Source organism: Microtus pennsylvanicus, chromosome 4 (assembly GCF_037038515.1).
Source record: "Microtus pennsylvanicus isolate mMicPen1 chromosome 4, mMicPen1.hap1, whole genome shotgun sequence".
Lineage (NCBI taxonomy): Eukaryota > Metazoa > Chordata > Mammalia > Rodentia > Cricetidae > Microtus > Microtus pennsylvanicus.
Window position 1 is genome coordinate 77,565,289 of NC_134582.1, and position 71,791 is coordinate 77,637,079.

General features: G+C 48.8%; 3 protein-coding genes and 1 pseudogene across 3 annotated transcripts; 1 reads left to right on the forward strand and 3 right to left on the reverse strand.

The window, feature by feature from the left end:
* Positions 1 to 10,891: 10,891 nt before the first annotated feature.
* Positions 10,892 to 11,242, reverse strand: LOC142848744 (small ribosomal subunit protein uS14-like; annotated as a pseudogene).
* Positions 11,243 to 11,864: 622 nt separating this feature from the next.
* On the forward strand, positions 11,865 to 14,797 carry Il9 (interleukin 9). The gene is made up of 5 exons (XM_075970934.1): positions 11,865 to 11,987; positions 12,092 to 12,127; positions 12,213 to 12,245; positions 13,348 to 13,479; positions 14,681 to 14,797. Exons 1-5 carry the CDS (start codon positions 11,865 to 11,867, stop codon positions 14,795 to 14,797), a joined length of 441 nt encoding a protein of 146 aa, XP_075827049.1.
* Positions 14,798 to 21,260: 6,463 nt separating this feature from the next.
* Positions 21,261 to 56,853, reverse strand: Slc25a48 (solute carrier family 25 member 48). The gene is made up of 8 exons (XM_075969478.1): positions 56,639 to 56,853; positions 53,226 to 53,269; positions 51,391 to 51,462; positions 48,536 to 48,794; positions 34,437 to 34,694; positions 32,557 to 32,690; positions 22,881 to 23,010; positions 21,261 to 21,630 (listed from the first exon to the last, which is right to left on the reverse strand). The coding sequence occupies exons 1-7, from the start codon at positions 56,682 to 56,684 to the stop codon at positions 22,888 to 22,890; spliced, it is 936 nt and encodes a 311-aa protein (XP_075825593.1). The 5' UTR covers positions 56,685 to 56,853; the 3' UTR covers positions 21,261 to 21,630; positions 22,881 to 22,887.
* Positions 56,854 to 63,968: 7,115 nt separating this feature from the next.
* LOC142849028 (uncharacterized) lies at positions 63,969 to 65,959 on the reverse strand. Its single transcript, XM_075971148.1, has 3 exons — positions 65,954 to 65,959; positions 64,906 to 65,343; positions 63,969 to 64,190 (listed from the first exon to the last, which is right to left on the reverse strand). Exons 1-3 carry the CDS (start codon positions 65,957 to 65,959, stop codon positions 63,969 to 63,971), a joined length of 666 nt encoding a protein of 221 aa, XP_075827263.1.
* Between the last annotated feature and the right edge of the window lie 5,832 nt (positions 65,960 to 71,791).

Consider the following 71,791-nt stretch of genomic DNA (forward strand, 5'->3'; position numbering starts at 1 on the left):
GTGTGATACTGTGTAACACTGTGTGATACTATGTGACACTATGTGACACTGTGTGACACTATGTGATACTATGTGACACTGTGTGATACTATGTGACACTGTGTGATACCATGTGACACTGTGTGATACTATGTGATACTATATGACACTATTTGACACTGTGTGATACTATGTGACACTATGTGATACTGTGTGACACTATGTGATACTATGTGACACTGTGTGACACTATGTGACACTATTTGACACTGTGTGATACTATGTGACACTATGTGATACTGTGTGACACTGTGTGACACTATGTGATACTATGTGACACTATTTGACACTGTGTGATACTATGTGACACTATGTGATACTGTATGACACTATGTGATACTATGTGACACTGTGTGACACTATGTGATACTATGTGACACTATGTGATACTGTGTGATACTATGTGATACTGTGTGACACTATGTGACACTGTGTGACACTGTGTGACACTATGTGATACTCTGTGACACTGTGTGATACTATGTGACACTATGTGATACTGTGTGATACTGTGTGATATTGTGTGACACTGTGTGATACTATGTGATACTATGTGACACTATGTGACACTATTTGACACTGTGTGATACTATGTGACACTATGTGATACTATGTGATACTATGTGATACTCTGTGACACTGTGTGATACTATGTGACACTATGTGATACTGTGTGATACTGTGTGATATTGTGTGACACTGTGTGATACTATGTGACACTATGTGATACTGTGTGATACTGTGTAACACTGTGTGATACTATGTGACACTATGTGACACTGTGTGACACTATGTGATACTATGTGACACTGTGTGATACCATGTGACACTGTGTGATACTATGTGATACTATATGACACTATTTGACACTGTGTGATACTATGTGACACTATGTGGTACTGTGTGACACTATGTGATACTATGTGACACTGTGTGACACTATGTGACACTATTTGACACTGTGTGATACTATGTGACACTATGTGATACTGTGTGACACTGTGTGACACTATGTGATACTATGTGACACTATTTGACACTGTGTGATACTATGTGACACTATGTGATACTGTGTGACACTATGTGATACTATGTGACACTGTGTGACACTATGTGATACTATGTGACACTATGTGATACTGTGTGATACTATGTGATACTGTGTGACACTATGTGACACTGTGTGACACTGTGTGACACTATGTGATACTATGTGACACTGTGTGATACTATGTGACACTATGTGACACTATGTGATACTATGTGATACTCTGTGATACTATGTGACACTATGTGATACTGTGTGATACTGTGTGACACTATGTGATACTGTGTGACACTATGTGATACTATGTGACACTATGTGATACTATGTGATACTGTGTTACTGTGTGACAATGTGTGATACTGTGTGATACTGTGTGATACTATGTGATACTATGTGACACTGTATGACACTATGTGATACTGTGTGATACTATGTGACACTGTGTGACACTATGTGATACTATGTGACACTGTGTGACACTGTGTGATACTATGTGACACTGTGTGAATCTGTGTGATACTGTGTGACACTGTGTGATACTATGTGATACTGTGCGATACTATGTGACACTGTGTGATACTATGTGATACTATGTGACACTGTGTGACACTATGTGATACTATGTGATACTGTGTGACACTATGTGACACTATGTGACACTGTGTGACACTATGTGATACTATGTGACACTGTGTGATACTATGTGACACTATTTGACACTGTGTGGTACTATGTGACACTATGTGATAATATGTGACACTGTGTGATACTATGTGATACTATGTGACACTGTGTGACACTGTGTGACACTATGTGATACTGTGTGATACTGTGTGACACTATGTGATACTATGTGACACTGTGTGACACTATGTGACACTGTGTGACACTATGTGATACTATGTGATACTGTGTGACACTATGTGATACTATGTGATTCTGTGTGATACTGTGTGACACTGTGTGATACTATGTGATACTATGTGACACTATGTGACACTGTGTGACACTATGTGATACTGTGTGATACTGTGTGACACTATGTGATACTATGTTACACTGTGTGACACTATGTGACACTGTGTGACACTGTGTGACACTATGTGATACTGTGTGATACTGTGTGACACTGTGTGATACTATGTGATACTATGTGACACTATGTGACACTGTGTGACACTATGTGATACTGTGTGATACTGTGTGACACTATGTGATACTATGTGACACTGTGTGACACTATGTGACACTGTGTGACACTGTGTGACACTATGTGATACTATGTGACACTATGTGATACTGTGTGATACTGTGTGACACTGTGTGACACTGTGTGATACTATGTGATACTGTGTGACACTATGTGACACTGTGTGATACTGTGTGACACTGTGTGATACTATGTGATACTGTGTGACACTATGTGACACTGTGTGATACTGTGTGGCACTGTGTGATACTATGTGATACTATGTGACACTATGTGACACTGTGTGATACTGTGTGACACTGTGTGATACTATGTGATACTATGTGACACTATGTGATACTATGTGATACTATGTGACACTGTGTGACACTATGTGATACTATGTGACACTGTGTGATACTATGTGATACTGTGTGACACTATGTGATACTATGTGATACTGTGTGATACTGTGTGACACTGTGTGATACTATGTGATACTATATGACACTATGTGATACTGTGTGATACTGTGTGACACTGTGTGATACTATGTGATACTGTGTGACACTATGTGATACTATGTGATACTGTGTGATACTATGTGACACTATGTGATACTGTGTGACACTATGTGACACTATGTGATACTGTGTGATACTGTGTGACACTGTGTGTTACTATGTGATACTATGTGACACTATGTGACACTGTGTGACACTATGTGATACTGTGTGACACTATGTGACACTATGTGATACTGTGTGATACTGTGTGACACTATGTGATACTATGTGACATTGTGTGACACTATGTGACCTTGTGTGACACTGTGTGACACTATGTGATACTGTGTGATACTGTGTGACACTGTGTGATACTATGTGATACTATGTGACACTGTGTGATACTGTGTGACACTGTGTGATACTATGTGATACTATGTGATACTGTGTGATACTGTGTGACACTGTGTGACACTATGTGATACTATGTGACACTATGTGACACTGTGTGACACTGTGTGACACTATGTGATACTATGTGACACTGTGTTACACTATGTGATACTATGTGACACTGTGTGACACTATGTGACACTGTGTGACACTGTGTGACACTGTGTGATACTATGTGACACTGTGTGACACTATGTGATACTATGTGACACTGTGTGACACTATGTGATACTATGTGACACTGTGTGACACTGTGTGATACTATGTGACACTGTGTGACACTATGTGACACTGTGTGACACTGTGTGACACTATGTGATACTGTGTGATACTGTGTGACACTGTGTGATACTATGTGATACTATGTGACACTATGTGACACTGTGTGACACTATGTGATACTGTGTGATACTGTGTGACACTATGTGATACTATGTGACACTGTGTGACACTATGTGACTCTGTGTGACACTGTGTGACACTATGTGATACTGTGTGATACTGTGTGACACTGTGTGATACTATGTGATACTATATGACACTATGTGACACTGTGTGACACTATGTGATACTATGTGACACTATGTGACACTGTGTGACACTATGTGATACTGTGTGATACTGTGTGACACTATGTGATACTATGTGACACTGTGTGACACTATGTGACACTGTGTGACACTGTGTGACACTATGTGATACTGTGTGATACTGTGTGACACTGTGTGATACTATGTGACACTATGTGACACTGTGTGACACTATGTGATACTGTGTGATACTGTTTGACACTGTGTGACACTGTGTGACACTGTGTGACACATGTGATACTATGTGACACTGTGTGACACTATGTGATACTATGTGACACTGTGTGATACTATGTGACACTATGTGATACTATGTGACACTGTGTGATACTAAGTGATACTGTGTGATACTGTGTGACACTGTGTGATACTATGTGATACTGTGTGATACTGTGTGACACTGTGTGATACTATGTGATACTATGTGACACTATGTGATACTATGTGACACTGTGTGACACTATGTGATACTATGTGACACTGTGTGATACTATGTGACACTATGTGATACTATGTGACACTATGTGATACTATGTGATACTGTGTGATACTGTGTGACACTGTGTGATACTGTGTGATACTGTGTGATACTACTCAGTTCTCTCCAGACCCCTGGTTTTTTGGCTGTGCCATCTTCCAGAGTTCTGAGCAGTGAACCAAATGGCCTCCTTCAGTCACTGATCAGTCATATGACTTGCTTTGAGTCTGCAGTATTGGCAGATCTGATTAGAACAGAAGCATGCTATGACCCTTGGCCTTGAGCTTGGTATACTTTCATATATATATGAAAAATATATCTGGGTTACCCAGTTAGTCTCAGGTATATGAGCAGCAAGTACATCATTCAAGTCCACGTAAGTTCAACAGATCCTTCTAGGAAAACCCAGCTGAGTCCCTAGATGTGTGCAAAGTTAATGAACATTATTAGAAGCTAGTGAGGCATTGAGGTTGCTTGTTACACAGCAAAAACTAACTGCTGCATTTAAACATCAGTAATAACCAGTTGGAAGACACACACTGTAAGAAGACTTGTGACCTGTAAAGGATCTGGTCTTCTGTCCTTGTGTCTCTCATCCCAGCTATTTTCCATGTAACAGCCAGAGGAGCCTTCCTAAGATCAGACCAGTTCATGTCTTTCCCAGCCTCCTCAGAGTTGAGTGTGGAGTCCACCCTCACCGCCTGCAGGGCTTTCTGAGATTTGTCTTTTTGCCTTGGACCATAACTTCTCTAACCCTTTGCAACAACCTGTAGAAACTAGCTACCTTGTTGTCTGTCCCTCTTGCATGGTAAGCACTGGAGCCATGAGGCCTTTGTGCTTCCCATCCTTTTCCCCTGCCAAAAATGCTCTTCCACAGCTGTCTGTGTGACTCACCCACTTGCTTTCTTTGAGCCTCTGTCCAAATCACCATCACTGGAGAGGCTTTCACTGGCTCCACAACAGGCCAGAGCTATTGTGTAGCTCTGCTCTCCTTCCTATCCCCTGCCTCCTTGCTGGCGTTTGTCTTCCTCGGCGCATCTCACCACTGACACAGTGCCAGTATTTTTATTTTTACTTGTTTCTCATTGTCTTTTTGTATTTTCTAAAATGTAGGCTCCTCACCAGGAATTTGGTTCTTGTTCACTTCTTTATCACGGGAGACCAGAACAATGATCAGGATATAAATCCTCAAAAAATACTGTTGAATAAATAGGTGAACCTAGAAAGAAATTTCATAAAAATGCATGGAACTTGTATGAAATAAAAGAGCAAGTCTATAAAACTTAGTGTTTAGTAGAGGGCTCATCAGCAAGATCTTAAGGACAATTTAGATATGTTTACAATAATCTAAACTGTTCCGTAAGAATGAATGGTAAGTGCTAGGAATATACTAACTAGCTCACCACGTGAGAGGACCTATGCTGGGTCCTTAGAACTGAAATAAAAGGGTAGGCATGTGTTCTCTATCATCTGTTAAGATGTTTAGTAGGTTAAAGAAATAAAATCTTGGAAACACCTGTGTGAACAGCCATTTCACTAGAACAGACTAGAGTCTGGAAACAGACCTGCGATCATCCATACTGATTTTCAACTTGACGGGATTTAGATTCACCTCAACAAATCTCTAGACATCTATGAGGGAGTTTCTAGATTGCATTAACTAACATGGGAATGCCCACCCTAAATGTGGGTGGCACCATTCTCTAGGCTCAGATCCTGGGCTAAATAAAAAGAGAGCTAGGTGGGCACTAGCAGACATGGCTCACTACCTTCTGACTGTGGATACAATGTTTCCAGTCACTGACACAATGTGTTCAGTCACTGATATGGCCAGTCACTGATACAATGTATCCAGTCACCAATACAATGTGTTCAGTCACTGATACTATGTGTCCAGTCACTGACTCATTGTTTTCAGCCACTGATACAATGTGTCCAGTCACTGATACAATGTGTTCAGCCCCTGATAGTCTAGTCACTGATACAATGTGTCCAATCACTGAGACAATGTGTTCAGTCACTGATACAATGTGTCCAGTCACTGATACAATATGTTCAGCCCCTGATAGTCTAGTCACTGATACAATGTGTCCAATCACTGAGACAATGTGTTCAGTCACTGATACAATGTGTCCAGTCACTGTTCCTGCCCTGTGCCTTCCCCACCGTAAGGGACTGTAACCTCAAACTGTGAGCTGAAATCAATCTATCTTTCCTCAAGTTGCTAGGATGTTGTGATGACAGCTTTGGGACAGCGACACAATTAATCTCTACCTCACTGTTACAAAACATGGTAAAGAAGAAAAGGTTTGTTTTGCCTTCCAGGGGGCAGGGGATAAATTCCATCCTGATGGGAGTGGCATGGTGGCAGGAAGAAGAAGCCAGTGGGCCACACTGAGCCTGAAGTCTGGAAGTCACAAGTGATGGCTCCTTGTGCTCAGCTCAGTTTTTAAAAAACATTTTTAATATTTATTTATTTTTAATGTATGGGTTTTGCCTACATGTATGGCTGTATACCACTTTCATGACTGGTGCCAAAAGAAGCCAGGCCTCAGAAAAAGGCCTCAGATCCCCGGGACTGAAGTTACAGATGGTTGTGGGTGCTGGGAATCTGGTCCTCTGGAAGGACCCCTCAACCTCCTCAAGAGGAATGAGGTGAGTCCTCTCATCTCAATTAGCCTAGATAATCCCCCCAAGACACACCCAGAGGCTTCCCTTTTGAGTGACTCCAGGTTCTGTGATGTCAACAGCGAAAGCTACCTCTGCCCTAAAGGGACACACTACTTTTTTGATGACATTAAGCAGTCTTGGGATATGGGTTGTGTGGAATGGGTCAACAGAAATGGGGATTGAATCCTGGCATTGTCCACAAGCACACAAGCTTTGGGAGTTGCTACATTCCATTCAAGCTGCAGATTCTGTGGCTAAGACAGGGCGCTCAACACCTCAGCATCTATTTCCATATAAATATATCTGATTTTCCAGATATAAACAGAGTTTTAAATGGTTGAGAAACCGTAGTATGATCCAGTACAGAACGGTGCTCTATATAACTTTATACAATGAAAGGTTTGAGTGATTCTAAGATTTTCAGTGACTACAATAGTCATCAGTTCTTCTATGAGCCACATGGATGGCAATAAATCGGCCAGAGCCAAGGGGGTCCCTACAGTGTCTGAGAAATGGGGCAAGTTTCAAGTAGAGACAGACTATGCTGACTTAGGCTGTGGGAGCCCCATTTCCAAAGGTAAGCTGGGGTTATTAGACAGCGGTAGGGAGTGAGGAGGGGAGGAATGGACCCTGGGTCTCAGGCTAGGGAGAACAGGTAAACAGGGAAGAATGTTACAAGTCCCTGGGTCAGAAAAAAGAAGAAGGTGCTTAGGGGAGATTCTGGGGCAGTCAGTGATCAATGGTGTCCAATTAAAAATCAACCTCTTCAGGGGGAAAATGCATCCAGAGGAACCTTACCCCCATCATAACTGATAAGAAATATTGACCTAGAAATTTCTATTTGGTGGAGAAATTCGTGTTAGAAGATTCTAGGAACTTGTTATCTCTTTACTGTTTAAAATGTGGATTTTTTTTTTGTTTTTTTGGCTTGGAAATTTTGTTATTTTAAAACAAGAAAAATTTTTGGTCATTTTGTGTTGTGTTTTCCTAGAACAAATAACAATTTTGTTTTATTCCTTGAGAAACAATCCATGACACGCGAGCTTTCTAATCACACAATAAGTATGCTAAGCTTTATCTTTGGAACAAAATAAATGGTTGATTATTGTCTCCCGTCACTTATTGCTGAGGTGTTATCTTTGTTGGATCTTGGCCTGCATTTTGCTCCCCGGCCTCCCTGGTAGCTAATGTCAGTGAGTCATTCTCGAGTTGGGCGTGTTTCCTGCCTGTTATTTGCATACTTGAATTTTGATGCTGAGAAAATCCTAGAAGTCAAGCTTCAAAAGTCGCACAGGGCTTGGACAGTGCCTGCTGTTTTGATGGTGTTCAACTGCAGAGCTTCTGTCGTGGGCCTGCTCCTCTTTCAGAGCTGAGTGTGTGTGCATGTGTGTGTGCTGAGGGTGGGGGTGGCACTTTACAGAATGGGAGTCCCAGTCCCACGGCCCTTCCTTGAGTAGCCTCAATGAGAGCAAGCTCTGCAGCAAGGGCTCAGAGCACAAGGATTGCTCATTACCCCACTCGTTCCTCAAATGCATTCATGTTCAGCCCCTTACAACATTAAACGATTATCTGCTGGGTACAGTGTGCTGGTTATTTCTAATAATGCATATGTCTAATGAGTCTTAACAGAAGCAAATGTATTAGTCATTTGGTCAGTAATCGCTAAGCATTTAGTAAACGTAGAACTTATTTTTCCTATTTCTATAAGAATGCCATTGGTATTTGGGTGGAAATCTCATGGACTCTATAAGCTACTTAGGGTAGTATAGACATTCTAAATATACTAATTCTCATAGTCCACAAGCATATATGGTCGTTCCCTTGTATGTATACATAGGATCTTCAGGTTTTTTTGTCAGTGTTTTGTAGTTTTGATTATAGGACTTGTTAATTCTTTGCTTAAATTTATTTCTAGGCATTTTGGGTTGGTTGGTTGGTTTGCTGCTGACCTTGAATCCCCAGGTTTGATCAATCTTGCTGCCTCAGCATCCTGAGTGGCTGGGGCTATGGGCTTGCACTTTCACACCTGACTTATCCCAAGGCATTTATCTTGTCTTCTTCAGCTTCAATGCTGCTGCTCTTGTTTATAGCGTGCTAACAGCATCGACTCATGTCTTTTGAGTAAGTTCATTACTAGTGTGTACAATACGGCTGGCTTCTATGTTGGATTATGAAGGATTTTATATCCTTCAGTTTTGCTGAATTCCCTTATCTGTGTCTTTTGGTAGCGTTTGAAGAAGCTGTTTTTTTTAATCTATATGTTATGCCATTTTGAAGCAAGTAATTTGATTTCTTTGTTTCCTATTACTGATACCTAATTCAAAATCACTATTATAAAAAACAGCAAATATGGACAGGTGAGCGCAGGATGGGACTCAGGCACTGCAGGTGGAATGTGGATCAGTGCAGACTTCTTAGTGTCAAGGTTTCAGAAAGGAAAATCAGATTATCCAGAGACTCCAGTGATTTAGCAGAGTGTGGCACCAGCTTAGAGGAAAAGACTGGCGGTGTACTGCAGGCAGAGTGTGGCACTATGACACCAGAGTGTGGCACTATGACACCAGAGTGTGGCACTGTGACATCACTCAGAGTGTGGCACTATGACATCACTCAGAGTGTGGCACTATGACATCACTCAGAGTGTGGCACTGTGACATCACTCAGAGTGTGGCACTGTGACATCACTCAGAGTGTGGCACTGTGACATCACTCAGAGTGTGCACTGTGACATCACTCAGAGTGTGGCACTATGACACCAGAGTGTGGCACTATGACATCACTCAGAGTGTGGCACTATGACATCACTCAGAGTGTGGCACTATGATACTAGTTCAAGTGCAGGATCAACTTACAAGTCTATGACAGACAGAAGAAGAAAGTATGTCATGTGTGCACGTGCAATGGAGCGTGGTTCTACCATAAAACTGAAAGCCCGTCATCTGTGGCAGGATGGACACACCTGGAAGACATTATGGTGAAATAAGCCACAAGCCATGTCCTTTCTAAGCAAGGATCTCTCACACGTGGAAAGCAAAACTACTGTTCTCACAGAAGATGAAAGTGGAATAATTCCTAGGATATAGGAGAGGGAGAGGAAAAGAGAGATTGAAAGACGTTAGGTAGTAAGTACGAAGACACAGTCAGACGGAGGGAGGGAGTCCAAGAATAATACAGCCTATCAGTAGGAAGTTAGAGTTCACTGAAGCGAGGAACCCAAAGGCTCCTAAGGTGGGGCTGGAGAGATGACTCACAGGTTAAGAACACTGGCTGCTCTTGCAGAGGACCTAGGTTTGATGCCCAGCGCCCACATGGCAGCTCACAACCATCTATAACTCTGATTCCAGGAGAGCCAATGCTCTCTTTGACCTCCATGAGAACTGCACACATGTGGTGAACTTATACATGAACACAAAACATTTACATATATAAAATCAAAATAAATAAGTATTTTTATAAAAAGCCTCCAAATATAGGCAAGTGACAAAGAGACGAAAAGCTGGTTGCCTTGGTTAACAGGGAGATGAAGAGCTGGTTGCACCCCCCAAAATACCTGTATTTAGGACTTTCTCCATATTCCTAGTTGTGTGACTTTGGGGAAATTACTTGCTTCTCTGTGCCTCGGTTTCCCCGTGTGTAAAATACTGAGGATAACTGTAGTATTTATACCAGTGGACTACAGAGAGTCTGCTCTCCAGTCACGGTGATGAGCACAACCGTGTTAGAGGCTGAAGGACAAAGCCGCACTAGGAAACCTGGCAGCTAAGATGTATACAGTGGCTTAAGAGGTAGAAATGAGGATGGCAAGTTAATACCCATCTCACCTGATGGCTTAATTTACCATAAAGTAACTAGGATGGAGACCGATAAGTTGTAAGTACTCTAGGTATGAGGTAGGGCTCTGTTTTAGTACTGTCTTGGTTTGTATTTTTTTTCTTTTTTGAAGGTCTTCACTTTTTTTTATTCTTATGTACAGAGACTGGCATTCATCTTTTCCACTGGGTAGAGTCTTGAAGAATCCATTCAAGGTCACTTAGTCCAACTTAATGAAGCCGATGTCCTTCGCGTGCTGCCGGAACCACTGGCGGCACATGTTCGCCCGTATTTCCGGATCACACCGTGCCGGTTTGAGCAGATGCGGCAGGAGCGGGATCCCTGGTTGAACTTCCGCGGGTGACTCCAGTAGAGCTGCTGGTGACCCATGTTGCCTCACTGACGGCCGACGAGCCAAAAGGGCCTTGGTTTGTATTTTGAACCCGATGCTACCCAGTGCTGCACAGGGTCTGTAGAGTCCAGGGACCCTCGAGGCTAAGGCTAGTAAGAACAGTTCCAGCATTCCTGTGCTTACAGGGAGCAGCTCCTCACACGCGCCACTTGCAGAGGCCTGAGAGGTTCTGAGCGTCTAGCAGTCAAGCATAGTAAACTGAGGCTACAATGGTCAGAGGAAAACCCCAATAAGTGAGAGGGGTGCCCTGCTTTCCCCTAATATCCCCAGCGTGACCCCTTCATTAAAATACTGTGAGTGTCTGTCAGCATTTCCACTGATGAGAAGGGGGAAACACAGATCAGGGCTTTCATGGAAAGCGCCCTGATTCTCACAACCAGAATTCCTGCCTTTCAAGGGGGTGGGGGCAGATCTTTAACTTTTCCTTCAGCGTTTCAGAACCCAACTATTTGAAAAGCATCCTTTCTGAGGAACAGTATTTCCTGGCACAAGGCAGCCTTTGTCAAGTGACTCAGACTGATTGGTTTTCAATATCAATTGGCCTCAACTTACAGAGAAAAAGTGGGCACTGGGTATCAGTTTGATGTCAGGGTTTTTCCCTGTTTGAAGAGCTTTAAATACAGCTAGCCTGGAAGGTGCCAGTAGGTTGAGCTCCAGACTCCTGCCAAGATGTTCGTGGCCTCCATCCTTGCCTCTGCCCTGCTCTTCAGTGCTGTGGGCTCTGTGGTGTTCTGGAAATGCAGTACCATGGCTGGGATCAAAGAGACCAACTCACTTATCCAGATGCTGAAGGTAGATTTCTGGGGCTGGGGAGAGCTGGCCACTGTGTGAGCCATCCCTGGAGGGCGAGGAGGGCTCTCGACTCACTCTGGTTATCTTCTCTTTGCCTGCTGCAGGATGACCCTGCCTCAAAATGTAGCTGCAACACCAACGTGAGTGACTGATTTCTTAGGAGCCTTTCACACCTGTCCTAAAGTTCACAGTTGGAGAGCTCACGCTGTAATTTCTCTCTTGCAGGTGACCAGCTGCTTGTGTCTTCCCATCCCATCCGTAAGTACAGCTAAAAAAGAGCGCTGGGTCGCTATTCAAGCCTTGAAGGAAAGTAACACAATTTACTTGACATTCTAAATTTTAAATTATTACCTAAATGTAACTGTTATAGTATAGACCTTTAAAACTTTATCTGTCTGTCTCTGTGTGTGTATATAAATATATATATATATAATATTATACATATATATATATATATGTTTAAGTTAGCACCATGGCCCTTGAGACATATGAATATTTTTTCAGAGTCTAAAAATTATTGACTATCTTTTGGGATAAATGGCCATGTACAATGTGGAAACAATGGCTATTGCGCTCTGATTCGTCTGCTGATGGCTCCAGGTTTGTGGAACAAAAGAGCAGCATCAGGCATTGACTGTCCAGACATCACACACACCTCTCCCTTCTCCTTCTCCTTCTCCTCCCTGCCCTCACCTCTTCCTCCATCTTCCTGCTGGTTTTCATGACTGACAAATGGCTCCAACCATTCTCTGGGAGGACAGTATCCAAGTTTGGTGCTGGGGACTGAATGGACCCCAAGAGAGCAGCTAGCACTGTGACAGCGAGGATGGAGCAGGGAGGCTCGGGTCCCTCTCTAGCTCTCGATTAGGATGAGAGCACAGTCAGCCAGACCTGTGGCCACTGCAGGGCTCAGCCTGCAAGCTGGACCTGGGAGAAGCTGATGTGGTTAGGGAAGAGTCCGCCTATCCTCTTGCTTCTCAGGGCAGGATTTTAGCTTGTCTGAAACACAAGCCGTATCCAATGGCCTGTCTCAGCTGATGTGAGAAAGGCTTTTCCTTTTCTGTCCTTTCAAACTTGCAACCACTAGACATGGACAGGGCATGCTGGGCTGCCTTTGTCGGGCAGCAGGCCCATGTTTCCTGGATAGAATCTCCTTCTGAGTGTCGCTGCGAAAACGGCTCACCTTAAACTATTTAACACCATTTCCTAGAGTGTCAAGGAACAGATGCAAAAATAGCACGAGTCTGGGTGACCCTGGTTAAATTAAGTTGCTCTTTAAAAGTTCTCTTGGCGATTCATTCTCAAGGGTGTCCCAGAGAGTTCTCATGAGCCCTTTTCACAAGTCCTTCTCGTTTACCAGGATGATTGTACCACACCGTGCTTCCTGGAGGGACTGTCACAGGTGACCAATGCCACACAGGCGAGAAATCTCTCGGTTTTTTCCACTCGGTTGAAAAAGACAGTTGAAAGCCTAAAGAGCAACAAGTGTCCGGTGAGTTCTGTGTTTGCGTGTGACAACTGGTTTCGGAGTGAATGCTGGCATCAAAGGAGTGGAGCCTTGGGGTCAGAGCTGCAGCAGAGAAAAGCCGTCCGTTCATCTCTGAGCCAATGAGAAAGGCCGGTAGTTAGAGTTGGTGGCCCTGGAATTCACCCCGCTGTAACCAAAAGCTACACTCCAGAGAGTCAGACTATGGCCCACACAGCACTGGGCCAAGACTCCATGGACTAACCTAGGATGCAGCAACCTCTAAGTCGGGGTTTTTGTTTGCTTGTTGATGGCCCAAAGGGTTTGTAAAAAGACACACCTCCCCCGCAGCCTATCAACACAGGCCACCGTCCTTTTTCCCTGGGCCTTGATGTGCATAGGAGTGCAGCACCAGCAGTGTGAAGTGCTGTGGTTGGCCAGGCTGGTCATGTAACCATGCCCACCATGGCAGCTGTCCTGGCTGCGCCACCTGCTCTGTCAGGCTGAGTATCTGCCTTAGAGACCAGCTTTAACTCTGTCACCCCTGCTAATACCCAGGAAAGTTATTTTTCTGATGAGATTGTATTTAATAAGAGACTAAGTTGGGACTTAAACTCTGGTCTATGTGAACCCAAAGTCTCACTCAGAACTTCTGTGTTATAAAGTGGCCTTGGCAGGATGTAGGGGAAGGAGATAAAAAGTATAAAGATATTAGTCCTTAAAGAATCCCGAGAAAAGATTTTTTCCCTAATCACATTTAAGGCCACTTGTGTGTGTGTGTGTGTGTGTGTGTGTGTGTGTGAGAGAGAGAGAGAGAGAGAGAGAGAGAGAGAGAGAGAGAGAGAGAAAGAGAGAGAGAGAAAGAGAGAGAGAGAAAGAGAGAGAGAGAGAGATGCATACAGACTCCTGGAATCCTGACCCCAGATTAACCCCCTACATAGTCTGTCCAGGATCACCTTTCTATTTTCCCTACATCTCACTCCTCTCTCTCCTGCCCATCAGCCTGTCCCCAAGGCTTGGGGACGATGGTCCTGCGGTTTCTAGGTGTACACTGCAGTTGCTTGGGGACGATGGTCCTACGGTTGCTAGGTGTACACTGCAGTTGCTTGGGGACGATGGTCCTACGGTTGCTAGGTGTACACTGCAGTTGCTTGGGGACGATGGTCCTACGGTTGCTAGGTGTACACTGCAGTTGCTCACTCTATCTTGCCCTTGTCCATCTCTGCAGTTTTTCTCCTGTGAAAATCCATGCAACCAGACCACAGCAGGCAACATGCTGTCATTTTTGAAGAGTCTCCAGGCGACGTTCCAGAAGGCAGGGGTGCTAAGGCGGAAACAAGCGTGATGATGAACATTATTTATTCTATTTATTGAATTTATAAAGCCTTTCCTTTTTAATTATTATAATAAAGAAATAAACTCAGCTCTTCTAGATCAGCCAGTTGTGCTCTTTTGTTCCACGTTTGCTTCTGGAATAAAAGATCCACGGGGAAGGAGAAATACAAGTTGCCTCCAGGTGCTGTCTCCTTCCTTATTCGTTCCTGCTGCTCAGAACAAACAGAGCTTCGAACGTTGTCATAGGTGGGATGGATCAAAGACCCAGTAATAAGCAGGTTCATAAGTCTGAGCTCAGAACTCGAGGCTTGAGCCTTGACTGGTCCGTAGGTGAGCAGCCATGTGGGACAGTGTGACAGGGGACAGCAGCAGAGGCCAAGAGCTGCCTCAGGGAAGCACAGGGCACTTCCACATTACCAAGGGCTTTTGTTCCTGTGGAACAAACTGTGGACCCAAAGTGGGAAGGGTCATTGTTTGGAGAGTCCTTGCGAATGCAGGTATGGGGGCTGGAAATGTGTAGCAGTGGTTCCGAGTCCTTGCTGCTCATCCAGAAGCGGAGTTCAGTTCCCAGCACCCTTGTCAGGAGGCTCACAGCCATCTGTCTCTCTAGCTCTAAGGGATCTGATGCCTCTGCCCTCCAAGAGCATCTCCACTCATGTGTACTTGTCCACATGCACACACACACACACAGCCTCCACTCCTGTGTACATGCCCACATGCGCACACATACATAGCCTCCACTCATGTGTACATGCCCACGTGTACACACATACACAGCCTCCACTCATGTGTACATGCCCACGTGTACACACATACACAGCCTCCACTCATGTGTACATGCCCACATGCGCACACATACATAGCCTCCACTCATGTGTACATGCCCACATGTACACACATACACAGCCTCCACTCCTGTGTACATGCCCACATGCGCACACATACATAGCCTCCACTCATGTGTACATGCCCACGTGTACACACATACATAGCCTCCACTCATGTGTACATGCCCACGTGTACACACATACATAGCCTCCACTCATGTGTACATGCCCACGTGTACACACATACATAGCCTCCACTCATGTGTACATGCCCACGTGTACACACATACATAGCCTCCACTCATGTGTACGTGCCCACATGCACACACATACATAGCCTCCACTCATGTGCACACGCCCACACACACATAGCCTCCACTCATGTGTACATGCACACACATACATAACCTCCACTCATGTGTACATGCACACACATACATAACCTCCACTCATGTGCACACACCCACAAATACATAGTCTCCACTCGTGCACATACCCACATGCACACACATACATAACCTCCGCTCATGTGCACATGCCCACACATACATAGTCTGTACTCCTGTGCACATACCCACATGCACACACCTACATAGCCTCCACTCATGTGTACACACCCACATGCACACACATACATAGCCTCCACCCATGAGCACACGCCCACATGAGCACACACAGATAAAGTGGGTGTGGCTTATATAAGAATGCAAAGGGCTGGCAGCAGGCCTGGATTTGAGTCACAGAGCGTGGCCTTCAGGGTGGAGCTTGAGGGAAAGACATGCGGGATCCACATGGTCTGTTTACCCAGAGCTGTTCAGGGAGCCCCCACCACGTGTCAGCCAGCAAACCCTAATGGGCAAACCCCAGAGAGCCTCAAACCACACTGCATGGCTGGTAGAGTGTGGGTGTAGCCATACCCCTCACCCTGACCCTCTACCTACCCGACCCAGTGCCTGCCTCTCTCTCCAGGGACCCAGTTTGTCCACTCTTATAGTAGCATGGAGCTCATGGGGCAGGTGCCATGTGCATACGTTCTGAATGGTAGCTCTCCAGATGCAAGGGCACCACTGAGTCAGGAGTATCCATGCCTGGTGGACAGACTGGACCCAGAACATTCTATGGGTATCTTTGCAACACCCCTAGTCAGGTCAAGGGTCAGTTTATGTTACCTGCCTACCTGGGATGGAAAAGACTTCAGGCTTGTTTGAAGAACTGGCGGACACAGGATCAAGGACAGGGTGAGAGTCTTTGACAGACAGAATGGTCCTCTCCTCCCCCACCTACTGATACGGAGGTATGTGGGAACCCTGGGTTCAGTCCTCATGCGTGAAGCTTCCAGAACTAGGTTCCTGCCTCCACACAGGGCATTGAATAGGGAGCATGTCTGAGTATGTGTCATACTTGCTGTCTGGCCTGTGGATCCCCCAAAGCCTTTCCCCACCCCTTCCAAATTTACCAAAGTGTGATACACAGGAAATGCTGAGGAGGTCCAGTGAGCCACATACTGGAAACAGTCATTAGTGTTGAGCACTTCACGTGGGGCATTGTCTCTGATTGGACCGGGAGGGAGAACTTTATTTAATCACCCAGGATTGGTGGGGAGTAGACACTAGTATTTCTTTTTTTATAAGCATGAACATGGAAGCTTTCTAGATTGGAGATTCCCAAGTTCCCTCAGCTGGTGAAAACTTAGAGCAGAGAGTCACTTCCAGCTGGCTCTGTTTGTCAACCCGTCGCTCTGCCTGCCCTGTTCTGTTCTTCTCTCTAGGTAAGATTTCCACGCTTCGTCCTCTGACCACAGCCTGAGGGTCAAATGGGTCACCACAGCCCCAGTGTGCACCCACTTATGCAGAAAGCAAGGGTCAGGCGGGGTTCAGATTTCAAGCATTTTAGTCCTTTCAAAAGCTAATGCACGATTCATGGGCCACATTATGTAACACTCCTAGCAGGGCCTGGAGCAAAATTCTGTGATTAAATGCATCAATATTCTGCAGCGAAACCAGAGAACATTCACACAGAGCGGTCAAGGTTTACAGCCAAATGAGTCACAACAACCCTGAGTTGGCTGAGCTATTTGGGTTTCAGGGCGACGATAAGGGATTGGGGACCTGCATGAACAAAACAGCTTTGCTTCAGCTTGGGGCTCACTTCCATCCTGCCTGGCTCTGGGTCGTCTCCAGGAGGAACAGAGGAGGCTTCTGCAGCTCCCTGGCTGGCTGCTGCCTACATGGCAACCCTGGTGGCTTCCCCTGCACCTGGGCTTTCTGAGTCACACTACTCTCTGTTTTGCAGTCGGCCCTCACCTCAGCAGGAGCGCAGGCAAGGGAGGATGCCAGGGGTTGGGGACGGTCTCAGCCCGACGATGACACAAGCTACTGCTAGAGGAGAGGAACTGAGCAATACAAACTGAAACCTGTCGCCACATCAAAACCACCTGCCAGCTGGGTGCTTTCCCTTGGCTTGTCTGTGAAGTTGTGTAAGATAAGGACTCACTCCTGCAGGCAGACTCTGAGGAAGGCTCACCTGGAGTGAGATAGGCAGTCCCAGGACAGCTGGGCTCTATCAAGGAGCACCTCGGAGAAAGGAGAAGAAACAGATTTTTCTGGGCATCAGGCAGCACTAAGTGCAGTCTGTGGAAGAGTGAGTTGGAGCCTCCCACTGACCCCATGAAGAATTCACTAACGGCTGTGTATGATTATTCTCACTGTACGGATGGGAGAGTTGAGGCTCAGAGGCACACTGTTCAAGTGGATGAGACTGCTGCCCTGCACAGGTGGCCAAGTCGCCAGCAGATTTGTTCTAGGAACCCAGAGAATAAAACAGAGACCACCTAGAGAATCCTCCGTGCATCCCAACCCCAGAGCCCCAAGTCTCCCCCAGGGAAGAAGGAGACCGTCTTGAATTGAACATTTCACTCAGAACTCGTAAATTTTCCCCAGAAGTGACAAAAACCCCGTTTTCCCCAGCTATAGGGTAGAATGGAGACTTGGGGGAGGGGGACAAGTTCTACCCACATCCTGCACGCCTGTGGATGTGAACCCGGATCCCGCACACCTGAGGATGTGAACCTGCATCCCGCACACCTGAGGACGTGGTTTGACAACTCAACAGTCAGAATAAGCATGCAGGTGCCAGCTCGGCATCATCAAAATGCTGTGGAGTGTGACGTACTGACGCAGGCGTATAGGGTGATGGTTCTTAGAACTTGGGGAACCAAACCTAGTTTGGCCCCACTCCATGCTCAAGGGAACTGAGCCAAGTGGGCTCTCTATGCTCAGCCAGAGGCCAGAAGCCTTACTTCTCTGGATGTCTGGCTCCCTGGATTCCTCTGCTGGGTCACATGCTTCTGGAATCTTCTTTGACATGAGCTTAGCAGAGAGGATTATTGGAGCAATTCTTAGGATACATTCACTTGAAGGCACAAAGGAGCAGTTATGACTCTCAGGGTTTTACACAGTTCAGGCTCAGGGAACACAGATGCAGCCACTCTTTGTCAACCTCCCAACAAAAGCTAAACAGCCTAGATTCGGAGAGAAAGGCAGACAGAAACACACACACACACAGCACAGTCTTCTAACCTGTACACAGGACACTCTACAGTTCCCAAAACAACTTCTGTCCTTAGTTCTTACTGACGATTTGGACAGCAAGTGAAAGAAAATTGTGTGGGCATTTGCAGATGAGGAAAACTGAGGCCCAAACAGGCAGAATCTGTTGAGATTATTCAGATAGCCACTGACGCTGGAATCCAGGGAAAAGACAGCATCCAGTGGCATGGAGAACAGAGAGGCAGGAAGACCTAGGTCACCATCTAGCAGATGCCTCTAGGGGTTTAGTTGACCTCTGCTGCCACCAAGTGGCAATTCTGGGGTATATCAGCCAAAGGGGCCTTTAAGAACCGGTGTTTCTTGTTGAGTGTCTGTCCTCAAGGTGACCCACAAGACCAAAATTATCTTCATATGATCCTAAGATACCTTCCTTTCCACTCTGGTTTTCTCATGTGTATATGGGGTCTTTCAAAGGCTACACAGCAGGTGACATCACAGACAAGCAGAAGGGTCTCCAGCTGCCCCCAATTCATTCACTACAGAGGAGTCAACAGCCCAGTCAGGAGCACACGGAGGGAGACCCTACAGGCTACCTCATCCAGTCTGACTGCGGAGCCAAGGCAGGCACTAGGGCATACCTACTCGACACGCCCTCGGATGTAATGAAAGAAGTATCCTGGGTTCACATCAGCATCATCTAACATGCCAGGAGCATCTCCTCCCTGGCGTCCTCAGTACCTGCTCATGATGCTGAGGAGGGGAGGGATCCAGCCTGTTTCTGCAAGGGTCTAATAAATTAGCATGAAGGTACTGCTGGGGCTTCTCCATACTCAACCCTGGAGACAGTTCCCACACAAGGCAGGTGCACAATGAACATGTAGTGACTAAGTAACCAGAGGCCCCATAGCCTTGGGCTCAAGGCTGTCTAGAGGACTTTGCAGCCCCGGAAGCTGTGGAGGATGGAGATGGAGGAGAGCACCGTAAGGGTGTGAGGGGAGCACTAGTGAGCTACACTGGGAAGAATGACCAGTCGGCCTCTGGGGGGCAGTAGTGGCCTGGTGCTGGCTCTGTCGGGTCAGAGCTTTCAGGAACTTAATTCAGATCACACAGAGGTGGGAGGGGACGGCGCATAAGAGAAACCAAGGAAGATCCTTAGTTTTTTTATATGGCTGTGAGAACAAGGTTCCTTGCTGGGCTTTAAGATCACCGTACATGGCATTTCTTCTTGGCTGATGCCCAGGTGACAGTGTTGGACAATTCTGAGGTCACACTCAGCAGTGCCCTGAGATGTAGTGGAGTGGGCGTGACTGCTATGGGGACGGCATTGAAAGTGATGTCATGAACACATGCCATATAACAGCAATGCACTCTCCTATACAGTTTCAATAGGAGAGGAAACAGGAGCACAAAATCACACGGGAAGGCAGGGTGTAGACGCCATCTGCATTTTATTTGGTTTCCATATAAAAGATGCCAAATACCATTCACACTCCTTTGCTTTGTTATGTAATTTGCCTTGTTCTTTCATGTCTACTAGGAATCAACTATAATTCATTTGTGTTCTCTTTTCCTGACGTTTCTTCCTTGAATGACTGTATGTCATAGATGCCTTTTGTTTGTCTGATTTTCTGTAGATTTTAGATTATGAGATTTCCTTTCTTGGATTTGAGTATATGGATTTTTTCCTGTGCCATCAGGAGCAAGTACTTTTATATTGAGTGAGTGGAGTTAGGGGATTGTGTTGTTGTATCAATAAGATATAGTTTCCTTAATAAATGATGACTGGAGGAAGGAAAAAAAAAAGTCAGGTCCAGAGAGCACCCACCTCCTGCAAGCCTGGGCTGCCATCTGCCATCCATGACACCAACACACACTACGGCTCAGGCTTGAGAACCTTTGGATTTCCCAGCACTACGTGATTCTTTCCAGCCACTGTGCCCCCTGCACACCTCAAAGACCCAGGAGAAAAATGATACCACCCACTTAGTTCCGCTACAAGATTGTATGGAGCTGGTTTCTCTCTGGGCTGGCAACATTTCCACAGACCTAACCTGAGCAGAGACGAGGGTGACCAAGGTAGAAGCCAGGTAGAGGCATGTGACACAGAAATAACCCAAAGGGCATTCGGTGCTTTTATTTGGAATCATGGAGCCACATCTTGGCGGAGTTTTCAACATCCAGGGGCACAGATGCTTTGCCCCAGATTTTCCCAGGTTCTAATCCCGAGCGGAAAGAAAGATGGTGATTGTTTGGTCCATGGTCTGCTGCTTCCTACCAGCACTCTGGGCTGGAGAGAGAAACAGAGCCTGTAATCCTGAAGGAAGTGACTCTGAGCTCAGTAGGATGGCTGTGGCCCACCTGGCACAGAACTGATATGGCTGGGTCTTCTTTCGTTCCAATAACTCACTGATGCTGGTTCTACATGTATTGTCAGCACCAACCTGCAGTAGGATGAAGCCTGGTCTGCCCTGGGAAGAGAGAAGGGATGTAAAGGATCCTCTTTCGAGTTGTGGCCAGCAGGATCTAGGCTCAGACAACCCACATAAAGAGATGGGGTAGAAATCACCGAAACACTGCAGCCAGTTTCAGGGTTCACTGTGGTCAGCCTGACTGATGGCTCTCTCTGCGTCCATCTAGGACACGGCATGCTGTCTATGCTTCCCAGCAGTCCCTGCGGCATGGGTTGGAGGGCAGTAGTTGGGCTTCTAGGCTTCCCTGATGATGGCCATCTTCCTTGGGAGAATTGTCAAGCGAGTTTGCAAGAAGAGGCCTAGTGAAATTGCTTCCTGGTTGATGTGAAAGTCCAACAATTGACCCCTTCCTATCGTCTGAGCTTGCAAGTGAGGAGCAGCAACAGGAGAGAGGGACAGTGGAGGTCAGCCATTCTTCATCCGTGGACAGGACTGAGATACCATCAGGAAAGGGGTGTAGGGAAGGGAGCTGCTGTGCAGAGGACCCCCACTGGGAAGGATGGAGGGGGCCAGCAGGCAGTAGGCAGGCCACATCTCAACTAAGAAATCGAGCTGTTTGTCTGGAGGAGACCAACAACCAAGACTGGAGGACAAAGAGCTGATGACATCAAGATCAAGGGGGAGTTGGCTCGAGGCACAGTAGGATTACAGACCCCAGGAGAGAGGAGGTAGAGTGTTCAGGTTGGGGGGGTCGGTGCTGGAGGAGGAGGCGGCACCAAAGACCGACTCTCGGGTGACGTGAAGTAGAGAGTCCCTGAGAGCACTTGAGCAAGATGCACAGCGCTATGCTACACTGACCCTTCCGCAGTGAGACAGGAAAGAGGAGGACTCTGGCTGCAGGAGGCAAGGAGTGGCCTGCCCTCTGGAGCTTTGCGAAAGAGCATGTTAGCAGGAAGTGGGGAGCTGGCCCACTGTAGGCACGGGGTGGCCACAGTGTCCTCAGACCAGGGATCACTACGTTTTAAGAAAGAAGCTAAACGCGCTTCTCTCCAGGGACTGTGGGAGCTGTGAGTTGAAAAGAGAGCAGGCGAACCGGCTGTGGATGTTGAGCTGGGCCCAGTCACCAGAGACCCAGCGTGCCACTGTCAACCATGGCTGCTTCAGAATGGCAAGGTGACGGGAGAAGGCAGACCCCTCTACTCCTGGACTTTCCACAGGGGACAGAGGGTATTTCAGAAGCTCAAGACAGTTTCATGAGGGAGAATGGAGTCCCAGCTTCGCCCTTAGCTGGGAGAAACCACACTCACCTTACATTCAAGGGCTTGTCACAGTGTGGTCTCCTCGGAGTGCCTTCAGGGAGAACTCATACCCAAGGAACAGGGCCGCGCTCGTGGGGAAGCCGCGTAAGGCGTTCACAGGGAGGCCCCTGAAAAACACCTTTGGGCAGGAGTTAGTTATTCCAGGGCTAAACCTATCACCTGTGTTTTGCCTGCTGTTTCTGGGCAAGGCTACGACATGGCTCTCAGGTGCCCCTTGCTCCCCACATCTTTGTGCTTGGTGCCAAGAGGGGAGCCCAGAACCTCCTAGATGAGATGAGTGCTCTCTAGAGCGATGGCAATATTAGCGGGCAATGACGGGAACAGAAAGGGGTCTAGGGAGCCCTGGGTTAGGGAGCTGCCCCTTAAGGTGTTCTGTGGAAATTGCATACAATCAAAAGGTAAACCCTTCCCCAAGCATGACCTGAGAGCTGTCAGGCATATGAACTGTCTCTCACACAGAATCATGTCACAGTTTAAAACAGAGTGAGACGTTTTCAGAAAGAGGCAGCCAGCCTGTGCATGTGTCTAGTCTCAGGGGACAGTGGCAGCCACAGGACACAACGGGGCCTAGCAGAGGAGCAGATGGAACAAATGCTGGAGTTGCTCAGATAGCCCCACATGGGCTCTGGGTAATATCAGCGCTCCTCTTTAATGCCTAACCGTATCGGAATTCCTCAGGCTCACCCGGAGTGACTGAGTAATAGCCAGGAACTGAATCCAGCTCCAAGGGGAAAATTCCATGCTGGGTTCCCAGACTCCCTGTAACCTTGACTTGACTCTACTCCAAGGCATCACCAGGAGGGCCCAGCCTGAAACGCAGCCTTCTGCCCCATCAAACAAGGTTGAGAACTTTCGGGCCAAGACCCTCCTTGTAAATCCTCCATAGCTCCCTACTACCTGGGATATGTCTACACTCCTCACCAGCCTGTGATGAGCCTCCAGCCACGTCTTGTGTTCTGACTGCCCTGGGCCATCTCTGTCTCCCTGGGCCATCTCTGGTCCCCTCCACTTTGAATGCTCTCCATATGTGCTTGCAGGCCACCCCAGAATGGACAAGAGTACCTTCCTAATCACCCCCAAGCCCTCATCGTTCCCCATGGGCCATGACTTATTAGTACCCGAGAGGACAAGAAGCAGAGTCTGAGGGTGTAGTTCCCCCACCCCACCCCCACTCCCGACCCCTGTCTCAGCACCCACAGTTACTTAGACCTGAGCAGTCCTTCTATAACTGTTTGTCTAATGAGTCCATGAAGGACGAGCGAGTCAATGAAGAGAGTAGCCTGTGCCGAGGGAGCTCTGGTGGTGGCAGCTTTTGGGTTCAAACAGAGTTAGGACTACAGAACCCTAAAGGGTGAGACCACCAGGCAATTGACCAGTCTCCGCCAGGAAGCCTGACTACCACGAATGTGCCTGTCCAGCCCTGAGCCAGCCTCGTTGCACCACCAGGAACCCAAGGCTCAACTCCAGCCTCCTCATTTGAGGATTTTAAAACTCCTTTCAGAAACCACAGCCCATGGTGCTCAGGAACCACAGCCCACGGTGCCCAAGACAACCCTCAGAGTGGGCAGAGACAAGGACCAAAGCACCGGTGACCAGCACTGCTTTGGTGGTGGATTCCTGAACCATGAGCTTCTAAGTGTGACCTCTCCCAGCAACCCTTGAGTTACGAAGACCAGATCAACCTTTCTCCAGGGCCACGAGCCCTTTCTGAGTTCTTATTATAACCGAGTTCCCTTCCATGGGAACATAGGGGTGGGCATGCAGACCGAGTATGCAGGAAGTTATTCTCCAGCGAGCAGAGCCCACGTCATGGGGACTGCAGTTGCTATTGGTCTTAGATGAAGGCACTCTTCCCACTTGTGGTTACAAAGTTAAAGACAACCTATGGGGTTTGTTTGTGCAATACTGTTCTACCAATATGAAATACCCACACACGTGAGCACACACAGACATCCACTCGCTCGCGTGTTTGCAAGCGTGCTGTGCATTTGGGGGGTTATATCACAAGAGACCCATATGGGTAGCTGTTTCGGAAAGGATGGGGTGACAGGCAGGACACTAAAGAATGGGTCCTGGTGTCTGGAAGCGTCCTGCTCTCACAGATCACCGACCTTTTCATCAGCTAGTACACGGTTACCCCTGGTCACAGGGCTGGTGGAGTGGTTCAGCCCCTGAGCACTGTGCTGAAGCCCAATTCTCGGCACCACAAAAAGCAAATAAAACCCATCTCTGAATAAGCACTGCAGACAGACACTGCTGAAGCCGAGAAAGCAACTGCCCAGTCTTGCTGTTCTCAAGTCTTTGTTTCTACGGAGCATAGCAATGGGGTAGGGGAAGTGATATCAGCAATTTGTTTGCCTCTACAGATTTCTCTTTAATTATCTCAAAATCTCAAAATAAATCTCAAATAAAAAGATAGCCTCCTAAATGAATCTCTTTGGGCCCTGTAACTGCTGGTGAAAACACAAGATATTTGTCTTCTGAAAAACAAACAAAACAAAAACCAAAGCTGGGCAAGGTAGCACACACCTTTAATCCCAGCACTTGGGAGGCAGAGGCAGGTGGATCCCTGTGAGTTCAAGGCCAGCCTGGTCTACAAAGCAAGTTCCAGGACAGCCAAGGCTGTTACACAGAGAAACCCTGCCTCTAAAAATAAACAAACAAAAATTAAGTTTGTGCCTGAGTGGTACCCTCTGTCAGTGGCTTCTGTTAAATAAAACAAGAATTAAAATAATGATGACAACAAAGCTCTGGATGTATCCATCCTTAAAGACAGAAGAGTTCTTCTAAACCGCATCCTGGACAGATGCCAATGCCCGGCCTTCCCACGTATATGCTGGGTGCCAGCAGTGTTTTAATTGGTGGGAAGTGCCTGGGGGGGGTGTGCAGCATTCCAGCTGTGGTCTGCTCAGGGCCCAGGCTGCCCCCTCCTCTTGACTCTGGTATTTCAATGCATGCATCCTGGTCCACTGCCAGATCTGTCCGAGTAGGGTTTCCCTCTTTACTTACTGCTCTGTTCCTGACTCCTAAAATTGCACCTGACCTAACCCAGTCTTCTATAATTAGGCAAATTAACAGTAGACTTGTGAAAAGGAAACCCTCAGGCATTTTCTCCAGGACAGTTTGCCAAATTTGATTGGCAACTAACTCTTTACAGCTAAGAGCTGGATGTGATGTTGATTCTGACAGCCCTGCCTTTAATGTTGGTCTCCCTCTAGATGGTGGGGTGTCCCCCCGATCCTGCATCCTTTTATACAGCATGCTAACTCACCTCTGGCTCAGTCAAAGTTCTGGATCTTTCCTTGATCAAAGGAGGAGACAGAACAGGCAACTTCTCTAAGAGAGAGAAGGCAGTAGAGAAAACTCTATGGCCCATGGTGCTGTGTGAGAAGCATATGCAGTAGCCACTGGGAAAAGGTGTGCCAGGCATGGAGGGATGGGCAGAATTAACTGGCAGGGTTTGGGGGAGAAGCAATACATGGGCACAGACACAGGCCCTGTGGGAGCATGCATTAATCAAACTACCTCAGGAAAAACAGCGTTTGGGAGCTTCAGGGTGAGGTTTGGGCTAGCAGCTGCCTCTGTGTCCTCATGAAGGAGAAAGAATAGGCCAAAAAAAATTCCAAGCAGAAAAGAGGAAGAACGTTGAAAATTCACAAATGGGGTGAAAGGTTACCTGGAAACAGTGGAGAAAAAGACAGAACAAGAACCAGAAAAGGAACTTTAGTCTTGCAGCTCCATGACAGGGGCAGTGAAGCAGTAGGTACATTCGAAAGGTGAGTGAGGTGAGGGGCAGGCCGACCTCCTGGGAGCATGCCTCTGCGTACACAAGCCTCAAACCCAGCTGCAGGTTTGGGCAAGGCAGTGGTTCCTCTGGTCAGCTGTGGAGAGAAATTCCATTTCTGACATGGTAATATAGCTCAAAGGGCAGTGGCTGGGTATTACTTGAGAAGACTACTGTTTAAAAACTGAACCAGCAAGGTTAGAGAGCCAAGCTGAGCTAGCTCAGTGGGTAAGAGCATTTGCTGCTCTTCCAGAAGACCAGAGTTCAATTCCCAGCACCCTCGTCAAGTGGTTCCCAACTCCCTGTAACTCCAGCTCCAGGGTATCAAATAACCCCCTCCTAGACTCCAGAGGCACCAGCCCTCAAATGTGCCCCCAGCCCCGCCTGTACACACAGTGAAAACAGAAACTGACCTAGCCCTGGGGCCTGCAATAAAGGGACATTCACAGGGCAGGGAGCCTCAGTTGGTTCTGCCAGGTCTCGGTGCTGTGCTTGCTTCCTATGCTGCCGACATACAGAGGAGATCCCCTTGCTAGACTATAGCTACCCCATGGTACAGTCTAGAGAGTTTCAGAGGAGTGAGACAATCTGCCTAGTCCACAGACTGCAAAGTAAAATACAGCCAGCAGTTAAAGATGGTGCACAAAAACTGGTTAATTAATTTAATAAATAAGTAAATAATAGCAAAATGAAGGCGGCACTGGTGGACAAGGGCACTTGTCCAACACAAAGTAAGCAACAATACAAACCACAGGCCAGACAAGAGGTCACAAGTTCAGATGGCCCTCACTTCCATGCACAAAACTGTAATTTCCAGTGTCTGGAGACCACTGAGGCAGCACTGCAGAAGACACATGCAGGGATACTGCACACAGCACTGCAGAAGACACATGCAGGGATACTGCACACAGCACTGCAGAAGACACATGCAGGGATACTGCACACAGCACTGCAGAAGACACGTGCAGGGATACTGCACACAGCACTGCAGAAGACACGTGCAGGGATACTGCACACAGCACTGCAGAAGACACGTGCAGGGATACTGCACACAGCACTGCAGAAGACACATGCAGGGATACTGCACACAGCACTGCAGAAGACACGTGCAGGGATACTGCACACAGCACTGCAGAAGACACATGCAGGGATACTGCACACAGCACTGCAGAAGACACATGCAGGGATACTGCACACAGCACTGCAGAAGACACATGCAGGGATACTGCACACAGCACTGCAGAAGACACATGCAGGGATACTGCACACAGCACTGCAGAAGACACATGCAGGGATACTGCACACAGCACTGCAGAAGACACATGCAGGGAACTGCACACAGCACTGCAGAAGACACGTGCAGGGATACTGCACACAGCACTGCAGAAGACACATGCAGGGATACTGCACACAGCACTGCAGAAGACACGCAGGACCACTGCACACAGCACTGCAGAAGACACATGCAGGGATACTGCACACAGCACTGCAGAAGACACATGCAGGGATACTGCACACAGCACTGCAGAAGACACATGCAGGGATACTGCACACAGCACTGCAGAAGACACGCAGGACCACTGCACACAGCACTGCAGAAGACACGCAGGACCACTGCACACAGCACTGCAGAAGACACGCAGGACCACTGCACACAGCACTGCAGAAGACACGTGCAGGGATACTGCACACAGCACTGCAGAAGACACATGCAGGGATACTGCACACAGCACTGCAGAAGACACATGCAGGGATACTGCACACAGCACTGCAGAAGACACATGCAGGGATACTGCACACAGCACTGCAGAAGACACATGCAGGGATACTGCACACAGCACTGCAGAAGACACATGCAGGGATACTGCACACAGCACTGCAGAAGACACATGCAGGGATACTGCACACAGCACTGCAGAAAACACATGCAGGGATACTGCACACAGCACTGCAGAAGACACATGCAGGGATACTGCACACAGCACTGCAGAAGACACACAGGACCACTGCACACAGCACTGCAGAAAACACATGCAGGGATACTGCACACAGCACTGCAGAAGACACATGCAGGGATACTGCACACAGCACTGCAGAAGACACATGCAGGAATACTACACACAGCACTGCAGAAGACACATGCAGGAATACTGCACACAGCACTGCAGAAGACACATGCAGGAATACTGCACACAGCACTGCAGAAGACACATGCAGGAATACTGCACACAGCACTGCAGAAGACACATGCAGGGATACTGCACACAGCACTGCAGAAGACACATGCAGGGATACTGCACACAGCACTGCAGAAGACACATGCAGGGATACTGCACACAGCACTGCAGAAGACACATGCAGGGATACTGCACACAGCACTGCAGAAGACACATGCAGGAATACTACACACAGCACTGCAGAAGACACATGCAGGACCACTGCACACAGCACTGCAGAAGACACGCAGGACCACTGCACACAGCACTGCAGAAGACACATGCAGGAATACTGCACACAGCACTGCAGAAGACACATGCAGGGATACTGCACACAGCACTGCAGAAGACACATGCAGGAATACTGCACACAGCACTGCAGAAGACACATGCAGGGATACTGCACACAGCACTGCAGAAGACACATGCAGGGATACTGCACACAGCACTGCAGAAGACACATGCAGGAATACTACACACAGCACTGCAGAAGACACATGCAGGGATACTGCACACAGCACTGCAGAAGACACATGCAGGGATACTGCACACAGCACTGCAGAAGACACATTCAGGGCCACTGCACACAGCACTGCAGAAGACACATGCAGGAATACTGCACACAGCACTGCAGAAGACACGCAGGACCACTGCACACAGCACTGCAGAAGACACGCAGGACCACTGCACACAGCGCTGCAGAAGACACACAGGACTCCTCACACACAGTGCTGCAGAAGACACACAGGACTCCTCACACACAGTGCTGCAGAAGACACACAGGACTCCTCACACACAGTGCTGCAGAAGACACACAGGACTCCTCACACACAGTGCTGCAGAAGACACACAGGACTCCTCACACACAGAGCTGCAGAAGACACACAGGACTCCTCACACACAGAGCTGCAGAAGACACACGCAGGAATAGTGCACACAGAGGAGGATAAAAGTCTCAATGCTGAGAGCAGTGGGAAGAATAAATGACACAGAAGAAAAAGATGAAGAACGGAAAGCTAGGAAAAAATCCATTGTGTCCAACACAGTAAACTAGCAAACCTCCATAACTAATAGGGGAGACAGACAACACAGACAATAGCTCCAACCAATCAGAAAAATAAAAATAAAATGGCAGGAATTAATAAACTTTTCTCAATATTATCCTTAAATGTAAGTGCCATTATCTCAGGAATAGACAGATTCAGACTGGCTGACTGGATTTAAAGATTAGCCCAGCTGTCTGTTGCCTGCAAGAAACACAAGCTACCGCTACATACACCCAGGATTTAAAGGGGAAGACAACCTATCAAGAGAATGGAAGAAGAGAACAACCTGGCATAGCTATACTGATATCTCATCAAGTAGACATCAAACCGAAATTAGAAGAGATAAGAAGGCCACTACATATGAAGAAGGGGAACAGCTCATCAAGAAGAGACAGCAATTGTAAATATACATGCACCAAATGGTAGACATCTGATTTCTAAAATAGACATTAAAGGGCATAAGAGGTCTGCTATAATATCTGGGTGACTTAACCATCCCATTCTCATCTAAAGATGGACCCTCAACCTGAAAGTAAACAAACGAAAAAGGTTCAATCTTAAATTACACGAGGGATTAAATGGACTTAACAAATACCAATGAAATATCCCACCCAACAGATACAGAATAGATATTCATCTGAACAGCCCAAGGAACCTGCCCTAAAATAGGCCACATTCTAGGACACAAATTAAATCTTGGCACATACAAAAACATAAAAATAATTTCTTGTTTCTTATCAAATCTTAGTGGAATAAAGCTAAAACTCAATAACAAGATAAATTGTAGATACTGTGAAAACACATGGAGGTCAAACAATGCACTCATCGATAATTCTTAAAGGTCCCTCGAAGACATAAGGGAGAAAATTGAAGAATTCCTAGAGCTGGATGAAAATGAAGACATCAATAGCTATGAAAGCTTCAAACACAGCCCAGAGAGATTGTCAGGAAATAGCCCAATGGCGCATTTCAAAGTCTTAGAAAAACAAGAAGCTGCCAAACCCCAAGCAGTGGGTGGGTTAAAAATCATTAAGATCGGGGCAGAAATGAGTGAAATGGAAAATTTAAAAAACATGCGTAGAGTCAATGGAAGAGCTGGTTCTCTGAAAAAATAAGCAAGATTGACAATCCCTGGCCAAACTGAGAGAGAGAGAGAGAGAGAGAGAGAGAGAGAGAGAGAGAGAGAGAGAGACCTAGCATTAAAACTTAGAGATGAGAAGGCTGAGATTGCCACAGGCTCTGGTGACAGTCAGGCATTCCCTGGGGAACACTTAGAACACCCATGCTCCAAACAACTGGGAAGTCTGGAAGAAATGGATGAGGCCCTAGGCACATGTGGCCTACTAAATTAGTTCAAGAGTATATAAACAATTTAAAAGATGTAGGAAAATCAATGTGATAAAGCTGTAATAAAGTCTCCATCAAAGGAAAGTCCAGACCTGGATGGATTCACTGCTGAATTAAATTATTTAAAAAAGAGCTGAAACTCATGCTCCAGAAACTTCCATAAAATAGAAAAGCCAGAAACACCACCAAACTCATTCTACAAAACCAGTACGAGCCGGGCGGTGGTGGTACATGCCTTTAATCCCAGCACTTGGGAGGCAGAGGCAGGCGAATCTCTGTGAGTTCGAGACCAGCCTGGTCTACAAGAGCTAGTTCCAGGACAGGAACCAAAAAAAAAGCTACGGAGAAACCCTGTCTCGAAAATCCAAAAAAATCACAAAAAACCAAAAAACAAAAAACAAACAAAAAACCAGTACGACCCTGATACCAGAAGTAGAAAAAGACAACAAAAGGGAAATTATAGACCAATCTTCCCAATGAGCATAGATACAAAAGTTCTCAATAAAACCTCACAAGCCTAATTAAAGAACACAATGAGAAGCCCATACACCATGATGAGGGTGCTTCCATTCCACGGACAGCTTGACTAAACATATGCAAATTAGTATAAATAGACAGAAATCACATGACCATCTCAATAGCTACAGGATAGGCCTTTGACAACATTGAACATGTTTATGACAACAGCCTTGAAGAAGCTGAGACTGGAAGGAACACACGTCAGCACACCAAGGGCTGAATGACAATTCAAGTCATGCTAACTGCAGCAAACTGAAAACTTTCCTCTGAAATCTCAAAAGAGACTAGTGTATCCACTCTCTCATCTTCTGTCCAAAGTGGCGCTTGAAATCTGAGTTGGGAAGTATGACAATTCAAGGGAATTCAGGAATTCAAGGGAATTCAAGTAGAAAAGGAAGAATTCAAGTCACCCCTGTTTGCAGATAGCACAGCCTCATTTTTAAAAGTCTAAGGACTCCCAAACACTCAGACTTGATCCACAGTTTCAGTAAAGTAGCAGGGGACAGAACCAACTTATAAAATCTAATTTTCCATACACTAGTAACAAACTTGCTGAGAAAGTAGTCAGGAGGCAGAAAAAAAAAAAAGGTCCCATCCCCACTGCTTCATAAAACAGAAAATATCCAGGAATAAACTTCAGGACAGGCTGGCAGTCTCCAACATCTGCTCTCCCAAACCCCGACCTCACCCTCAGCACGTGTCCCAACCCTCTGCCAGGCTGTGGCTGACCCAGGGGGCTGTGTGCAGCTCACCTTCAAGCCTTCCTGCCGGTAACTCTGGGAGATACAGTCCAGGACTCCACTGTATTTGTTTAAATAGACCCCATCAGCCTGGAGCCGACTTTTCACAACATCCATCGGAGTTGCTGTCCCCCAGGAAATTGCCCCTGTAAAGTCCGAGAAAACAAGCTGTCTGTCTGGGGTCCTCAAGGCATGACTCCCTGAGGACGCTGTCCTTCAGAAACCCTGTAAGTGGCGGGGGATATGGGCTGGGAAGGGGACTTCTGGTCCTCTCCCTCTACCCACTCTTGGCCTAGCAGAAGCCTCCTGCACCAGCTCTGCAGATTGGGGCTGAAGCGCTGTATTTATGAGGTGGTTCTGAGGACCTGGTGAAGTGATGCCTGTGGGAGCCTGGAGGATGAGACCAGGCCCCAGGGAGGCTCCACACATGGTGACATTTATCAGTGGGACAGCAATGGCTTCACAGAACTCTGTAGTAAGCACTGAGCACTCTGGGTGAGACCTGTGGCTACAGCCTTGCAGCTACCCAGAGGCAGGGTTTAATTTGAATCTGGGAGACCAAACAAAGCCTGTCACACAACCTCTCACTGAGAAGGACCAGCCTGCAGGCATAGTCTTTTTTTATATAAAAGCTTTCCTAAATCTGTGGCCATAGATCTGAGGGGTCACATATAAGGGTTATCCTCACGGAATCAGCCGAAAAGTTCCAGTTTAAGCATTAGTGTGCCTTTAAAAGATTAGGAAAACTGGGGTAGTTTTTTGTTTGTTTGCTTTGTTTTGCTAACACAGAAATTGGCACATTATTGGCTGGCGAGAGACAACACCCAATGTCAAAGTCCAGGGCAGCTGGCTTGCTAGGTTTGGTAACTAGTGCCCAGCAGCTCTCCAATGAGACATCCTGGACTCTCTGCCCATGCAGGCCTCCAGTGCCCAGCTTTCTGCCATGGCCTTTGGAAGCCTGTCTTGATGTTCATTCTCTCCTGCCCATGCAGGCCTCCAGTGCCCAGCTTTCTGCCATGGCCTTTGGAAGCCTGTCTCCTGCCCTTGCCAGGGATCCTAGCTGCTTCCCTTTGTGTGTCTGGGACACTCGTCCCTCAGTCACTGTGAGGTTGTCATGAAATGAGGTCAGCAGGCCCTTGGCACCAACTCTCACACAAATGAGAACAGATGGGAACTTGAGGTCTGTTCCTGGGAGCAGGTCCAGGGATGGACCTCGGGCACACGGGGGTATTGGCACACGCCATTGTTGTATGGTCTAGGCATGGGCTCTGTGTGTGATTGCTATGAGTTTAAAACGCAGATATCTCTGAGGAGGAGGAGGACGAGGGAAGGAAGAGGAGGGGGAGCAGAAGAGAAAGATGTCTGAGAGGTAGTGGAGAGTCAGATCAAAGCTGGCACGGTAAAGCACTCAACGCCGGCTGACTTTCCCTCTGAATGACCTGCGGCCGTGGTGCAGGGTAGGACAGTAACAAGTCCATGGTGACAAAACGAGCCAGCATGGCTACACTTGAATCTTCCTGCCTGCAGAGCCAGTCTGCACTGGCTTCATGGCTCCACACGCCCCTCACACCTAACAAAGTCTGACGCTCAGTGACAGTGAACCGCAAGAGTAGCTGTCACCAAGGCTCAGCAGTGCCTACCACGGAGAACAAACTCAGAGTGAACCCAATCCTCAGAGCCCAGTGAATTCACCCAGGACTCACAGCCCTGGAAGGAAGGACACGAGAGGTCAAAGGGCTGTTACCCCTAGGGATACAGCACAGAGTATGTGAAATGAAGGGTCCTGAAGGTACCTCAGAGCTGGGAAGGTTGTGGGGGACTCCTCTGCACTTTACCACTACCGTGACAGGCCCGGGACCCAGGGATGGGACTCCCACTGCTGCTGTCCTTACCTGCAATGCCACCTGCCAGCCACACCGCATAGGGGCTGGGCCCTGTGCAGGACTCAGGCGTGATCCATTCACTCAGGAACACATAGGGAATAAAGTAAAGGCAATATCCGGGGACGTCCCTCAGCAGCATGGCACTGGATCCCCGGTACAGACCCGCCAGGCCCTCCGTCCGCACAATAGTTGCAATGCAGTGTATTGGTCCCTGGTACGCTGCCTGCTCCCCTAGGGCCACTGCCCTGGGCTTCAATCCATGGTTGGCTGAGAAGACAGGAAGGAGATGGTGGCAAGTGACCAGGCAGGTAAGAGACTGGCCAGCCCCTGACATCACAGCCAGTTCATCCCTTGACAGTATCCAATCACACAACTCATTTGTTTTTACTAAGGTATCTGTCACCTTTGGCAGCGGACACCAGAGTTTTGAGATGCCAACCAGGAGCCTTGGCAACATGTACACCAGATTGGAGACACTCCCAGCCAAGCTGCTGGGAATCCCGGAGCCTTCTGGTCAACCATCACTTTGCATGTCTGAGCAGCTGTGATTGTAGAAGAAGCCTGCACTCATTTAAGATGGTCAAGTCAAGCTCACATTTGATGGGGAATTGATATTCATATTCTCTCTTTCTCCTTCCCTCCCTCCCTCCACCTGTCTCTCCCAACACCGTGTGTGTATGTGTGTGTGTGTGTGTGTGTGTGTGAATGCCTGTACTCTGTGTGGTAAAATAAATGTGACTTGAAGCCAGGGCTGCCCTGGATGCAAATCCTCCTCCACCATTTACAAATGTCAGCATTTTCTGCCTTTGTTTTCTAATCCTTAAAAGACTGGCAGGCTGCTAATGTGGGATTCCCCTCTGTATGCTGTGGATATCACTGGTTGATAAGGGAACTGCTTTGGGCCTATAGCAGAGCTATAGGGGAGCAGAGCTAGGTGGGGAAAACTGGACTGAATGCTGGGAGAAAGAAGAGTCAAGTCAAGGGAGAAGCCATGGAGCCTCTGCTAAGGAATGATATGCTGAAACTTTGCTGGTAGGCCACAACCTGGTGGTGATGCACAGATTAGTGGAGATGGGTTAAATTAATATGTAAGAGTTAGCCAATAGGAAGCAAGAGCTAATGGGGCAAGCAGTGATTTAAATAATATGGTTTCTGTGTGGTTATTTTGGGGCTGAGCAGCCAGGAACCAACAAGCGGCCTTTCCCACTACAGGTTGCTGTCATGGATACAAGTCAGGCAGCAGGCCAGGTCCTCGGTGTGATGGACGGATTAGTGTTGGGTCCAATAAGTTAGCAAATGATGGTAAGAGGACCCACTGTCTGGCTAGCAGACAGGTATGTAAATGATGGTCAGTGAGAGGACCCACTGGCTGGCTAGAGGGTGGCATGTTCTGACTCATGCCAGCTGTGGCCTGGCTGTGCCCTAAAACAGCTGTAAGGCAGCATCAGTGGACCTCAAAGTCCAGGGCCCAGCACTCTGTGTCCTTGTGTAGCAGGTCCCAGACCTTAGCATGTCTGACTCTATGATAGAAGTATCATTCAGGCCATAAAACTCAGCAGCACATAGACAGCACCACCTGCTAAAATGAGAACAAAGACCTCACCCATCAAAGTTCTGGGAAAGTCTCTAAACGTACTAACCTTGCTTTTCGGCTTCTGCAGTTCTACTTTTGGTTTATCTGTTCTTGTTAACTGAAGTGTGCCAACCCAGGATGCTGGGTAATATTATTTTAGGGTGTGTTGCTTTTGTTTATGCTGCATTTGCTTAACTCTGTGAAGCTGTGATTCTTTGCTCGTCTAAAACTCCTGATGGTCTAAACAAAGAGCTAAACGGCCAATAATGAGGCAGGAGCAAGGATAGGCAGGGCTGGCAGGCAGAGTATAAATAGAAGGAAAACTCTGGAAGAGAAAGAGGAGCCAGTGGCCAGCCACCCAGCTATACAGCAAGCCATGGTGAAAGAAGTAAAGAAAGGTACACAGAAATGAGAAAGATAAAAGCCCAGAGGCAAAAGGCAGTCAGGATAATTTAGGAAAAGTTGGCAAGAAACAAGTCAAGCTCAGGCCGGGCACTCAAAAGTAATAATAAGCCTCTGTGTTTGATTTATTTGGAAGCTGGGTGGTGGGCCCCTCAATAAGAGTTAAAAGAGTTAAAAAAAAAAAAAGGAAAACACCAGGATGTGGCTTTTGTGCTTCAGAGTGCATCCTGAGAAAGGTTCGGGGCTACACTGGGGATCCCAAATACCCAGTGCCATTACCAGCCCGCTAATAAAGACTTTCTATTGGCTTAAACCCATGTTCAAGCAGTCTTCTCTGGTGAGTCCCCCACAACACGTCAGGCTCAGGGATTATGCTGGCTGGCTGTGGTTTGCTCTCTCTGTAGCGTCTCTGTGCACAGCAGCAGAGCCTTGGTCTCTCGCCCAGCCAATCCTCCCAGGGACCACCTGATGCCCTTCTTTATGCTCATCTTCTCTGTTGTGACTCATGGTCAGAAGGCCTTCCAACACCGAGAAAGCGACTCTCCGTGTCCCATCTGAAGGCTCGGACTAACATGATGGGACCAGGGACACTCAGGAAAGCCAACCATGACCACAACACTGAGTCACTGGGCACGATTCCCTAATCCCAGCTCTGATTTGGTCTCACACATGCTATAAACAGGAAGTACATGCTGTAAACAGGAAGTGGCCTTTCATCCTGGGAGCTAACTCCCAAATCCCCAGACATTTCCATCTTTCTCCTATGAACATCCAGCCCCATGGCTGCGCAGTTCAACGAGGAGAGGGAAGGACACGAATTTTAACTCATCCCAGAATGCCACAAGATCAAGCGGAGGCAGCACTTGCCTGAGAAACATGCTTGAGCAAACTCCGACGTAAGCATTTCCACCTGTGTGGAGGAAGTAGGGTGAGGGAGAGAAAGGCCACCTTTGAGTTCTTTAGAATGAGAGCAGACACTGTGGCCTTTGGCAGGCCCCAGAGATCATCATACATTCTTTCCCGAAACTGGGACCATGCTACCGGTGTTATCCTGGGAAATTTGCCTTAGACCAAATAGGTGTCATTGTCTGGCTGTGTAAATGCTGGCTGGGCGGTCCCTCTCTAGCTAACACTGGCCTGAGCCAGGGGTCAAGGCTTCCCCAGATCGTTTTCTACAGGGTGGTTTCCAGGAGTTACTGATTGAAAGGCCATGTCCCGATAAGGATCTGCTAGTTTGGCAGTACAGATGTCGCAAAAACACTGATCCAACTGCCAACTAGCCCTGTCAATAAACCATTCTCGATCATCTCTCCTGAGTAAGCAATAAGAAATTTCCTTCACATTCTCCTAAGTTTACAACATAGGCAATCTAGCTTTTATTGGTTTATTATTACTCATCTATGGCTATTAAACCGATATAATAGCCAGCGAAATATGAAACCGATGATAGTAGACATGAAAACGCAGCTCTGCACCAACCCAGACTCATACTGTTCAAGCCTGTCAACTTGGCAGTGCTATAACAAAATACCTGTGGTAATCATCTTCTGAAGAGAAAAAGGTTTCTTTTGGCTCACAGTTCGAAGGGGGTGTTCTTCCAGTGATCAGGCAGAGCACCATGGTTACATAAGACGATTTCATGCAAGCACAGAATGTACATTGAGCATATCTGCCCCATGTCCTGCTGCTCACCCTCTCTCTCCTCTCTAACCCCATCGTTCCCCACTCAGCCTTCATGCTGTGTGCACATATGATTTTGCACACCTTTATAAAACAGGAGTACATGTGTACATGTGGTTGTGCGCGCCTCTATAATGTGAGATCCACAAATGATCTCCCTGGCTGCACAATTTTATTTTACGAACTAGTTCAGGGTGGACAGCATGCACCGAATGCCTAACCCTAAATACTTCTGAACGCAGGTCCTAAAGTTTGAGGTGTCATCTTGCCTCCCTTAGCGATTGGGTTCAAACTCTACATTGATTAGACCTCTATCTAATCTAGGATCTCTAGTGAAGCTGTCATTTGACCCCATGGTGTCCTTTACAGTATTTTTCCCCTCCAGGAAGGAATCTAATCTTTCCATCTATGACATTTCCACGGCCTTTAGCAGTTTTTTTATGACACCGACTTGCCGGTGGAAAACAGCCAGTCTCTTCTTGTTATAGAACATTCTCACTCCGGGCGTGTCTGAAGTACCCTTGTTCTTACACTGAAGCGGTCTGTTCCTCGTGTTTCTTCCCTGTTTGTCTTGCCTCCGTTTCCTGAGCCCCCAGTCTTTGCCGCCTACTTCTTTTTAATCAGTTTGTTTTTAAATTTACACTTAACAAAACACTTAGCCCTGAAGTGTATAGTTGGTGAGCGCTGCCGACAGCATGCACCTCTGTAACCACACCCACCACGAAAATCATTTCCTACACTGGCAGCAAAGGGCTGTGATCTCCACAGCTGCAAGGCTGTCCTGATACTCAAGGTCAAAGAACACCACCATACAATCAGGGAGGTGCTCGCTCACCGAGAAGCAAACCACCTTTGGGGCACTGGCTGTTTGGGGTACACCTCACAAGTTCAGCAGCACGCACAGTTCACGCTGGTGCCACAAAGCATGCCATCAGCTGCAGATACTACAATTCTAGGCCCACATAAAAATCTGTCACAGTTCGAACAGTCAAGACCTCAAGGGATGAAGACTTTGTACTGTACATGTCAACTCAGCAGCTATGGTAGGAACAAGAGAAAACTACGCCTGACACTAGACAGCTGCTGAGTAGGTTCTGGAATTTTCTTCCAGAAGACCACAGGAGTCCCCATCAGTATACCATGCAGCACCGTATGTTCTATGCCTGGGCCCAGAGGGTGTGATCTGGACTCCCATCCATAACTCTAGCAGGGGCTAACGTGACTGGTGAAGCCTAAATGGAAATGATTCTTATACACTGATTTGGGGGTAACCAGAGAGTGGTTCCTGCAAATGCGTGCACTTGAATTTCCCAGACTAGCTTGTCATTTGCCCAAGGAGGCTATGGAAAGTTACAGGATGGACCAGGGCTCAGCTCACTAAACCACTGATGCCCCACCAACACCCTGAACCTTCCAGCGTCGGTCCTGGGGAAGGAGTTGGGGCATATATGTGTGGAAGGATTGACAGTCAGCAATAATTTCTTCTAAAGTGAAGTATTTTTATTTCTCTAACTATAATTTTTATTGTATAATGAGGATATATATAAAACAACTTTTGATTATTTCTTGCCATGAATGCTTTGCCACCGAGACCACTGCCACTAAGGCCACTGGCCTCCCTAAAACAAAGGCATGTTACCTTCACTCTGGATCTCAGAAGGCCCATGTTTCCTTAGTGCCAATTCAAGTACTCTACACCAAGATGGACAGGATGTTTGCAATAAGGGAATGGGCGCTACCTTGAGCCTCACTTTGCCTTGGGATGGGAAGTGTCCCATCCCTTGTATAGATCTATAGGCCCCCTGCCTCATCAGCTTAGCCACATCATGACTCCTTTGACAGAAGACTGAGGCTGGTTCTATGGCTAACTGATTCTAACTGGTTCTGAAAGCGTTGGTGTCCTGTTAGCTGGCCTCACCTCTGACAAGTGTCTCCCTCTGTAGGATGCTTTTTTGGCGTTGGGGGCAGGGAGTAGAGGTCTGGATTTGATACTTCCATTTTCTGAGTATGTTGTCTAATCCTTTGTGCTGGTGAGATTTTTACTTCATTGTTATTGTTTGTTTGCCAGATTGACATAGGTTGAGGACATCTGGGAAGAGGGTTTTACCAATTGAGAAAATGACTCCATCAGACTGCCCTGTAGGCAAGCCTGCGGGACATTTTCTTGATTGACAATTGATGTGGAAAGAACCTAACCCACTGTGAGTGGTGTCATACCTGGGCAGGAAGTTGTAAGTTGTATAAAAAGAAGCCAAGCTGAGCAAGCCATGGAGAGGGTGCTGGCTGATTTTACTAGAATCATCTGTAAGGAGGAAACCTTAATTGAGAAAATGCTTCCATAAGATCTATCTATAAGGCATTTTCTTAATTAATTATTGATGGGGGAAGGCCAACCCATTATGGGTAAGGGCCATCTGGGCAGATGGTCCTGGGTTCTATAAGGAAGTAGGCTGAGGGAGCCATGGGAACAAGCCAGTAAGCAGCTCCCTTCCGTGACCTCTGCAGCAGCTCCTGCCTCCAGGTTCCAGCCCCTTAAGTTCTTCTTCTGGCTCCCACCAATGATGGACTATGATCTGTAAGTGTGAGCCAAATAAACTCTTTCCTCCCCAACTTGCTCTGGTCACGGTGTTTCGTCACAGCCACAGAGACCCTAACTAAGACTGAGAGCGAGCTGGTAAGCCGTGTTCTTCCACCATCCTTCATTTCCTACACACGGGTCCCCACTCTGAGGTCCCCACCCTTCATGATGGACTGCACGATATGAGACGAAATGAGCTTCTTCTCTAGAGCTGCTTTTTATCAGTGTCTTATCACAGCAACAGAAAGTGAACACTCTGGAAAAGTGCACTTCCTCATGATAGGACTCTGACTCCGTGGCCTGTCTCCAAACAGTTTCTGGGTCCCTGAGCAGGACCTCCGCAGGCTCACACACTTGACATTCAACCAAGACTGACTCCCTAAATCATGGTCTCATCCACAGGTCTAAGGGAAGAGGCATCCAACAGCATGGTGGCATTCTCCGGGACAGACAAACCGGCTATGCCCACCTTGGATTGGGTTTGGGCATGAGCAGGCTGGCAGGCCCCTCAGGTCACATGCCCAGGAAGTTCTCAGCTGGGATGTTATTTGTTGGCTATTATTTCCCAAGAGTCCATTAGTTTCCCCAGGACTTGGTGGCTCCAAAAAAGTCAGGTGCTTCCACAGAAAGAACTCGGCATTGTAAGTAGGCCAGGATGTGTGTTCCAGTTCAGTTACGATTTACTGTACAACCATGTACAAAGGCCTGAACCCCATGGGCCTTTGTTCCTCATCTATTAAGTAGGGCAGAGGTGAACAGTCAGTCCACTTCCTTGGCTTTGTGATTTAGACAATGATACAAACACACTGTGAACTGTGTGCTGTGAGAACGGACTTGGCTCAAGAGAAACAGTTTCCATTCCTGTGTGTGCTGCCCTATTCAAATAGGAGCCCGGATTCTGAAAGGATACACCTGGTCTACCTTGTCACCTGTAGTCAAACCTGTGGGAGACCTGGGAACAAGAATGTTCAAGACTGAAATCAAGTCCAGAAATCAGGATAGCACTTGTTTTGTCCATTGAGTAAAAACAAAAACCAGCACCATGGTGCCCTTCCAACGCATGTAACTTTAACAAAGGTCTGTTTTGTTTAGTGCATGGCTATATGCACAGTCTCTCTACAAACATCCTCCTTCCACTTTTATGTTCCCAGAGCCCCAGCCCTCACTACCTTTTGGCATCTCAGAGCCTCCTGGAGAAGCATAGCCACGGTAAAGAGTCCTGGAACTTCTCCCAGGTTTTGTCTCTTGTGTTCCCAGAGGGGTCCTGACTTTCCACATAGTTCCCTTAAATGGGAAATGAATTGAGCTATCATCAGCAATTCCTGCACTTAGGGAATCTTAGAAAATCTGTTGCTCCTCCCAACACGCCTGGAGAAGTATGCAGTGTGCAAGTGAGTATATGTGTGTATATGAGACGTGCACATGTGGTATGTGTGTATATGAGATGTGCACATGTGGTATGTGTGTATATGAGATGTGCACATGTGGTACGTGTGTATATGAGACGTGCACATGTGGTACGTGTGTATATGAGACGTGCACATGTGGTATGTGTGTATATGAGACGTGCACATGTGGTATGTGTGTATATGAGATGTGCACATGTGGTATGTGTGTATATGAGACGTGCACATGTGGTACGTGTGTATATGAGACGTGCACATGTGGTATGTGTGTATATGAGACGTGCACATGTGGTATGTGTGTATATGAGATGTGCACATGTGGTACGTGTGTATATGAGACGTGCACATGTGGTATGTGTGTATATGAGACGTGCACATGTGGTATGTGTGTATATGAGATGTGCACATGTGGTACATGTGTATATGAGACGTGCACATGTGGTATGTGTGTATATGAGATGTGTATATGTGGTATGTGTGTATATGAGACGTGCACATGTGGTATGTGTGTATATGAGAGTGCAATGTGGTATGTGTGTATATGAGATGTGTACATGTGGTATGTGTGTATATGAGACGTGCACATGTGGTATGTGTGTATATGAGACGTGCACATGTGGTACGTGTGTATATGAGACATGCACATGTGGTACGTGTGTATATGAGATGTGCACATGTGGTATGTGTGTATATGAGAGTGCAATGTGGTATGTGTGTATATGAGATGTGTACATGTGGTATGTGTGTATATGAGAGTGCAATGTGGTATGTGTGTATATGAGATGTGCACATGTGGTCCGTGTGTATATGAGACGTGCACATGTGGTACGTGTGTATATGAGACGTGCACATGTGGTATGTGTGTATATGAGATGTGCACATGTGGTATGTGTGTATATGAGATGTGCACATGTGGTACGTGTGTATATAAGACGTGCACATGTGGTATGTGTGTATATGAGACGTGCACATGTGGTATGTGTGTATATGAGATGTGCACATGTGGTACGTGTGTATATGAGACGTGCACATGTGGTACGTGTGTATATGAGACGTGCACATGTGGTATGTGTGTATATGAGAGTGCAATGTGGTATGTGTGTATATGAGATGTGCACATGTGGTACGCGTGTATATGAGACGTGCACATGTGGTACGTGTGTATATGAGACGTGCACATGTGGTATGTGTGTATATGAGAGTGCAATGTGGTACGTGTGTATATGAGACGTGCACATGTGGTACATGTGTATATGAGACGTGCACATGTGGTATGTGTGTATATGAGACGTGCACATGTGGTACGTGTGTATATGAGACGTGCACATGTGGTACGTGTGTATATGAGACGTGCACATGTGGTACGTGTGTATATGAGACGTGCACATGTGGTATGTGTGTATATGAGATGTGCACATGTGGTACGTGTGTATATGAGACGTGCACATGTGGTATGTGTGTATATGAGATGTGTATATGTGGTATGTGTGTATATGAGACGTGCACATGTGGTATGTGTGTATATGAGACGTGCACATGTGGTATGTGTGTATATGAGAGTGCAATGTGGTATGTGTGTATATGAGATGTGCACATGTGGTACGTGTGTATATGAGACGTGCACATGTGGTACGTGTGTATATGAGACGTGCACATGTGGTATGTGTGTATATGAGACGTGCACATGTGGTATGTGTGTATATGAGAGTGCAATGTGGTATGTGTGTATATGAGACGTGCACATGTGGTATGTGTGTATATGAGACGTGCACATGTGGTATGTGTGTATATGAGACGTGCACATGTGGTACGTGTGTATATGAGACGTGCACATGTGGTATGTGTGTATATGAGACGTGCACATGTGGTATGTGTGTATATGAGACGTGCACATGTGGTATGTGTGTATATGAGAGTGCAATGTGGTATGTGTGTATATGAGATGTGTATATGTGGTATGTGTGTATATGAGACGTGCACATGTGGTATGTGTGTATATGAGACGTGCACATGTGGTATGTGTGTATATGAGAGTGCAATGTGGTATGCATTCAGGTAGATGAGAGCATCACTGGCCGTTTGTCTCTAAGATACAGCTGGATGGGACAACAGGAAAATCACTGGCCTCAACATCTAGCTCCCATTTCCAGTAAGGCCCAATAGGGTGCCCAGGTTGGCTCATTCCCGCCAGTCATAATGCTGAAGGGGAAGCATATTTCTTCCCTGGGGGGCACATCTGAAAGCCTACATGCATACCAATGGGCGGGAGCCCCAGGAGACTAGTCCTGGTGAGCCGGAATAGTTTGGAGGTGTGCTAAATGCTGTGTGGCACGCAATGGCCCTGGGTGCTGCCTGGAAGGGAACTCCCTTTCCACTTCAGCAGCTGCCGATGCAAATGACAACAGCCCTCTGCACAGCAGTTTCACAATGCATACCAAGAATCTTAAAAATGGCCACACCCTTGCGCCCACGCGTGAACCAGAGAGCCCACGCACTGAGGGAAATAACCCTAATGAAGGCAATTCTTTCTAAACAAGTTGGCCAATGACTTCACTGTTTTCGGGTGAAGACAAACTGCAAACAGGATAAATGGCCACCAGCAGGGACAGTTCTAAGTAGTAGAGTTACCAGCCACAAAGGGGACAAGGGCACTGTGCTAAAAGCTCCGTGGACATCCATTCTGTCCTCGCTGTGCGGGGACACATCTGAGGCTCCGTGGCACCAAGTGAGTCATCCTAACTTTCTCAGGTACTGGCAGCCTAACTCCAGAAGTGGAATTCTTACCATAGGATACTGGCCCTGTCTGTGTGCATGCGTGACTTTGTGCATGTGTGTGCATGCGTGTGTACATGTGCAATGTGTGTTTGAGGGAACAGTGCACACCTATTTTAAGAACCGCACCTATTTTAAATAAATGAATATGCTATTTGAATGACAGAGAAAATGTGTCTGCTTCCGTGGGGGAGAACCAGAAGATGTAAAGCTGTCTGTCTGGTCTGGGTGAATTCTCTTAAAATCCTTAGCCTACGTAAGATTAGCAAAGGCCAACACCTTAGTGAGTCAGCAGTGTGTGTCTCCTGGGGGGGTCATTCAGGGTGGCAGGGCAGGTTCGGTGTTCTGGTCAGTTTTCAGCCATGGGACACCACTCATACACATTCAGGAGGAAGTCGCTGGCTCTCCCCAAAAGATGAGCTGGGCCACCTCACTATGACCTCCAAATCTGTCACATTTACTAAAGTAGGGAACACGGTCTCTGGTGGTTAGCTCCAAATGCCAGGCCGCCTCTCACATCATGCCATCACTGCCCTGGAAGTGAACTGGCAAATCTGAATTAAAACCACAAACCAAGGGAGATCTCCCCAGTGGTGCCCACACGTCCTGTAAATGCTCAGGTCAGCAAAACCATCGTTCACGAGGGCTGGACCTGCAGCCGAGACTGCCATCCTGCAGTCCTCCCTGGCCCCAAACAAGTCAGGCCACAGGGTGGTCTCTCCGCATGTCCTTGGAACTGAAGTACCTGGAATTTTCCAACTGCAATATTTAAAGTACAACTTTCTGTCTTGTCCTCAAATAATCAGAGGCTCCAAACATGTCAGGCCACAGGATAGCAGCCATGAGAGAACAGAGTCACGGCTGTCCCCTTGGAAGGACACCACGGAGGTCGCCACAGCCCCTGCTGCTCCTGCTGCATTCAGATACCGGTGCTGCCCCATCTGCCTGGGTTGTAGCTTTTCAAGAGCAGAGGGAGGCATGCAGTAATATATGCCTCGGGTTCGTGTTTTAATCAAAAGAGGAAAGCTGAAATATGGAAGGAAGGCCGTGTCTCAACAAGATGGGAGAGGAAGGACTTCCTAGGCCCTCTGCTCCCTGTGTTACCGAGGGAGGACTTCCTAGGGCCTCTGCTCCCCGTATTACTGAGGGAGGACTTCCTAGGGCCTCTGCTCCCCGTGTTACTGAGGGAGGATTTCCTAGGGCCTCTGCTCCCCGTGTTACTGAGGGAGGATTTCCTAGGGCCTCTGCTCCCTGTGTTACCGAAGGAGGACTTCCTAGAACTTCTGCTCCCTGTGTTACTGAGGGAGGACTTCCTAGGGCCTCTGCTCCCCGTGTTACTGAGGGAGGACTTCCTAGGGCCTCTGTTCCCTGTGTTACTGAGGGAGGACTTCCTAGGGCCTCTGCTCCCTGTGTTACTGAGGGAGGACTTCCTAGGGCCTCTGCTCCCTGTGTTACCGAGGGAGGACTTCTTAGAACTTCTGCTCCCTGTGTTACTGAGGGAGGACTTCCTAGGGCCTCTGTTCCCTGTGTTACCTCTTCTAAACTGCCTGAAATTTCTCTTTCTAGCCCGAGAGTTCACAAGAAGCAAATTAATGAAAACCACATCCTTCCTCATTTTCTAGAGAGAGTCCTATCTGGTGATGCTCTGCCTCCCACAACCCTTCTTCAGAGTTCCTCTGACATTTGTGGTCACCAGAGGCCTTGTCCCAAGCAGCCATGATGAGAGGTGAAGAGAAGAATGGACGAGTGCACAGCCTGACTTAGTGACTTGGAGCCCCCTTTCAGAGTCCAGGAACTGGGAACTGGGCCATCTTGAGCAATATTTTGGAGACATAAAATTTGTTCAAAGTCTTAGGTGGCCAGAAGTTATAAAATCACTATAGCCTTAGCTTCTATAAGCCAGAAGCGCACCCATGAGCTCAGAGTGAGACCTGTGCTATTATCTCGTTATACCTCCAGTAGGATAAGACCCCAGGCTACGAGGCCTGTCTGCTTCCCTGGCAGGTACCCAGAAGTCAGGGCATTGTGAAGATCAGACAAGCAGGATTCCTGCCATGGAGTCTAATATATCACAGGGCTCTGTGCTATGTGGCCCCCATGGCTGTGACCCACTGAGCCCAACTCAGTGGACTCGTGGGCATTGCTGAGGTGGCTCCTCCCTCCACTCACTCAGGTAAGCTGTCTTTGTCTTCTCTGTCATCTGAGACCTGGACATAGGCTCTGAGGACTAGAGCTGTGTCAACCCTCCTCTTTGGGCTCCCTGAGGGCTTGTCTCCTGCATGCTCAGAAGGACAGACAGACACATATTCCTTTTCTGTTGCTGCCTTGAGGGGTTTATGACAGCGGGTTTCCCCCAGGACCCCAGAGAACGGCCACATGAGGCCAGAGCCAGGGGCTCACATAGGCATAGTCAGGGAAGGCCAGAGCTGGGCACTCACACAGGTGTGGTCAGGGAAGGCTAGAGCCGGGTGCTCACACAGGCATAGTCAGGGAAGGCCAGAGCTGGGTGATCACACAGGTGTGGTCAGGGAAGGCCAGAGCTGGGTGATCACACAGGTGTGGTCAGGGAAGGCCAGTCCTCCTGTTATGCCTCTCCTGGAGCTGGGAACTCATGGTCTCTGTGTTTCCACTGGTCAAAGGGATTACCTAGGAGGTGGTATGCTAGAAAGATCTGAACTTCCTAGGTGGGTGGATCCTGACCCAGGCGGGCCGTACCTCAGGCTCTCACACTCCAGGTCAAGCAGGCCTAGTGTCCTGCTCCAATATTTTCAAGCCTCCTTATCCCCTGCTCTCAACTCTACTCCCAGCCCCCCAGATCTAGCCTGGCTGAGAGTCTGTATTCTCCCTACAGGACATCCAGTTTCTGTCAAGCTCTTAGATGGAGGCATCTGGAGATGAGGTGAACGGGTCCTGTTCCAGGGTCCTCGGGATAGAGCCCTGAGTGCGTGATGCAACACATACATAGATCTCCTCTGTGCTGACACTGACTTTATGTATTGGAGAGACACATCCTCAGGGCAGCTGGGCCACAGGCTCTCCCTGTGCCCTGGGGGAGCATCAGCCTCACGCTCACAGGGCTTCAGGCCTGCACTAGACCCTCCCTGGACAGAGAGCTATGGACTGGGGCCAGGACGCTCCTGAATAAGCTGTGGGTCCCCCATGTGTCACACAGCCAAACCCCAGCCTCGCTGAGCAGAGCAGACACACAGCCACAGCCGAAAGGGGCTTAGCATATCCATAATATGACAGAAAAGACCAGGGATCCAGCCCCTCCAGCCTACAGAAATGGAAACAGAGGTAGGGAGAGAGCAACACCTCGTCTTATAAGATGGTAAAAATTAGCGGAAGAACCAAGAACAAAACTCTGAGGCATTGACATACACCTCCCCCAGTGCCCAACTCCACCAAAACGGACACACAGTGCTTGCCCCGCCCCCTTATCTCCTCTGGCACCGAACTCCACCAAAGAGGATACACAGCGTACACCCCTTCCTTTCTTCTTCCTCTGTTGAAGCCTCTTTCAAGAGCAGCATGGAAAACTCTTGAGAGAAAATGAGAGACGGTGCTTGTAGTGAACAGGAAGGGGATAGCCTTGATCACTAACGAGGCTATGAACAATGGCACCCCAGATCCAGCCAAGAGCAGAAAGGTCACACACAGGTCCTCAACACTGGATTTTCCCCCATTGGCCTCTTACCTTCCCGAAAAGGCTGTGTTTGCATCTGCAGTCGGATCTTGATGAGTTCTGCAGGCCCGCCCAGTCCAACGGAGACCATTCCAGCCACCATGCTTGCCAGGAGTAGGTCAGACAGGCTTCGGCCAGGGCCAGCCTCAGGCTCCCCATAGCGGTGCCGGCTGAGGAACCGTTCTGTATTACTGAAGACCCCAAACACCACCGAGTTGTAGACAGCAATGCTGGCCACGGGGAAAGACATGCCCTTGAAGAAGCCAAACACCTGTGCAAGGGGACCAGAGGGAGGAAGTATGAGGCCAAACCACGCCACAGGCTCTCTGTCTACATACCAGGTGTGGGACTCCCTGATGCTCTCAGTCTCCCTCCTGGGAGCTTCAGGTAATGCATGCATCCAGAATCAATAATCCACTGTATCAGAGAAGAGCCACCAAAGGGTCTAGATGACATGAAAAAGACAGAGGAGGAGGAAGGCCACATGCCACCCAGGTGGTCATTCTAGACCTAAAGATGAGCCTTTGCACAATGCAATCTTGGTGTCATATAGATGTTAATGTTAAGATTGTGTGTGTGTGTGTGTGTGTGTGTGTGTGTGTGTGTGTGTTCCAAATGGCTGGAAAAAATCAGGCTGTGTCTGCAGAATATCTAAGGGGTTCTAAGAAGTAGTGGGGGATAATTTAGTACTAATACACTTCTTCACTTGCCACTCAAGCAAAGCTCTCTCTCTCTCTCTCTCTCTCTCTCTCTCTCTCTCTCTCTCTCTCTCTCTCTCTTTCTTTCTCCCATTACTTTCTGTGTGCTAAGCCCTGGGAGGCACCAATAACAAAACAGTCTTCACCATATCGAGCTCATGGTCTGGGAGTAAGGCAGATGAGGGTGGGGCTGGAGAGTGCAGAAAAATTGTATTGTACAACTCACTAAGTCTGTGTAAGTCTGTGATGAGGGGCTAACAAAGGGATCTCCCAGGGGTGCTAGGGATAGCCTGTAGGTCCTCCTCCACACACAGACACATAAATACATATACATACAAACACATATGAACGTGATGTGGGATGTCCTTCTGTATATGTGTTGCTTTATTGGCTGATAAATAAAGCTGCTTTGGTCTATGGCAGAGCAGAATAAAGCCAGGTGAGCAATCTGAACAGAGATGGGGAGAGAGAGAGAGAGAGAGAGAGAGAGAGAGAGAGAGAGAGAGAGAAAGAGAAGGCAGAGCCAGGGAGATCCCATGTTGCTGCCAAAGGAGACAGATGCCAGAACCTTACCGGTAGGCCACAAACTTGTGATACACTGATTAATAGAAATGGGTTAATATAACATGCAAGAGTTAACTTAATAAGAGGCCAAGCAGTGTTGTAATTCATGTAGTTCCTGTGTGATTGTTCAGGCCTGGGCAGCTGGGAATAGAAGAGCAGTCTCCGCTTACATGCATGCACACATATGCACACACAAGGCAGTAGAGGGAGGAGGAGGAAGCGGAAAAGCAATGTTTCCTGCTGGGGGCAGGGTGTCTTCTGTGTCTGTGGTCAATAAAACCACAGCGGCTCAAAGGAAAACTGGAAAATTCCACAACCGTTGGAGAGTTGAAACGGCGCACTTGTGCCAAAGATGGCAAAGCTCTAGGAGGCATCTCATAAACTGACCCTGGGCAAAGCTGTGCCACAGGCTGGAGATCCTGGTGGGCACCCCATATATGTGTGTGCGTGTGTGTGCGCGCGCGCACACACGCACATGCGTAAGTCTTGTTTCAGGCTATTCTCCATAAACACTGCCTCAGAAACACCACCTAAAGTCCCCACCCACCAGAGTGCTGGCAGTGGAACGCGGGCTGGCAAGAGCCACAGGGACTATGAGCCAAAAAAAGACCCAGTGGCTATCTTTCAGGAGACTGGGGCATCATGCCCATTGACTTGGAACACCAAGTCTGAGCTTGGCAGTACTCACCCTGACCTCAGTGGCCAATCAAGAGAGAGAAAACAATACTGGCAGTCAAGGTGATTGTTGACAAGCTTGGTACCTGCAGGAGGCCATGCAACCCTAGGGCATTCGTTACAATGGAGCCCGTGGCATCAACAGTCACAACTGGGTACATTTCCAGGACTCAGAGAAAAGCCGCAGAGCCCCAGAAACTGCATTCGGCTGTTTCTTTCAACTAGGTCACTTCAGCCTCAATTTAATTTTTTTATTTTAGATTCTCAAAAGGGCAGTCTTAGGAAGCAACCCACTCTTTTGTTTGTTTTGCTTTTTCGAGACAGGGTTTCTCTGTGTAGCTTTGGAGCCTGTCCTGGAACTCGCTCTGTAGACCAGGCTGGCCTAGAACTCACAGAGATCTGCCTGGGATTAAAGGCATGCACCACCACTGCCCAGCTTCAACCCACTCATTCTTAAAAAGGGAGTTTGTGTTACAAGATATCACTCCATTTCCTATTTGAAAATCAGCGCCTCAGTCACGTGGGTAGGTTCTGCACCCACATAAAGGAAACTCCGCTGTGACTCAGTTTACCCAGAAATCACTGTTTTGTGAAACTAACAGTGGTCTTTGTTGGCGCAGGAACTTTCCATGCTGTGGTTCTAAAGTCCCCAGAGATTTCCAGAGAGTTCATACAAAACCAGTTTCTCCCCAGCAATGTACTAGGTGTCCAAGGGTAAGCTGAGGTAAGGTAGCATTTGCCATGTGGCAATGAGAAAAACAGGTGATAAGCAGGAACAAGCTCCCTCATGCCTATTGTGCCAGTGTAGGAGTGTGGCCTGGGCCCCAGTCCATGAGATACCGTGGCAGGCGCCCTCCACCCACCCCAGGGCCTGGGCCCCAGTCCGTGAGGGACCCTGGCAGGACCCTCCACCCACCGCAGGGCACTTACACGCTCCTTCTCGTACACCATGCGGATGCAACTGAATGTGTTCCCATAGCCAACACCAGCCTGCAGGCGAGTCTGTGGAGGAAGCAGAGGGCAAAGAGACACTGACATAGGTCACAAGCCTCCAAAGATACCCAAAGAGATCGGCTCTGTCCCCAGTGACCCAGCCAGGAAGAAGGACCAGGCTCAGTCCTGGCCAGCCTGGTGCCCTATCCATCAAACCCAGCTCCCTCCACACAGCCAAAGGCCACTTTGAGCCAGAGAACAAACGAGACCAGCTGGCTGTGCAGTGATGATGGCTGCCTCTTAAGTGCACAAAGGCCAGACCTTGGCTTTCTCTACCTATGCTGCCCATCACCCCACCCTTCAGCACATCTTTGGGGACACCTGATCATTTTTCCATCTTTCTGCCCGCCCCTTTCTCACCTGGACAAGGCCTTGGCCCTAGTGTGGCCTTCTCACTTCTAGGCCGTCTCTACACCACAGCCAGGCTGGTTTTTCTCAAAATAATTGTGATCACGTCACCCGCTTTAAAACTCCCCAGGGCCCCTATCAAATGCCACCTACGCCCAGGACACTTTGGAGGTGGAGACTGGCCTTCCTGTTACCCTCCACACCATTTCTTCTCCTGGCATCCTCCCTTCCATGCCAACCACATATACATTTCCTGCCTCCAACCTTCGCTCTGCTGCCCCCTGGAATTCCCTTCCATCTCCATCCTCCCGTTGAGCTTACACACAAAGCAGGGTTCACGTTAGATTAAGACACACACAAGCTTATGTACGCATTAGATTCCCCACCAGACAGGGCCACCCATCTCCCTCTATCTTGCCCTTGCCTTGGGAACAGGCTTAGTATAGTAACAACTCTGCACTGACTTAAGAGGTTACATAGGAACCAGGGGCAGGAGGCGAGAGGCACAGAGCATCTGCGGAAGTCCATACAACTGTTCAGAAGAGCACCTGCCCTGGCCTCGGAGGGTTCCACTTCTTTATAGATGTGTGGCCTGAATTTCTCGCTAAGAGGTTTTCTTAGTCCCTATATCCCGCGCTGCCTGTTAGGAGAAGCTGTGAGACCCCAGAGTGGCCCTGTCCGCTGCAGCACCTAGCAGGCAGCAAGGGGACAGGCCATCCAAGTGACGGTCTCTGAGCCGGCATCCTCTGCAGGCTCAATCTTCCACGATAAACAAGGGTATCTTTTAGTAATATAGTTTTTAAAGACAATTCTAAGTGTGCAACTAATATGGGAATACATCTTCTCAATAAAAGCTTCACTATAAGGCCAGAGTCTCCTCCTTCAACCCTATCTCACTCACTTTCCTCTGAGGAGCAGCCATGGCAAATAGCATGACCAGGAATTTGACTGACATCCATCTACATTCATAAGCATATATGATACAGGTGATTGATGGGAAATGCTATCAATCTGTTCATAAGCGTTAGGTTTATAATTAGGGAGATGGATTAATTGCCTTACCCAGTCTCACACTTTAAACTCAGACCGCATCTCACATCTGAAACCCTTCCTGACTGTCCAATCCCCAGGCACTTGGAGGAGGACATTCATCAGTCCCCAGGCACTTGGAGGAGGACAAGCATCAGTCCCCAGGCACTTGGAGGAGGACAATCATCAGTATCCTGTCTCCTTCCTCACCAACTCACAAAATCCTGCAGGCAGACAGGAGTCAGGGACAAGCCTCCTGACATCACATTCCCCTAGGCCAGCAGAAGGCCTGCCCTGGGCTGGAGAGTCCTCAGAGATCAGAGAGAGGCATGGCTCCAAGGGCAGACCTACTCCAGGTACCTCCCCAAGGGGTCATGAAAACACAGCTACTGTACCTTGACTGTGTCCAGAGGGTAGCCCACAATGACACCGGCTGCACCTGTAGGTCAAAGAACAGCACCTGGTCACCCAAACCCTGGACTCGTGGGTGTCCCTGCCATCCCCTAGAGGAGGCCGGAGAGCAGAGGCATGTCAGTCAGCGGTTACTAGAGGGGCGTCCAGTGCGCAAGGCCTGATCCAGTACCAAGGAAGCCGGAGAGTAGACTCAGCTGGGACCTTATTATTTCAAGTTCTCCAAAACCAGAATTATGGCTCAGAGTCAACTAGATATCCATGTGCCAAAGAATGGACTTAGACTCTGCCTCACTTTTATCCAAAATAGAGCAAAAGGTTAAAAAAGTAAAAGACACAAATATGTGGAAATATGTTGTAACCTGGGTTTTGTTACATTTGTAGTTACAGTAAAGCACAAACAATGAAAGAAAAAGAGTCCATAAACTAGACATCACTATAGATACTAGCATTAAAGTGAAGACAGTGGCTTAAGACTGGGAGATACTGTTTACAAACCACTTAAATCTGTTAAGGGTCTCAAGTCCAGAATACACACAGAGCTCTTACACCTAAAACATTGTTTAAATGGCCAAAATTAACATCTCTGAAGAAAATATGCCAATAGCCAACATGAACATACATACTCAACATTGTTGGTCACTAGGGAAATGTAAACCAAAGCAATGAAATTCCCCTCTACTTCCACTAGATAGACTGCATTTTTTTAAAAGGAAAATAAATTATAAAGTGTTTACAAAAATACAAAGAAATTGAATATTTTTTTAAAGACAGGGTTTCTCTGTGGAGCCCTAGCTGTCCTGGAACTCACTTTGTAGACCAGGCTGGCCTTGAACTCACAGAGATGAATTTGCCTTTGCCTCCTGGATGCTGGGATTAAAGGTGTGTGCCACCACTGCCTGGCTAAGAAATTGGATCTCACATGTATATGTATGTGTACCACATGAGGGTGGTGCCTGCCCACAGAGGCTAGAAGGGGACTCTGAGTCCCTGAAATTACATATGTAGATAGATGGTTATGAGTATAAATGCCTGAAACTACACTGGGAGAGCAGAGCAGACTCTCAACTCCTGAGTGCGCTCCAGCCCTGAGAACTCTTGTATGTTTTGGATGGGAATAGGAATCGGTGCCATCGCTGTATAAATTGGCTATTCCTCAAAAAAGTTAAACCCAGAATTACTACATGACTCATCCTATCCCCAATATCCCATCCTAGATATTTCCCTAAGAACTGAAAGCAAGAACTCAAACAAGAGTAAGCACAGCCATGGTCACCATGGCATTCCTCGCAGGGGACAAATTCAAGTGACATACAGTGAATAAATATAGCATTTATAGGTAACAATGAATCGTTACCTAGCTGTGATTAGTACTGTGTAGCCATTTCCTCCTTATGGAAACATCCCATCCTGGAAGAAGAATCCTTAAGACTTGGGAAGGAAAACTCACAAGTCTCAGAACTTCCTGAAACTCATAAGATTTACAAGGTCCTCTTCCCAAAGTTATATACACAGTAAGGGCTGCTGGAAGGAGGAGACTCTGTCCAGCTGAAATGAGACCAGATGTGCAGCGACTTTTAGGAACTGTCAGTCATGCAGGGGTGGGTTCTTCAGGGCTGTAGCCCTCCTTGAGTCAGTCACCCATGCTCCCGTAACTAACCCCTTGCCTATACTCCTGAAAGTAACTCTAGTAAACTCACGGACTCGTTCAATGAGACTTTGATAGAATCATTTCTTTGGTCTGTCATCAGTGCTCTATCTGGGGTGAATAGCCACTTGTTCATATCTCCCCAGATAAAGACACAAAACAGATAGGAATGGAGTACAGACCCTGTTACAGTGTGGGTGACCCCTAAAAAAAACCTTATTATGCTAAGCAAGAGAAGTCGGACACAAGAGGCAAATGTGCTGGCAACTTTATCATGGAGAATAGGCAAAGCCCCTAGGTTCCAGGGGAAGGGAATTAGGAGTGACAATTGAATGAATAAGGAGAAGGCAGGGAAGGGAGGGGAGAAAAGGAGGAAGAGGGAAGAGAAAGAACAGAAATGCCTGGCTACTCACATACTTGTATCAGGCTGTCTCAAAGTCACCTAGATAAAGAAGCCTTTGTGGTCCCTAGCCGCTGGCATTCACACAGGGCTGCTTTCCCAGGGAGAATCCTTCCACCACACTGATAAAAAAAGGCAACATCTCTGCCAGCAGAGGTGGTTTAACAAGTCAGGCCACAGGGACGCTGGTTGCTGGGTCTAGAACCTCCTGTCTTCTTCACCCTCCACTCTCCCCTGAACTGAATAGCATGGAGTTGAACAGCAGGCAAAACCTCGCTCTGCTGGTCCAGCTTTGAGACAGGCGCTCCAATGCCCAGGTGCCAATATCTTCCCCAGGGTGGGGCAGGCATCCTCAGGTCCGGAGCAGCAGTTCAGAGCCAAGCGCCCCTCCCCCTGCTCACACTCAGCCTACATATCTGAAAGCAGGGGTGCAAAATAAAGAATAAAGAAAAAGTAGGGTGCTAGAGCAGTAGTTTCCAGAGCTGGGAAAGTCTGTAGGGCTTCAGACAAATGTGGAGGGCATTGTGGTGAGTTTGGTGCACATGTCATCAAGGAACTTAAGGCGTTTGACAGGGACCTCAGCACACAGCAAGCAGCGGGTGGGCTTTACTCAGAGACTGTCTGTCATTATGTTAACTGTACCAGTCCTGTATGGTAAAATGTAGTGACAGCCAAGCAGAGGGACCAAAGGGTTCAGAAGAAAAGGAGAGGAGGGCACTGAAGAAACGAGGGCTGATAAGTGCCAGCAGCTGGACCAGAGGGATTCTTCTCGGTTGTCCTGGGCAAATGCTCCACAGAGCTCCACTCCCTGCCCCACGGGCTCCACTCCCGCCAGGGGCAACGCCTTTGAGACCAATCTGATCTTAAAGTCCAGGTTCTTGGTCACCCTGACACCGGGATTTAGGAGCCAAGCCAAGTGCCAACCTAAGCACAAGTTTCTTGGAGACGCGTCCCCAAACCCAGGTGTGCTCCTGCTCCAGGTCACTGAAGGGTGTGCACACACTCGGGTGGCTTCATTGGTTGTCTACCCTGACCAGCGGTTTAATCATTATGGGATCCAAGTTCCTCGGAACCTGACGTTGAGGCAAACCAGAAGCTCAAAGAAATCACTGTGAATCTTAAGAGCTTGGCTTCAGAAGTTAAGGACAGGACCAGCCAAGGGGACTGGGCTAGGGACGCCAGGTGCTGCAGGCATTGCTCACTCTGCTCACTCTGCTCCAGATGAAACCAGGCAATGTGGAGCTGCAAAGCGCACCAAGAACACCAGGTGCAAACAGCTGGCACTGGGCCTCCGCTGTTTGCCCTGTAATGCGGGAGAGGGAGAGGGGGAGTCTGGCAAGCACACTCACCTCCGATCCAGCCCGCTGCAAAGTCTTCCAACTGGAAGTTGCCCATGGCCAAAGTGACTTGTGACTCTCCCTCCTCTCCCTCAGGCAGCCAGAGCAACGTCCCTCAGTGTGTGTCGGGCATGGCCCAGGTCGCAAGAGCCAGCGCAGGCAAGGCGACTTGATCACCCGGCAGGTTCTTCTGAAATTCAGTGTTCCAGCCACCCGCGCTGGGGCAGTCAGCGAATGAGGGCGGGTGACTGACAACCCGCCCCCAGAGGATCTTAAAGGCACAGCACTCACTAGGTGTGATCCAAGAGGCTGCCCCAGTCACCTGAGGAATTCCCTTAGTACTTACTTCTGGCCACCACCCTCCCTCGCACTTCCTAATAACTGCAGCCTTGGGGCCTTCCAGGGGAAAGTGGCAGCCAGAGGAGCCAGCCCATTTAGGGCACATTTGCAAAGTTGTTCAGAAGAAGGAGGTGGAGGGGGGCGGTTTATAAACACCAAAGGCTGCCTGCAATAGGACTCAGCTGGCAATAAATAAATGAAGGTTTGGGGAGATGGGTTAGTGGGAAAGAGCACTTGCTGTCCAAGTATGAGGACGTGAATTTGGGTTCCCAGGACCCACATAAATGCCTGGCATGGTTAAGTGCCTGGCCCATCAGAGGTGGGGGCAGGGGTCAAAGAGACAGAAGGATTGCTGGGGCTTGCTTGACAGCCAGCCCAGTAGAAGGCAGAGTACGACACTTTAGGTCCTCTTCTCATCCAACCACACATATGTATATGCATGAACTCATGTGCACACACATACCCATACACACGCATGCATGCACACAAACTGTAATTGAACAGCATTCTTAGTGCTTCGATGGGCTTTTGAAAGCAAGATGGAATATGTACGATTTTCCAAGCCAGTTCTAGAGTTAAGAGACTCTCTCTCTCTCCTTCTCTAGGTCACACAGCATCCACATGCCCTGGGTTGAGAGTTCCATCTATCAATGAGTAATTGAATAAGGTATGGGAGGCACTTCACCCAGAAACCAGCTTCAAGCCAGCTCTGGATGAAGCCACTATCCTGCACTTAACAGAAGCACCCTCCCTGAGGTCTTGGCTTACTTCTTTCAGCAAGTCTGTGGAGCCCACTTCACAGTCCAGGAAAGCCATTGTGTTTAGAGTATAAAATGTGTAGGCATCTCATAGAGAAGTGGTAAACCTTCAGAAAGTGGCCAGAGGAGGGAGGAACATGGCCAGATCCTGGTTTGCGAACAGATTCCAAATTATTCCCCCAACCCTGGCTTCCACAGGGAAAAGCCCGAGAAAACCCTACCCAGCAGGCAAAGTCCTCCATCTCCTCTGATGTGGGCACACAGCCAGCTCCTGCACACAGGTCTGCCCTGAGTGGGCACAAGAGCCTCCTCACGGACTGAACTGAAGCAAGGGAAACTCTACTGTAGGCTGTAGATGCTCGCTGATGCATCCTCAGCCTTTGTATTGGTAGAAGCCAGTGTTCTCACCTCAGTCCAGATGTTTTACTGACAGCCCAAGGGGTGTAAGCCAGATGCAGACATGGACGATAAGAAGATGGTTATAGGAGCAAACAATTTTGGATTTCCATCTGCAACATCCCATCTCTTTACATTCACAACACTTTGTCAGGAGCTTGGCAGAACCTTCTGTGTGAGTGAGGTTTTCTCAGAGACCACCATACCACAGCTTGGCTCACCCTGGTCAACCTTCAGACCAGCGAGGACAAGGCTGGCAACTCCCTCCAGAACCTGTGTGGAGCTAAGGAGATATAACTAGGGAGCATTTCACCCTACTAAGCAGCTGCCAGAACCCAAGCCACGGATACCCCCATTCTACTCGGCCAGAATTCTAGGCAGACACGGCTGTACTTTGGGGAAGCCCATGGGCCCAAGTCCTGTTTCTCAGCTTGGCAGGAAAACTTCTCACCCACCTCAAGGAACACTCCTCCCCCTGTATTTATGATACTGTGGTTACATACACGGCTGTTACTGCCTCATCCAGAGGATGTTGTGGGCTTAGCACGTACTGCCCCATCCTCCTGTGGCATCCTGCATGTGGCAGAGTGATTCTACCAAACACTAATCCAGGAGGTGCCATGAGGGGTTTGTGTATGGTGTGGTGGGTGGTGCATAGGACGCTAGCCCTATGCTATGACTGTATCTGTGTGTGTGACTTAGGATGCTAGCCCTATGCTATGACTGTATCTGTGTGTGTGACTTAGGATGCTAGCCCTATGCTATGACTGTATCTGTGTGTGTGACTTAGGATGCTAGCCCTATGCTATGACTGTATCTGTGTGTGTGACTTAGGATGCTAGCCCTATGCTATGACCGTATCTGTGTGTGTGACCAGGATTGCAGTCAGTGGAACCTTGATCGTCTGGGTAAGCCTCATTCAACCAGCTTAACGACCTAAAAGCAAACCATGTGATGTCCTGAAAGAAGTCAGCTCTTGCCGGCTGGTTTTAGTCTTCTGGTCCATCCAACACATGGGACTGGCTCAGGTCAACTCTGACGTTACACACAGAGGCTTTGGCTTCTCAGGTAGAGCCCTGACGGGTCCTCCCTATCTATCACTGTGTGCATCTTCAAATACAGCACTGAGGTGCTGAGCAAGCAAACAAGACCCTATCCCATAGCTACAGGGTGGTGGCAGAATTCTAGGGACAATCTACAGATGCCACCTGACTTCTCTGACATCTCCCTTCAACACCCCTTCCCCTGCCCCTCTGCCCTCACATCTAGCCCCGCCCCCAGCCCGAGATAGCATTTGGAAGGTTCTAGTATTGTCCTGTGCTGGCTTGACAGTGTGGTTCCAATCAGCTGAGGCCCTTCCTCTAGCCGTGTCCTCTCAGAGACCTGTGTTCAAAGCACCCAATGGTCCAAAGTCTCTCTCAGGTATAGCTGGGGGGTGTGGTGGTAGTGGGGAGTTACACCAGGTGCTGCCGCAACCTACACTGCCCCAGCCCAAAGGTAAAGGGGGGGGCCCTCTTTAGCTCAGATTGCTCTGTAGGCAGACCACACACCCAGTCAGCCTCACGCTACAGTCCAGGGACATCCAGGCTACCTACATGGGGGCATCTTTGTTCCATTTGGAATGTCCTGCCTTCTCCTGCCTCTAAGGAAGGTGACCCTGTGTCCACCCATGTCCAGCTAGCTTCCAGCAGGGGTGCAGCCCTGGTTCCCAACCCCAGGACTCGGCTGACAGGAGTGATGAGTGTGGCCTAAAGGAAGTCCCTCTGCTTAGCCTGCTCTTGTCCCACTGGCACTTTGGGGTCAATGTGTAGGAGCAATTGGTCAGGCTTCCTTCTCCCGAGGCAAGTGTTTGACCACTGACACCTGCTGCAGGGCCTGCTGAGGAGCGAGGCTCGTGGTCGGTAGCTCTTCCGGTAGCCGTCTTCTTCCTCTGTGAGGTGAGCACAGACTCCAATTTTTAACTCCAGAGCCTAGGCCACCCCTCCGGGAGAAGAGTGTAGAATGAAGCAGGAAGCACAGACTGGCAAGGGGGCTTGCAAAGCCCTATGGGGCGGGGGTGAAAGGTCACGGCCTGTGGCTGAGCTCACTTCATAGGTTCATGGTGGCTCACTCAGCCTTGAGGCTACAGCACTAGTCCCTGAATTGTGCCCCACTCTGCCTGTGATCTGGGCCTGCAACCATTTAGGAAATGAAAGGTCCCCGAAGAGTAGTCAGCAGTGCTGGCAGACAGGATGGCCTCCATGGCCCAGGGTACCGCAGCTTGATTGCCAACAAGCCTAAGAGGAATGGAAGCCCTCCCATTCCCAATCGCACACTGTGACTCTAACCCTGAAACACACAGGGGCAAGGAGAACCCTACACTGAGTGGCAGCATGGAGCAGGCCCTGAGCCCTGGGGTGTGGGACCCAGCAGAACACTGGCTCCAGGAACAGAACCTAAACTGTCACCTCCCTGGATTTCCCTCTTGGGGGCAGTACTGATGCTGCTATCTCCCCACTTACAGTTTCCTACCTGACTCCAGGCTTCTCTACTGAGCACAGAACTGCTCTACTTAACACCTCTGCCTGGGAGACGTCCACGAGAATGCTGACCCCCAGCGCTGCTCCTTCTGCACCCCTCCACATAGGAAACTGCACCTCCACTGAGCTGCCACACACGCCTGGGTATGAGCCGCACTCCTCTCTCTCCCAGGCCTCACTCCTGTAACCAGGAACTCCTGGTGCTCTCCCGTCTCAATGATTCCAGCGTCCAATGTCCTCTGGCAGCTCCTGCCTATGCCATCACTGCCTCAGCCTGGTAGACATAGGTCCTCTGTTCCCTCTGTTCTGGTCCTGGGCTCCCTCTCCAAATGTTGCCACACCAGGCTTCTGAAGCCTGGCCTCTGCTCTGGCCACCTCTCTTGCAGAGCCCTCCATGACTCTGGGTGGCCTTGCCTGCACATTCTAGTTGCCCGTTTAGGCCTGTGAAGGCCTGCAAAGCAAGGTCCGGTGGCATTTCCACTCCTTACACCTACCGCCTCAGCTCTGTCCAGCTGGCGTCCAGCCAGGCAGTGTGGCCTTCACACCCCACATTCCTTCCGTGTGTGGGACTGGATGTGCTGGTCCCTGGTAGGGCTGCCCTCCCCGTGCTCTCTAGCCCGCTCCTTTGTGATTCTGTTTGGCTGCCACGTTCCCTGCCAGGCCTCTGCTGAAGTGCACACCTCCGCATTCCACCTCGACTGTCTGGGCTGGACATGTCCACCTGCCTCCCTGTCCACTATGGCTTTAGTCTGTCTGTCCATCAGACGGGGCGCCTTTGAGAACAGGTACTACCTTGTCCCCTGAGCCTGTGTATAGGCCTGGTGTTCAGCCAGCACTCAGGCACCTTAAACGGAGAGGCCATAGGGCAATGCCTAAAGGGCTGACCACCTGATGCCTGCAGGAGGAGGAGTCTGGATCGTGGCAGAGCTGAGGGGGCAGCTACCTCACAGCCAGTGGCAGTAGCGACACCTCTCCGTGGGCCTTACCAGAACCCCATGGAATTCTGGCTTCTTTCAGGGCTTCTAAAGCATCGGCTGCTTTTCTGCCTCCAGGCCTTTTTATTGACTGCTAGGACCCCATCCCCACCAAGAACAGAAAGATGATAATGACCGAACTCCACACGCTGATTTTGGAGGTGCTGAGTGAGCCTATCATCAGAAACAGGTCTTCCTCCTCATTGGCAGATCTCTGGGGTCTGTCCAGAGAATTCTCAGTCCATCGCGGAGCTGAGGAACTGCATGTGATTGTGGAGTGAAGGTAGATTGGCCATTTGAGGTCGAGGTTTCCTGGGTTCTGCACCAGGCTTGAGGCTGCTGCTGATGGCTGGCTCACTCTTTATAAGACAGGGACAGTGCCCTCCTAGGTGGTGTCCAAAGAATTTTATTATTTAGACCACGGAGACACCAACCGTGTCTTGACAAGATGTGCCAGGAGAGGGCACTGCTGCGCAACGTAGGAGCTTCCAGGTGGAAAAGAGCAAAGTAGTTGCCAGAATAGAGCCGGACTCTATAAAGAGAGAGGTCCAGAAAGACACCCGAGGGTGCCAGGGAGACCGCAGAGAAAGATGTTTGGGGGTGCCAGGGAGGCCGCAGAGAGGGATGTCTGGGGGTGCCAGGGAGGCCACAGAAAGGGATGTCTGGGGGTGCTAGGGAGGCCGCTGAGAGCCCTTGTCACCTCCTTCTACTCTCTTCTTCCACGGGTACCCTTCAATGTCAGATCTCCCCTGTGCTACACAGACCACCCTGACCGTGGAACCTCTATGCAGTCAGATTGTTCTTTGGGCCACCAGCTCACAAATGACAATGCCGAGGCTCATTATGAAAGCTTGGCCTTAGCTTAGTCTTGTTTCTAACCAGCTCTTATAACTTAGGTTAACCCACGTCTGTCCATCTCTGTTCTGGCATGGGCCACCCATCCTGCCTCCTCCATGTCTCCGTGCATATCTTCTGCCTCTGGATTATCTGCTCCTACTCCTCTCTCAGCCCAGAAGTCCTGCCTATTCCTCCTGCCTAACTCTTGGCCATTCAGCTCTCTATGAAACCAATCACAGCAATATGTCTTCAGACAGCGGACAAATGTCCTCTGCTCGCCACTAATATGAGCCTCCTTGTGTCCATCAGCTGAGGAAAAAATTGGAGGAGAGTCGGGCAGTCCTCAGCCCTCAAGACCCGATATGGAAGGAAGTACAGGAGCTCCAGGGTATAGCAGAGTTCTCTCTCTAGGGGTCCTTAGGGTGGGAACGGGCAGGCGGACAGTGAGTGGGTCCTAAGGGTGGGAATGGGGGGCGGAGAGGAAGTGGGTCCTTAGGGTGGGAATGGGCAGGCGGAGAGTGAGTGGGTCCTGAGGGTGAGAGGAAGTGGGTCACGTTAGAGCTTTGCTGGATCTCCTGGCTGTGCAGTCAGGTTCCAGCTTGGCTCCCCCGCAGCAATCCCTCCATCCCTGCAGCCCCAGCCATGGCCCTCTGCTAAAGTCAGTTCTCAGAACCAGAAGCCTGTCTGCCACCCCACTGAGCCAGTGTCTTCACCTGCAGAATGGGATTACCTCTGAGAATCCAGCGAGGGGTTAGCTCATAAGGAGTGCTCAGTGGAGGGAGGTTGGCAGCCTTGTTCTGAAGCACCACACTGAGGTAGTAAGGCACCCATGCCAACAGGATTTATTTACAAAGCCAGCTTTGGGAGTGTGGTCCTCCAAGTTGTCCAGGAGGCCCCTGCTCCCTGTGTTCAGGCTTGCGACAAGCTACAGAAGGAAAGATGCAGTTCAAATGGGGGACTCAGGAGGAAGCCCTCTGCAGCCACTTTGGTGATACCCACCCCCACACCTCATCAGGCAGATTTCCCACCTAGGAGGATGAAGTAGGAGAGATGGGGTAGGATGGTTGATTTCTGGGGGCAGCCCCAGGTGGCACTGGGTGGCACAGGCCTCTCCCTTCTGCTGCAATGAGAAAGGCAAGCCCAGACCCGTGGAGGGAGACACCAGAGTGGAAGATCAGGTCATCGGGCACTCAAAAGGTATGTGCGGAGAAGGGTGGGTTCTTCCTGTGGACCTCTGTGGCAAAAAGAGAGGATTCCCCACTCACTGGTGATCTCATAGTAGAAAACCTCTTCCCACCTCAGGAGCAGGAACAGTATAGGTCTGAGGGCTTGGCATCAGGCCACCTCTGGTCCCGGGGCAAACGGACTGATCTTTGGGGTCCTCCTCTCCAGTTCTCTTTGTCCCTCAAATGGACTGATCTGTGGGGTCCTCCTCTCCAGTTCTCTTTGTCCCTCATTCCCAGAAGTCCCTGCTGCTTTCACCACGGCACCTCCACAGGCTGGCAGCCCCAGGTTGGAGTCACTCCCTTGAGCCCCCTAGCACTGGGGAATGAGGCTCCAGGCTGGTGTGAAGGTTTTCTTCAGGGCTTCTGTAATACGGTACAAATCCTGAATCACCGAGAGCGTGGTCCCCAGAGAGAGGCTGATCTTGGTTGCCGTCACACACGAACCCTCCCAGGAAGTGGCAGCAGGCTGGTAAGGGTGAAAACCCAGAGAGGAGGTCTGGCCCTGCCAAGGCAGACTGGATGAAGAAGAGCAAGGAGTCAGCCAGATTCAGGCCCAGATGCCAAGATGGACCCTGGCCCTATAACTCTACAGGGCAATCGTGGAGGGTGGTAGGACCCAGGCCAGTTCTGCAGAGTGGAGAACCCTTGGTGATGTTGTTTACCCATTGAGGGATCCCCACGGGAAAGTTTGACACTGACCTTTGAACTCACTATCTACCCTACTTTCTCTGCAGTCCTAGATCCCATGCCAAGCTATGTGGTTTCCAGTAGGGCTGCCCATGAAATTAGAGGATACAGATCTGGACCAGAAAGGCTTGGCACCTGCTACCCAGGTGACTGAGGTCATGTTATTTTGATTTTTGAAGAGATGCTGCCCCGCTCATAAACAGCCATTGGTATGGGGTCATCAGGACTGAGTGAGACAGCACACATCTAGTATCTGGGTGTCTAACCAATTTCAAGAAGTAACAAGGCGTTTCTATGGGCCCAACCCTGGTTTCAGGCCTCTCTTTGAATTATCGTATGTAATTCAATATCTCCAGAGTCACTTCCCTGCAAGGGAGGAGCTAAAGTATAGTGGGGCAGCCTCTCCTAGCCTCTGTGCCCATACTAACGTGCCATCAGGGACCTGGCCAAGGGTTCACTGGGGCATGGGCCAGGGACAGATGTATGGAGCATTCCAGAGGTTTGGTGTTGCCTGCCCTTCTATAGCCTCTTCACACTCATCACAGGGCGTACATCCCTGGCTGTCACCTTGCAGCAGCCATCCTGTGCTGTGGGAAAAATGTCTCTGGTGCCCAGACACCAACAGCCTTGAGGGGTGATGCTGGGGAGATGCTCTTCCAGAGAGCGGTAGTACGGGAAGAAGCCACTGGGTGGCGCCGACTCCCTGAGGAACAGACCCTCTCTGGGGTTCCAGCCATCTTTGTGTCCAGCACAAACTTCACACTGCTGGGCCAGTTCCTCCACGTCCAGGGGCTGCTCATGAGTGTGAAAGAAAGGCAGGAACTCTGAGCCCACCTCCGAGAAGCTGCAAGACCCAAGAGGCTCCTGGTCCTGTGAACTGGTGGCTTGCGATTGCTGGGATAGGTGTCCTGGGTCCACCCCCGACAAGAGACTCAGAGAGATCAGGGCACTGGACTCAGCCTCATGGCTCTTCTGAGTTGTCTGAGAAGAGAGGGTATCCATTGGTCACTGCTGCCTGCCTTGTCCCTAGTCCTGTCTTCATCTGGGGGGGCACATAGGGCCCATGACCGATCGGGGTTCCCCCTCTGGGAAAGTCCAGTAGTGCTCCTAACCGTGCCCTCAGGAAACCCCGCGCTCTGCGACCTCACCTTACTTCTCACCCTACTGACTCTGCCCAGTGTACCCTGCTCCTCACACTCCCACCATCCCCCAGGCCCTCAGTCACAATGCACTTGACCCTGCCCAAGCACATGGGGCCCTCACCTCAGAGGAGTCTTCCCAGCTCCCAGACTCCCCTATAGTGACTGATACCACTTCTCTCTCACAGAAATGCTTTTACTTCTATTCTGCACCTAAGGTGGTCACACCCCTGACACTCAACAGACACTTTTCCAAGAAAACACAACAAAACAAGGACTAGTTCCTTATCCTATCCTCCTGGTCTCAGACCCCTTAGCTCGGTTGGGTCCACACAGGCCTTCGTCTGGCCTTTGCTGGGCAGGTCCTGAGCACACACGAGTGAGCTCGCCTGAACAATCTCTCCCCTGGGTGATGGTTGCATATGGTGCCCGGTTAGGGCTGCTTCCCTTACCTCCATGGTTCAGTCACATCACCAAGTTGACTGACACCCCTCCCCACTGAGAACACTGACTGCCCCTCTGATGTACCCACCCTGCCCTGAAGCACTTGCCTGCACTGGTTTTTTGTTTTGTTTTGTTTTGTTTTTGTTTGTTTGTTTGTTGGCTATGTTGAATCCCATTAAATCATACATCTCATCAAGGCAAGGCCCATCTGTCTAGCTGGCCTCTGACTCCACGGGATTCAGAAAAGCCCTGGTGTGTGGTGGACAACAAAAGTGGAAGAAGGAAGGATGGGCAGTATGGAAGGACATGGGGGCTAGAGAGATGGCTCAGAGGTTAAGAGCACAGCTCTTCTTCCAGAGTCCTAGCATGGCCTCGGTGGCTCACAACCACCTGTAGCCCATTTCTGATCTGAAAGAATCCAATGCCCTCTTCTGGCCTCCACCAATCCCCATGTGGGCATGCAAGTGGTGCAGAGACACCCATGTAGGCAAAACATGCACTCACATGACGGAGGGGGAGAGGAAGGAGAGAGAGAAAATGAGAGAATAAGAGAAAGAGAATGTCAAAGGGCTTGCCTAGGATCTAGGTTCTTGCTGACTCGGGGTTGGTAGGGGATTCTTTCTTGGCCAGGGGAGAACAGGGACCTGGAGCCTCCTTCCAACACTGCCCACTGGAACCATTTCCAGGGAAAATCTATTATGAACTGCCCCCCCCCCGCTTTTCTGACTCCTCGAGGTGTTGCCACCCTTACCTCCCCTTCCTCTGTCTCAGGCACAACTAGAGCAGGTCCCTAGCTCCCTGAATGTCACCTAACTCCTCGGAAAGTGTTGGTCATGGAGACGAGAGACCAGAGAGCACATTTGACATTCTTGATCGTACCCCTAATGTGGACTTGCCTCTTCTTGCACTGTCCTGGGGGAACAGGCTGAATGCTGTACTGGGGGGAGGGGCATCTGCTCTTCACTGTACATGAGCCTTGTACATGGTCCCTATAAGCTACATCCCAGTCCTAGCCCCTGGCACTGTGACCACGTCTTTATTTGTATGATCTATGCGATCAAGTCGAGATGAGTTCGACTGGGTTAAGGCATACCTGAAATCTATGGCTGGGAAACCTGGACACAGACACTGAGGGAGCATGTCATAGGATGATCTCATCTGGCAGAAACTGGAGTGACGGTGTCATAGCTAAGGAACACCAAGTCACCAGCCATTACCAGAAGCCAGAAGAAAGGCACAGGACAGCTTCTCCCTTGGAGCCCCAAGAAGGACCTAATTCTGCTGACTCCAGACCTCTGATACTGTGTGGGAGCCAACTGTCATCATTTCGCCAGGTTCACAGCAGTTGCTATAGCAACTGTAGGAATCTAATGTGTCAGTGGGCCAGATGGCTCACCGCTGGGTTGGGGGGCCCTACCATACTTCCTATGGAAGCTCCCTACGGCGACTCCCCCTACATCTTACCCTTCCTGCCATTGAGATGGTGCTGATCGGGTCAGACTGTTCTGGGTGGCAAAGATCCACACTTTTGTCTTTCCTCCTGGGGCCCTGGCTCCTCTTCACCTGCTAGGCCAGGATTGAAGGAGCTCAGGTGTGACTCCTCCAACTCCCCAGAGAGCTTCAGCAGAGAATGGCCCACATGCTAGGCTGCTCACGCTCACAAGTGCGCGCCACTCAGAGTCTATTGGAGTTGGCTGTGGCCCCGATCACTGACACGAAGAAGCCTAATCCTCAGACTAGAGCTGGGGAGGTCAAAGCCCCCCCCCCCCCACAGCCTCTTCACCAGACAACCTGAGAGAAGATTCCACTGTGAAGTCACAAGGCCTGATGCCAGGCCAGAAAGCCAGGTGGCTCTGTTGCCATGGAGACATCTCCCCTACACCCAGCACCTGCGCTACTCACCTGCTTCCTCATTTAGCTTAATTCACAAGGCCCCAAGAGACCAGGGAAACCAAGAAATAAAACAACTGCAGTCAGATCCACTCTTCCCTCTGGGGCCAGTGACTCAGGAGAGACCTGTGCCCAGAGACCGCAGGGTGACAGCCCTGGGGTGGAAGAAGGGAAAGGCCTCTGCAGTCCTGTCTACCAACTGCAGGACACAGGGTGAGCTGGCCAGTGCTGTGTGGATTCCCACTGACCTGATGCTCCAAGCTCTCAGTCCCCTCGGGCTGTGGCTGAGGCACCCCACCCCACCATGGCTCTTCCCAAGTCACCTGCAGAGGGAGCAGGTCCCAGGCCTGACTATATAGGATTTCTTTCCTGTCACAGAGCTGCCATCCTGCTCAGGGGAAAGGGACCAGCATTGCTGACTCCTTCCCGTGGGTCTGCAGCCACTCTGGGCCACTCTCTCGTGTACTTCCTGGTGCTTTTCTGCGAGGTTCAAATTGGAAGGGCATCTCTGCTATGTCAGGGGGGCCGAGCACAGACACAGGGAAGAAGGCTTTGAAATTTTCTCCAGCCGTGGGTCGAGAACTCCTTTCCTGTCTGGGAACTCCCTTCCTGTCCTATCCCGTCTGTGGCATCTTCAGATCATTTGTTTATCCCCAGAACTTGCTCCAACTAAAGTGCATTCAATCAGGTTGTTCAAAGAGCAAATGTGATCAGTGCATACACAGGTCCACACCTAGGAGGATGCCACCACAGTCGAGATACATTTCTGTAGCTCTCAGAACTCTGTCATGTACTTGTATAATCTCCCCAACTTCGTCTCATGCTCCCTTCCTTCTGTTGAGTGGCAGTTTCCTCTGAGGCTAAAACCTTCCATCTTGAAGTGAAGCTGTTACGACGACTCAGGAAGGAAAACAAAACACATCTTGAAGTGAAGCTGTTACAACAACTCAGGAAGGAAAACGAAACAACAGGGTGTTCAGAGGCGAGCTGGAACATCCATCCTCCCAGGAAGTGCATTTAAACTCAGGACTAAACAACACACTAGCTTCAGGAAGTCCCTGAAACTGACCAGATACACTAGGTCCCTTCTTCCCCAAGCTTGTATAAGTAGTAGGGACTGCTGAGAGACAGGCAAGCTGAGCTGCCTGGAAGAGGCTCATCCTTTCTCCCTGTTCTTCAGATTGCATCTTTTCTGACCCACCTCACATGCACCCTTTTTCCTTGCCATGGCCTTCTCCCATGGGATCATGCAGGTGACATTTTAAGTTCTTGCTTTATATTTTTCAATCCTAACATTTCTGTTTGCTCTTTTTGTAAGTATTTGAAAGTTCTCTGTGGACAAATAGCTTCTTTCTCTTAGTATATTTCTTGGGGTCTGAGGGAGCATGCTTTCACCACAGCCTCTTGGAAGTCTGTCTGGCAGCCCTGACTCACCTTGGGATTTAAATGTATTCTTTGCCCCTGAGAACCGACAGTGATTTCCTGGTTCTCCGTATGCTGGGTAGATTTGGGTTATCCTAGAGACGGGACAGTGTCGCTGAGTGCAGACTTTGGGTTCTGCCCACAGACCCCATCTGAGGAACATTGGTGTTATGTTCTAGCAGGTCATCGGTTTGCTTGGTTCAAGCTCAGGTTCAGCTTTGCCTGTGTGGGGAGCAGTTCCAGGGTCGGTTGCTGTACTGATTTGGGGCTGTCCCAAGCATGTACTATATTTAGCAAGTGTGTTAAAGAGATGTGCACAAGGTTTACATTTCGGTCTGATTCTCAGAGCTTCACTGTGCTGCTTTGGATCTGTGTGATTTATGCAGAGCGCAGGGGCCAGGTTGCCTATTGTGTGATTTCACAGAATTAGTGATCCACTTTTTGGCTCTCTATATCCCTGGATATTCCTTACACCTTTTTCCCAGAAGGGCTCCCCCATCACATTCCTTTGACTGATAAAAGGGAACATTTCTTGTGGAATAGGCTTCTGCCTCTGCTGCTTCTATGAGAAGGGGGGAAAGAAGAAAAACAGAAGAGGGGGAAGGTGTGAGAAAGAGAAAGAAAAAGAGGAAGAGGAGGAGAGGAGGGAGGAGGGAGCACGTCTGTTCAGTTTTTCTTTTTTTCCCCATCGGCATTCACTCTCCTTTTTGAGCTCTCACATACCAGCTTGTAGATTCTATTTAGGATTTCTAGCCACAGTAAGCACGGGCTGACGTGGGCTTATGTTGCCGCCTTAGCCTCATTTTGTCCATTTGTTCCTGTTGTAAACACTTTATATCTGCTGTATATGAGTCCTTTGTCAAAAATTTGCATTGTGAATATTTTCTTCTTAGCTGTGCCTTTTACATTCTGGGAAACAAAAGTTTAATATTTTATGAAATTCTTTTTATCAGTTTTCTGAGTTTGTGCCAGTTTATCCCCGTGAACAGCCCAAGGAAAAGACTCATGCAGGGTTTTGGAATGGTAGACCCAGGCCCACTGCAAGGGCTCATGCCAATGATTCACTTAGAATGTGTCTTCACATGAGCATCCTGAATCCCAGGGCTAGAGACCGGGCTCTGGAGAAGTGGTACTCCAGGACAGCTGAGCCTGGGCCAGGTCCCTCTGACCCGGACCCCTGCTCTCTGCCTAGAGAGACTTCACCTTCTGGATGGGAAGGACACAGCAATGATGGACGTTTGAAACTCCCACCATCCTGGTTTGCTGCCGTCCTGGTTTCCAGGAACACATGGTCCCACAGCACTGGATGCAGGCAGAGTCTGAGAAGAGAGTGACTCTGAAGGCTGGGTCTACAGTACACACCAGGAGGCTGTGGTCAGGCTGGCTTTGCAGCCACAGAGCACCTCTGAGAGACAAATGCACAAGCATTGGTCCCTAGGACAGAAGAGGTCCAGGCATAGCAGCCCATGTTGGGAGCAAAATATCTCCCAAACCTTTTAAGTTTTCCCTCTTTCCCTAGTCCCAGTCCCATGTTTCCCCAGAGGCAGCTGATGGCATTTCGCAGACCCTGTTTGGACAGAACGAATGATCGCCTGCGTCCAACAGGAGTGGAGCCTGCTCTGGCCTCTCCCGGCCAAGGTTTCCTTGACCAGGGAGAAGCTCTGGTCGCGTTTCCATTCTTCACCATCTCAGAGCCCCATGCCAGGGACCCAGTGGTTTAAAGAATCAGCCAGACGTGTGTGACAGAAGTGGCCACACATCATGGTTTCCTCAGAAGTCATGCTTCCTGACAAAACCTCGGTGCTTTCCTGGTCGTCCACAAGAGGGAGACTGGCTTCCATTTACTCCGGATGGTCCCTCTTGGGTCATCATTAGTGATTATTTAAAATGATATTTCTATTTCTTTGTGTGTGATTGTTTCGAAGAAATCAAATCTTGTGCAAGGTTGGTGCCGTTTTTCCCCAGCTGACAGTTTACAGATGGCTCTTTGTTTGGGGATGTATTTCCGAATCATTTACACACACACACACACACACACACACACACACACACACACCGCAGTTAGTCATGGGAGACTTCTAACAAATACCACATCTAGACCACGGCGGGAGAGTCTTGTGGTCTTTCCACTAAAAATCAGGCAAGTTATTTAAATTCACAGGAAAGGGGGAAACCATCCTTTGTCGACATCAAACAGAAAGCATGCTCTCTTTGAACAATGTAAATCCCTTAAACATATTCAAGAATTTTAACAAGCATTCCAGAAAGTGATCCTATTACTCTTTGAAGCCCTGGAAAGATTTTCTTAAAGTAGTCACAGGCCCCTCAGGGCGGGGAGAAGCCTTTGTGGACACTGAAGAGGGAGCTACACAGGCCCTGAGTCCCTCGGGGCCAGAAAGGACAAGCAGTCCCCAGAGGGCAAGGGTGCCAGTGGAGGGACGGGAATGCTCCAGAAAGAGGAGGCATTGAACCCATTTCCCATCTGCTCTGCATCAAGGCTTAGAAAAAGGACAGGAGCTGTGCCCTGCAGGACA

Bases quoted from the DNA above. Each gene is read 5' to 3' on its own strand.
- Il9 (XM_075970934.1), top strand. From the start codon at position 11,865: ATGTTCGTGGCCTCCATCCTTGCCTCTGCCCTGCTCTTCAGTGCTGTG. The intron at 11,988-12,091 runs GTAGATTTCTGG...TGCCTGCTGCAG, and splicing joins CACTTATCCAGATGCTGAAG to GATGACCCTGCCTCAAAATG. The intron at 12,246-13,347 runs GTAAGTACAGCT...CTCGTTTACCAG, and splicing joins TGTGTCTTCCCATCCCATCC to GATGATTGTACCACACCGTG.
- Slc25a48 (XM_075969478.1), bottom strand. From the start codon at position 56,684: ATGGGCAACTTCCAGTTGGAAGACTTTGCAGCGGGCTGGATCGGAG. The intron at 48,795-51,390 runs GTAAGTGCCCTG...CCCCTTGCACAG, and splicing joins TGGTGTACGAGAAGGAGCGT to GTGTTTGGCTTCTTCAAGGG. The intron at 34,695-48,535 runs GTAAGAGGCCAA...CTGTCTTCTCAG, and splicing joins AACACAGCCTTTTCGGGAAG to CCAACCATGGATTGAAGCCC.
- LOC142849028 (XM_075971148.1), bottom strand. The intron at 64,191-64,905 runs GTGATGAGTGTG...TTCTTCATCCAG, and splicing joins CAGCCAGGGATGTACGCCCT to TCTGCCTTGGCAGGGCCAGA.